At 41.2% G+C, this 72,089-nt stretch overlaps 2 protein-coding genes across 2 annotated transcripts in view; one reads left to right on the forward strand and one right to left on the reverse strand.

Annotated features, from left to right (window-relative positions):
- Positions 1-7,370, forward strand: part of cdc42ep4b (CDC42 effector protein (Rho GTPase binding) 4b) — a 19,575-nt gene extending 12,205 nt beyond the window's left edge. The window contains exon 2 of the mRNA XM_030775305.1: positions 5,972-7,370. Within this exon, the coding sequence (XP_030631165.1) occupies positions 6,159-7,130 (972 nt within the window). The 5' untranslated portion in view covers positions 5,972-6,158 and the 3' untranslated portion in view covers positions 7,131-7,370. The remainder of the gene's footprint in view (positions 1-5,971) is intronic.
- A 20,945-nt stretch (positions 7,371-28,315) lies between these two features.
- On the reverse strand, positions 28,316-29,689 carry LOC115812369 (zinc finger BED domain-containing protein 4). The gene has a single exon (XM_030774847.1). The coding sequence runs from the start codon at positions 29,687-29,689 to the stop codon at positions 28,316-28,318; it is 1,374 nt and encodes a 457-aa protein (XP_030630707.1).
- Between the last annotated feature and the right edge of the window lie 42,400 nt (positions 29,690-72,089).

The following is a 72,089-nucleotide window of genomic DNA, read 5'->3' on the forward strand; positions in this document are numbered from 1 at the left end:
CCTTTTCCACTGCCGCGGTGCCAGTGCCGGTGCCTGATCGAGCACCGGGGCCGCGCTTTTCCACTGACAAAATACTGGTGCCGGAGCCGAAAAGCTGGCACCGGCACGGCGCCACAGAATTGCTGGTCCCAAAAGTTGGAACCGCTGACGTCAGAGGCTATGCAAATAAAAACCACGCGAGAACCAATCAGTTCAGCATTTGATATGTTTGGTACGTGACGTTCTCTAGAGAGGCGGGAGTAACAAAAAACGTCTGACCAAGTAGCGGTAGGCTAAAGGATATGTGTAGCATGAAAATATGTATATGATTAAAAGATGTATGAGCAACAATTTGTGTCTACATCAATACGGGCTGTTGTTTACATGTTACATGAACGTAGTTGGACCCAGAGTGGTAGAAAAAGACATTCTCTCTCTCAGCTCTAGCTGGTGCAAATAAACCACTACAGACCTTCATTTAAACACTCGTTTTAACTTTTGAGCTAGGTGACAGACTTACTATTTTCATGAATTTTGCCCTCCAAGCAAAAAGTTATAGGACAAAATTCGTGAGGTGTTTCGCTGTATGGAAGCCTAGCGTAAAAGTAAATTTATAAAAAGCAAGCAGATGCGTTCTGTCCGACATTATTTTTTCCCCACGGAAATTACCCAAACTTTCGCTATGTAGTGTTAGGTTCCCAAACCAGTGGAAATGCGGGCCGGTTCTCAAAAGGCACCAAGGCAGCACTGGCTCCGCACCGGCACCGGCACCGGCACCAGCACCGTCCTAGTGGAAAAGAGCTGTGAGCTTGGCCGTTGTGTTTGTTGCACAACGAAGGATTGGAGTAAATGGGGGGGGGGGGGGGGGGGGCAATATAAATCTAACATTAATCATTCCTGCTTTTCTTTTGCTCTCTTCCTGTGAACCCATGAACATGTGACTCACAGCATATAGAGGTCCATTATATAAAATCACCTATCTGAACCCAAACACACTCTTTTTTTTTTTTTTTTTTTTTTATCCCACAGTTAATCTCCATCTCTCTGCCTCTAGCCAGATGTCACAGATTTTGCTGTTATTCATGACTGTGTGTATGTGTGTGTTTGTGATTCCTGTGTGTGTGTGTGTGTGTGTGTGTGTGTGTGTGTGCTTGTGTTTGGCTTGCTCTCAGCAGTTGGAAAGTTGTCAGAGTGTGTGTGAGGCTAGTGCGTGTGAAAACGGAGCAGGGTTGGAATGTGGCCCCGTGGTTTCCAGGTTAACTGCTGTCTCCATACATCTGTGAGATCAGACCTGTCTCCGTGGCGACCACTGGATGTGACGCTCTGGCGAGGAGGAGAGGCCCACAATGCTTTGTGCTGCGTTAAATGTTGCTGAAGACAAACTGTCCTCTTTGACATTCCTAATTAACTCATTAACTGATACTTGCTCATACACAGACTGAACAACAGCTGAGGGGAAAGTTTCACGTGCTCCAGTTCTTTGAGTGCACCGTCAGACATGGCTGTCTGGACTGTGAGTAGTTCATTTGGAAACTCAGAACTGGGGCTGGGCAGTATAGCCTAAAATTTATATCGCGGTGTAATTTGAAGCACGGACGGTAACGGTATATAACACGATACATTCATTTTTCTAAAAAACTTCAATATAAATGCCTCTGAAGGGGTAAAGCACTGGTATAGCAACTGCATTGCAGCTATTACTGTACTCTTAACAATTGGCAATTGGAAAATGTCTTGATTAGTCAGTGGGTTAATCAATAGAAAAATAGTCGTTAGTGGCAGCCCTAGCAGCAATTACATAGTGATATTGAGGAAGAACATTTGTTATACTGAATCGAAGTGTTTTAGGGATCAAAAAGGGGAATTCATAAAAATAAACAGTGATGCGTCGGTTTAAAATATTGATGTTGACGCATTTTCAGCGACACCATCATCGATTACATCAACTAGTCGCAGCAGCCCTACTGTCTAGGCTTCCACACAGCGAAACACCTCGCGAATTTCACCCTACCACTTTTTGCTCTGGGGGATGGTCGCAAAGGCCGCAAGCATTTTGCTATCCTGTTAGTAGCAGTTAAGTTCGAGTGCTTAAATGAAGGTCTACAGCGGTCTATTTGCCCCAACCAGAGCCGTTGAGAGAGTTCTTTCTACCGTTCTGTCCCTGACTATGTTCATGTAACATGTAAACAACAACCTGTGTTGATGTAGACACAAATGGATTGCCCATCATCTTTCAATCATATACATGTTTCCATGCCACATGGAGCCTTTAGCCTCCGCCATCTTGGTCAGACTTTTGTTACTCCTAGAGAATGTCATGCACCAAATACATTACATGCTGAACTGATTGGTTCTCACATGATTTTCATTTGCATAAAGTTGGGGATTCGCCATCTCAATTTTGCTTGATTCGGCGGATTCGCTCTGATTTCACCCAATCAGAACGAATTTTGCCCCCATACAACCTGAATGAGAGCGAAGCGAAATTCGCTGCAATGAAAGCGTACCAAGGGCTCTACTGGTCAGCACGGTATAGTCAAAAACCATGCTGTAGGGCGAATTCATTCCACCGTACTTTCCATACCGCTTACACCATCCACCCCTGCTCAGAACCCTGTTATAGAGAGACTGCCATTTCTCAGTTTGGTCAGGGTTTATGCACTCAAAGTATTGAGGAGAGAAAAGGAACACAGGGCTTCACTCCTGGCAGTGTTGTGTGTGTGTGTGTGTGTGTGTGTGTGTGTGTGTTATATAATGAATGTGTGTCTTTAAATGGAAACGGCTCATCAATGTAAGGTTAAACCTCAGCGTGAAAAGCTATGAAAACACATCAGATGCCCTCAGGACAAAGGGAGGAGGCTTTGTGAACCTGACATGCGGGAATGCTCTGATTACACTCTGTGATTTACTCTTATTTGATTAGCTTTAAAGCTTTGATCCAAGCTTCTGGATTCAGCTTACAACCAGTATGTCTGCTTATAAGACTTGGCCTACAACCAGCGGGTCTGAATTTTCTGTGTGTTGCTTTGTACAAAACAAAAACAATGACAACTTTAAAGACACCCTCGGTGTGAAATTCAGATTGTATCCTTTAACATGTTGACTTTAGCTGACCTGAATCGGTCGAGCACTCCATGCTGACTGACAGATGTAGAACAGGTGTGTCAGTAACACAGCCAAGTGATTTGGACTTCTCCACACTTGCCTCCTGGTCATGGATAGTGTCCAGGTCGTTAACTGCCGACGGTCAAATCCGTTTAAACACACCTCAACAGTCAATTTGGCTCCATCTGTGTGATTTCAAAACAAGTGATGCCAGTTCCTGTTTCTCCTCTGAATCATTTCTGTGTGATAATATGAAGGTCTATATTATATGTTCTGATAGATCTGCAGAAAATGAGACTTTGAATAATGATTTGGTATGATTTTGGTAAAGTAAAACCTGAGATGTTTTGGCTAAATCTAATCTCTGACTCATGTTTCTGGGGGCAGAGTCAGTGAAGAGACGTAGCTTGGATCCAACATGACAGTTTAGTATTCACAACTGATGATAACAAAATGGCAAACATTCTGTCTCTCCTAGACAAGTCCCAACATTATTAACTCATTCTCAGTTATGTCTTTCTCTTTTCTATGTCTTTGTATAAATCAGCATTACTCTGTGTGTGGGCAGGGTGAATCCTGCACGCATGCACACACACACACACACACATACAGACACAGACACACACACACACACATACAGACACACACACACACACACACGCACGCACATACAGACACAGACGCATACACACACACACACACAGAGTCATATGCTTCCACACTACGTTACAGAGTCCCCACACGTATTTCACAGTGAACCTAACTCCGACACTGACGTAAGAATTGAATTGTTGGTGGGGACCGCCCATCCTCAGAGAGAAACCACTGCTTCATCATTTATCAAAACCCTGTCTGTTCTCTCCAGCACTACCCTCGCCTCTCCACTTGAATGGTCTTTTGTTGTCGGAGATGCAAATGTTTTGGCAGATTGTTTCCTGGGCGTCCATTCATCCAAACGGCATGCACACAAACTGAGAGTGGGTCTCAGAACTATAAAACACACACACACACACACACACACACACACACACGACAAGGGTGAATAGATTTGTAGTTACAGTTTCACTATCACTCAGTTTCAGTTGTATAACAATGAGAGAAATGCTGTTGTAGCAATGGTATTTAAATCTGCTTTTGTTATGCTCAGCTCAGCTTAACTTTCCCCTCTGTTGAATGGCTGCGGTTCAAATGAAAACAACAAAACTTCAGTAAAAGTTTGCAATTGTAATGTAAAGGCAGTATCTTAATGTAATACTTTAGAAAATCATCCTAAATTGTCATTATTTGATTATATTTGAAAAAAGAGTTGTCACTGATTTGAGTAATTAAGGAAATTTCTCACCTCTGCTGGTTTTCATTTGAGTTGCTCTGTCATGTTGAAGTGCCTGCCTTTTGAGGAGGGATGTAAAATGTTTTGGAACGGGTTTTTTTTATGGATCTGAGAGGTTATTTCTCTCTGCAGTGTGTGGTGTTATCAGAGCAGGCTTGGCAGTGGTAAGTGGCTGCTCTTTGGAAAGGAGCCACCTAATCTGATCAGAGAATGATAAACCCAAGGGCCGTGTGTTGAGCGCTGAGAGCAGGCCGTGAAAGGAAGAGCCCTTCACTCTTAATCTATCTCTCAACACTGCCCTTCACCTCAACAACAGACCTCACGCACTTATCAGTCATTACAGCCCCCAGACATGCCACTACCAGTCGCTGGGGGGGGGGGGGGGGGGGCGGGGAGAGAGAGAAAGACAGAGCACGAAAGAAATGGAGGGAGAGTGAAAGAATTAGAGACCTTGCAAGAGCCCAAGAAAAAGAGAGCAGAAATGACTGAGGGGGGAAAAAAAACCACGGGAGCACAAAGGGCAGAAGAGCTTTTAGAGAAACTGACATAGAGCTCTGGAGAGGCTCTGTTGGGTAAGAGAGCAAAATGCCTGAGGTGGATAATTCTGGACTTCCTGGGCATATGAAGCATACATTAAATATGAGCCTCACACACGGACAAGACATGGAGCTGCAGTGAGGCTGAAAACATGTGGCCCTTTGGCAGGCGCACATGTGGAGGCTCCCACCCTACTCTGATGGTTGCTTACATATCGTTTAGATTGGTGTGTGATGAATGCTCTTGGTGAGTTAGACCTGCAAAAGCCAGAGGGCCTGCAATCATAATGAAATCTACGGATGAAAATCGCTTCTTCAAGACGTAAAAATGGCAGCCAGATTATTTTGATTATCCCAGATTATTATTTAAACTTCCTTTGGGAGATGAAAAAATCCAGTGTTATATTTATGCAATAGATAACGTGTTTTATGTTGAACTGTGGAGTTATATGGTTCCCTGTAATGGACAAGTTTTCTTCATCCGTTTAACATCTGAAAACAGTTTTTAAAAAAATAGAGAAGAAATTTCTGTTTCTTTCTCAGCTGGTACACACATTCTCCAGCTTCGTCACAAAGAAAGTTAGCATCTGCCCAAAGGGCAACATACTCAACTCATCTAACCCATGTTCTCTCTCTCTCTCTCTCTGTCTGTTTTCATTTCCCTGTCCTGTCTCCTTTTACAGTGTTACATAAGACCTGAGAAGGCCTCATGGCTCAAACACCACTCTTTTTTTCCCCCTTTTCATTTTATAAGTCATGGTAATAAGAGTTTCCACTGCTGTTTCTGCATGTGGAGCAGAGGCAGATGTTGGACTGAAAGTAATTTTAGTAGACGAGTCATCCAAACTGTTTGTCCCTTTTGGCAGACGTTGATAAATCACACCTATTATGTTTTAATTGAATCTTTTTTTTATTTCGCTGCTCCAGCTTAGTGAAGAGTTTCTGATAAACTTTATGGTGTCAGTTTTTCTGCTCCTGATTTTTAGTCTCACATATTACATGTTCTTCTTTGCCTTTCCAGGTTTCCTTGTGGACGTTCAAAGTTGAACACTACAGTTTCCCCAAGCATTACAATGGCTCTGCATCTCCTGTGCTGGAGTACATATGTGTCTTGACTAGACAATCAACCAACCAAGCCACAAAAGAAAAGACTTGTATTTACCAGGGGCTGAGACTTAGTGTTCTGTTCTTTGCCTGTGGACTTCACCATGCCTATCCTCAAGCAGCTCGTATCAGGCTCCTCTCAGTCCAAGAGGCGCTCTCGTGTGGACCTAACCGCAGAGATGATCAGTGCCCCGCTGGGTGATTTTCGCCACACCATGCACGTGGGGCGAGGGGGTGACGCCTTTGGGGACACTTCATTCCTCAGCAGTCACTCTGGGGAACCCCCGCGTGAGCCAGAGGTCCAACAGAACTCCCCTAAACAGAGCCTTCTCTCCCGCACCTTCAGAAGCAGCAAGCGTTCCCAGTCTGTTAACCGAGCAGACAAGCTGGAAAAACCCAAAGTGGCGACCTCCGGAGACTCACGCAATTCCGTGAAGAACGCCATCTCGCTGCCGTACCTAAATAATGAGGACGTGAACGGAGGCGGAGTTCGTTTTCCCAAGAGTGTGTCGTCCAGTCCTCTGAAGAAGTTCCCAGAGGTTGACGTTAAGCCGGCCAACGGTGCTGCAGCTTCAGCTGTGCCGGACCTAGAGCAAGACGAGCGGGACTTTGGGGAGCCCACAGACCTCCCGCCGTCAGTTCCTCGCACGGGGGGCATGAAACACGCCGAATCCATTATGTCCTTTCACGTCGACCTGGGCCCCTCCATGCTGGGTGACATCCTGAGCGTGATGGATAAGGAGTGGGTTGAGAATGATCTCAGTTACGAGGAAGGAATGGGCGGAGAAGGTCACGCCTCACCCTCTCTCAGCCTCCCGAACAATAAGGAGGAGAATGAAGGAGCACCACCACCGGCCCGTCCTCCCCGCCAGACACCCAACTGTAACCCCCCTGTCCCTGGGCTCTACACCCAGAAGGACAGCCATCACGTGGACAGTTATTCAGGCGATCTGGAGCAGGAGCAGAAGGCACACGTCCCAAATACAAGAAACGGCCAGTACAGTTTGGCTGAAGATAGGGACGACAGGGACTTCACCTTCATGGACGATGAGGATGAGGATGAGATCCGAGTGTGAGATGGGAGAATCTTGGTCAGACAAAGTGTACATTAAGAGAGGGAGCAGCTGATTAGGGGGATACAGAATCTTTTATAAGCTGGGAGAAACTGTGTGTTTTTATAGAGGCTAAAGGGAAGAGGACAGAGTGATTCACGAGATGAACTGAGAATCAAAATACACATCACTGCAGCTATGCCACCTTACTTATCTTTATGATGCATCCCGGACATGGGTGGGTGTGTGTGTGTGTGTGCGTGCGTGCGTGCGTGTGTGCGCATGCGTGTGTGTGCGTGTGTGTGTGCGCGTGTGTGTGTCTGTGTTTGTATGTGTGTTTGTGTGCACTGTGGGAAAGGGGGAATTCCATTTGAAATGAAGAGGAAATTCAAGTCCCATGGGTACAAGTAATGAACTCCAGTGTTGAGTGATATGCAGAGACATGAAGATTAAACTGAGAATGGACTGAGTCCTCCATGTTACACACTAACCACCACCTTATGGAGTCTCTGCCTGAGCCTGCACCACGCGTCTCAGTTCTCTCCTCTCCTCTCCTCTCCTCTCCTCCCTTCTGCTGGACTCCTCCCTCAGTCTCCTTTACTGCACTCTCCTTTAGTCTCCTGCTTTACTCTCCTTTGCTCTCCTTTACTCTGCTTTACTCTAACTTCTTTTATCTGGTTCGTAAATGTCAAGCAATGGCATTTAGAGTTCTTTCCTTATATTAAAACCAGACAGGTCTTTGCTAGGAAAATCTCATTTTTCTACATTAAAGCTTAACCACAGTGTGATTGTGGTGATCTCATTGTAAAACCCATACTCAGGTATGGGCTTCGGCATGCTGTCTGTGGGTTTCTCCCTGAGATTTGCTCAGTTCTGGTGCTAGACTTTGTCACATGTTTTTTTGTGTCAGGTTAAGAGGATCCCCCCGGTTCAGGGCGGTCTGAGCATCCAGGCAGTAGTAACACAGGGCTAACAGAGTAAGGGAAACTGACAGAGATTATTCTGCAAATTTGGCTAGGACCAGGACTGTGACCAGTCATTGCCCATAGTGCTGCTTGTGTGTGTGTGTGTGTGTGTGTGTGTGTGTGTGGTTTATGTGTGTGCATGTGGTTTGTGTATGTGCGTGTGGTTTGTGTGTGTGTGCATGTGTCTGGTGTGTGTGTGTGTGTGTGTGTGTGTGTGTGTGCGTGTGCGAGCGTGCATGCATGCTCATGTATGCAACCTGAGTTGACAAGAAAGAGACCAGTCTTTTTCTCATTTCCTCAGAGAGAAATGATTGAAAATGTCTAAGCACTCTGACCCAGGTCCAATAGTATAGTGCCTCAAAGCACTTTGTCCACAGTGTGTTATGGAAAACCAGTGGGTTTATCTTTTTTTTGCCTCTACTTGCAAACTTATCCAGTTTTGTCTCTAAGATTTGAGATTGTCTCTTTTTTACTTGCCAACGTGGGACTCAGTTCACACACACTATGTGGAAAAGAGCATCACACATCATCTTAGCACTAATTGCTGTTAGTTAATGAAGTTTAGTAGTTTGGGGGGGGGGGGGGGGCAGCTGTTATTGAAGCACTGCATGGCACTAAGGGACAATGGACTGAGAGACTGGACAGATGAGAAACTCCCTTGCTCACTCCAATCAAACACGCCCCACGTGTTGTTGCTTTTAACTCCCAACACCACTAACTTTTGTACAAATTCAACTGTATATTTTTGATCTTTTTTTTTTCTTCACCTTTGTTTTCTCTACATAATGGAAACACAGACATGATGCATGTCTCTGGACAAAGCGTGGCCTTTATCACTAGCTAGGTATCAGGAAACACTTTTTATACAAGGACTGTTTGAAATCTGGAATTAAGGAAAAAAAAAGCCAAGTATGCAGAATGTGTATGAGTGTTTTGCAAAGTTTGAACGTTGTTTATATTTTTTCATTGCCATCACTGCTGCAGTTTTTCTGTCTGTTTGTGGAAACAGTATGTCTGAAGAGAGAAACGAATGTACTAAAAGAGGGGAGTGATGGAGAGACAGAGGAAGGACCATGTTTGATACAACACCATCCCCATTCACCCTCCATCTCTCTTATCCCTCTCCAATCAGCCTTTGCTATGTCTCAAGCTCTCCAGTTGATGTGGTTTTACGATGAGATGCATGGAGATGGGCTGCAGATCTAAATTAAAGTGCTCAACTCCATTTTAAGACATCTTAAATTGAACAAGCTTGGTCAGTATTTGAGGGCCATTCAATGGAGGCAGTTTCTGCACTAAAATGCTACAGTTAGACTCAGGACACATCACATGCAACACTTCAAAATCAGTTATTTCAACTGCTGTTCCAAATATATCCGGAAATTTGAGTCTTCCTTTACAGGTTTTTTGGCCTTCAATATAATCCCTCTATATCTCTTCAGACTACCCACCGTGACCTCCGGTACAACTGGTTTCCACTGTTTCTACAGTGGCAGAGCCGGTCATAAAGCCTGAGGAAAGGTGACAGATGAAGGGTGGTTGTGGGCAGTTTTTGGAGTTTCACCTCATGTCAGCTGATCCAGACCATTATGTTGCCAGAAGCTGAGGAGATCAAGAATGTTGAAAAAAGGAGAGAGCATCAATCCCCTTGCAGTCAACTTTTTCTTTTTTTGCCATTTTTACATGTTTAATTCTGGAGACTCAGCTTGAGTGAGAAAAGAGTGATAGTTGGAGGGGTCTTGGCTCTACATTGCTCAAGAAAATGCTGGATTGGACCATGTTTGGAATGACATTTTGTGTGTGTGTGTGTCAGTTTTGGTATGATGATTGTTAAACTGGAGAGTTGGTGGAAATGGAAGAACAATAGGACAATGGCAAAATGAGTGCTTTGAAATCTTAAGCACCATCATTTTCTGAGAAAGGAGAAGTAATGCAGCAGTATCTCCTCCCTTTTGTGCCTCTGTCTTTATGTGAGAGTAACTATATCTCTAAGAGAGGACAAAATGGGCCGTTGGTACCTCAGAGAAGGCAAGAGTGTTTCATTGACACTGGTGTCACTGAACACAAATTGAAGTTTTTATGTAACAGTAAGCATTGAGAGTTCTGACTGGAGAAGCGATGGAGGAAAAGGTAGGCAAGACAAACCACTATTGACATAGAATACCCGCTGTACAAAAAAGAAATGGCTTTAATGCTTTAATGCCAAGTATTTACTGTTTTCTTTTCTTTTTTCCCCCCATTTCATTATCTCTCTCAGTCTGTATTAAGAAAATATAAAACTGACCTGCCTCACTGTTCTCTTCAAAGTAACAGCTGTATTTTTCAATAAAAGATAAAGCTGGCAAACTTTACCTGAAGAGAGTTTGTTGTTTATTCATGATTTTCATGATTTCTGCCATTTTCTATTGTATTTGTGATATTAGTGAATAAATTATGGCATCCTCCCTAAAAAATATTTTGTTTTCAAGAAATGTTTATTTTCTTAACTGGCCTTAGGCACAGAGTCATTTACAGATCTAACAACAACATCCTGATTGTCCATCCAATCACAGAATTCACAGTTTAGTTCTTATAGTTAACAGAAAACTAGCTTTTAAAATGCAACTCCTGTTTCCCTCCACCCCCCCCAAACTTGGAATTTTGTAGTAACAACAGAACACAAGAAAGACACAATCTCATTTTTCTCAGGGTTGACCTGAAGCCTATAGTCATAAGGTTTAACGTCTCACAAGTTATTAACATAGTAAGCATTTACATTTGTTAGCACTTAGCACTGTCCACCCACTCTCAAATCAAAATAATAGGGTAATATCCATGAAATGTGATATACTCCGTCAATTACAGTATTTCAAAAGCACAATAGTCTTAGGTGGATCACCATGACTAACAGTAAGGGTAAAGGTCCTTTCTCTCTCCCCAGGATTTTTTTTCCTATTAACTGCCCAGCGAACAAAACGCATGGTGACAGTATACAGGGACATGGTTTGAAACTGGCTACCGCGCCTCTGTACAGCCGCACTGTACGCCTATGGTATGAGGTATTTAAGTCAGTTACTGTTCTGCTGAATATAGCTTGTTTCTACCATTGAATCAGTTATAGGGATTATAATATCATCGTCAGAGGTGGGATTATAATATCATCGTCAGAGGTGCAATCAAATATGTGTATGACACACTTCAATACAGATATCCTGAAAATACACACCTCACATTTTAGACAATACAGTTCTTAGTTTTAACCTGTTATTTTTCTGGTGCAGTTCATTTGTCCCGTTACTTCGACAATGGCAGATTCTGGAGTTTACACTTGAGGACGGTCCTTTAGGAAAACTAATAACCATTTCCATTCCAATCAGGACACAGTCACAGGGCGTAAGTTTTCTTTGGAATTCTCTCTGGACTCTTTCTCAGATTTACGTGGCCTCACTTGTTACTTTACATAGCGTGACTGCACTCAGCTAAACTTGCACAAAACAAGGTCAACCCAACCTGATTCGCACAAAGAATGCACTGTGTGTGTGCGTGAGCGCACAGCATACCCATGAGATCCATTGTCCTGTTGGAAACTGTGCGAGTACAGTTCTCCTTCACAATCCAGTCAATCCATACCTGCTGTGCCTTAAACACATAACATAAAATAAAATAAAATAAATAAAGTAAAATAATTGGGGGGGGGGGGGGGGGGGGGGGGGTCCAGATAGTTCTGTTATCGTCGATATGAAGTGGTGTTTTTTTATTGCTGTCTAAGCAGAATATTCAGTTTATCATACTGGTAAAAAAAAAAAACATTGACACAAAACTTTTTCTACACTGTACTACACTGTAACTGATATCTACGATTTCTTTTTGCCCTGTCATCCAAACATGCTCTACAGTACTCGACTATCATCCAGTCCAGCCCTCGTTCTTCCATGCAAATTAAACCCCACGGAAAACGAAACAACAACAAAAAACAAGACGGACACATCTGACCTCTGCTTGCTATGATGAGTGTGTGTGTGTGTGTGTGTGTGTGTGTGTGTGTGTGTCTGTCTGTCTGTTTGTGTGTGCTTTATGATAATCAGGTAGAGACACACAAAGATAGAGAAGCATGGCATTGCTGAAAAGTGAGTACATATGGAGACGGAATTAGTTCACGTAAGGTATCTTATTACTGGCTTGCCTGTGGCAAAGGGCCAAGATGCTTAAACAATCGGTATTGGAACGTCACCAAGTCCAACACGATACAAAACCTTATTCTTTATAGTTTGTTTGTTTAACCGAATCACTGTGCTATCAAATATGCTAGGATTACTTTGCAGAAACAATCATTACTAAACGGAGTTCAGAGCAAGCCAGATGACGGCGACAGAGAGATGTCTGTACGTCCTTAATTTACTGCGATTTTTTTCCTAGTTATATAGTGACATCTAGTGTTGATCGGCGCGTAATGGAAAACGTGGGAGCTTCGATGTGATGTAAGTTACACTTCTATTCTTCTAAACTGAGAATTGCAGCCAGCGTCACTACCGTCAGCAGGCTACATACACTACGACGATAACTTCTTGGAAAATAAAAGGATTCACCTGTCTCATTCAATGGATCTTTTAATGTTTCTTGACACAACACAACGTGAAACTCTAGATGCTTAGTCCATCATACCGAAGCAAAATAGTGCTTCAAAAGAGTCGTTCGCTTCTGTCGATAAGGAATCATCTCTGGGTGGAAAAAATTCAAAGCGGGTCTCAAACTTCTGAAATGTTTGTACGTGCTGATGAACGAGATATTGCAGGAGTGGCAACAACTTCAAGTTCATATCTACTTGTTGCTCCTCTAGCTACACCAGTGAGGGTGTCCTGGCTTAGTTTTGATTTTCCTAACGGTGAGCATACACGTTGGCTATTCCATTTGTTTGGCGATTAAAATCAGACACCTATGGTTTGGTTTATTTTGTTTTACATTTGGTTTATTTTGTTTTCATATTTCACTTTGTCCATCTCTATAACTGGAATGCCCTAGACATGCACTGGACACAGTCTAACCTAGTATGAGGTGAAAGTCAGAGATAATGAGCTTCAGTGGTGAACAAAGAGTGACTTAAGACACTTGTTAATAGGTCTGACAGATAAGACAGTACATGTTAGCATATATGCATATGGATGTATATATATAATGTTAAAGAACATTTCAGATTTTTTTAATGAACATTTATATTTGAGTTTCATGCTCATTATTTCCAAATGTACTTTATATACATGTCTCTTAGTATCTTTCGATGCTCTAAATGGAAATAACATGACATTATTACTGACTTATTTCTACATAGGCCTATCATTCAGTATTTAATATTGGGTAATTTCCATTTAGAAACAGCATCAAATCTATGTTTTCGGGCTCCAAGCAATCTCGCTTACTAGAGGTGAGCTGGTATCTCTCCAGTTTAAAAGCGTAGTCCAGCGGAGTAGCCGTGGAAACAATATTTAGGTATTTGAGGGCAACTTTGCTTAGATCATTGGACTCTTTTCTCCATCTCCAGAATGCCAGTGGGTCGCCACCTCGTGGTGTTTTTTTTGTCTGGGCATATGTATTTAGGATGTCATGGAACTGTGTGCTCATTCTTTGGGAAGTCGCACGTAAAGGAATCCCTGGGACTGTGTTGCTTTGATTCCTCATCTCTTCAATAATTTTTTTCTTGACAATTTCAGCACTCTCATCTTTGGAAAGTAACGTGGTTTTGAATCTTGGATCAAGGGCTGTGCTAATGGTGAGCCAGGAGTTTTGCATCATGTGTTGTAAATGCTTCGACATTTTCTCAGCCATCTTTTCTGCAAACATGTTTTGCGGTGATATTTTGTCAAGGTTCATCTTAAGTTCTTCCACAAGGGGAATGATGCAAGAAATTGAGTCATACCCCTTTTCCACAAAGTTTCTTGTCACCTCTTTGAAAGGATGGAGAGCACTTAACAGTTTCTGGATGTCTTTGCACTCGTTGTCTTGAATCCATAGACTGTACATGGCCCTGTCAATCAGAACGGCATTCACTGCTTTGTTTTGCTCCAGCAGTCTCTCTAGCATAAGGAGAATGGAAAGCCATGTCTTACCTTCGGACTGAATCAGTTCACCATTTGGCAAATTCATTTCAGTTTGAGTCTCCCTGAGTCTCTTTCGGGCTTCGTTGTTGTGGCGAAAAAAATGCACAATGTCACAACACTTCTTCTCCAAGTTCCGCAAAGCAGAATCTGTTTCCAGGGTTTTGCTGAAAACCTGATCCAAGGTGTCGGCGAAACATGGTATGTACTCCCATCCTGCTTTTTGGAGGGATTTCTTATTCTCTTTGGGTGAATTTGTCACCACGACCTTTATCTTCCTTTCAATGTTCCACGCATTCACGATTCGGACCAACTGCTGCACTACGTTGTCAGTTGCATATTCACTAAGTAAGTGTGTTGTTTCCAATACATAGGTCTCACGCTTCCACTGTTTGTCGATCATATGGCAGCTCACTGTCAAATAGGATTCTTTTCTCCTCCAAGTCCACTGGTCAGCCGTAAGAACGACGCTATCAGTGGAGTCCAGTGCTCTTCTCACTGCTGCTTTCCCTTGGTCATACATGTGGAGGAGCTCTGAATGAAGCCCAGGGGAGAAGAGCTCAGGGCTCCTGGAGGGAGCCAAAGATTTAAGGAAACTTTTCAATCCCTCTCCTTCAACAATGTTGAGTGGATGCAGGTCAGCAATAATCATTTTCATCAAATGGATCCTTGATCTTGATTCAGTGCCTAATAGAAAAATCAAATCAATGTACTGTTAAAAAGAATTTGTAGGAAAACATCAAATCATTCAAATGAACTTCATTTAGAAATCAACTTTCTGTTCAAGTGATAGAGAATTTTTCAGGGCAGACATAGAAGGGCTCAGAAACATGTCAAACAAAAACACATTGAATACTGAGTGGAACATCAGAATATCTGTTTCTCTCTCTCTTTCTGTGTGTGTGTGTGTGTGTGTGTGTGTGTGTTCATTCCAAACTTTTCTAAAATTGTATTTGTGAAATTTTGTTTATATATTCATGTTTGTATGTTCTGCAGTCTGTATGCCTATTGCCCTTGGTCTATGATCTGTCTCTACAGTCTGTGGAATGTATAACTGTGGTCTATTGTCTGTATGCCTGCGGTGTAATGGTCTATACACTTGTGGTCAATTCTCTGTATCCTTGGTCAGTTGTGTATAGTCAAGGTGACTGTGGTCTATGGTCAACGTGCCTGTTTTGTCTGGCATGTGCATGCAATGAGAAAGTGATTCAGAGCATTCTACCATTACCTTAGTGATGGTGTGACTCACTCTGTTTACCTCACCCTGTTTACCTTACCCTGTTCACCTCACCGTGACTCATACCCTCCCTCAAGCCAATGTTTAATCAATTAGGCCTACATGAAAGCTAATGCAAACCTGTTAACAAGGTACAAAATAATAAACTGTCTACTTTTTAAGAAGGTCGCACATTCAGTGATCTGATATAACATAGGCTTGACCAGCAGTTTGCTGTCCCCTCTACTGTCTCAAGACTATGTGAAATATAAATTTCAAGCACATTTCTAATGTTTAATTTCACTCTGTGATGGGTTTCTCTAGGCTACCACACATTTGTAAAATTGATCAGGTCTGCCAGACAAGGCAGATACGGTTATCAGGAATTCCGTTTATGATATTTACTGAATGCTGCCTTTTGGAACTTAAAAGAAAAGAAAATCACCTCTTCTTTTTGGTCTCAGGTGTGGGTTTGTTTGCGGGTGCTGTGAAATTCCTCTCTTTCTCTCTCTGTTGCCTTTGGTGGACGGCTTGTTGTGCTTCCTCTTCTGCTCAAGAACTTTCCCTAAATGTCAGAACAAGTTTAAACACAGTACTTTTGTATTGAAACGACCAAAAACATGTCTGTTAAACATGTCTGTTAAAGTCATAGTTCAAAATAGTTCATGTATTGAATCCATATTTGTGATATCTCAATTAATTATGTAAACCTAACCATATATGTGATAACTGAGAATCACTTACACACAGTACATGTATTCATTGGAGTTACTTACTCAAATCTTTTGGACTCATATCAGCAGATGGATGAAACTGTTGTCTGTTTGAGGCTGCCAATGGATTGGACAAAGATATTTCTGTATACTTCTCTCCTCAACACGAGCACACCTGCTGCATAACTGTTCCTGACAAGTTGCATTTTATAGACAGTACTGATGGGTGTGGTTCCTCGAGGACAGTTTCACTTCAGAGAAACGGAAAGTGATTTCTCACCCCAGCGATCTGTTTCGTTTTCAGTTATATTGTGTTAAATCAAGGATGTAGAGATAATAATACACATATAGTGTGATGAAAATGTGCATTCTGATCATACTCTGCACGGTGTCAGTCTTATGTGTTTGATGTCATTAAAAACGGACTAGTTTCACCTCATCATCTCTCTACTCTCCCATCCTTTGCCACGCTTTATTTATTTATTTTTTTTGTTAATACATCACTTGCAGAGGAAACCAGAGGACAGTAGTCTGAGATTTTTGACAATCTAACTAATTTTTAATAAGTTCAAGTTCAAGTTCAAGTTTATTTAGAGCCCAATATCACTGTTTACAGTCTCAAAGGGCTTTACAGGCCACAACAGTCAAATCAAAACAGGACGGCACCCCCTGACTTAATCCTCATGGCAGGCAAGAAAAAACTCTCCAAAAACCCAAAAGGGAAATGGGAAAATGGGAGAAATCTTGAGAAGTACCACAGAGAGAGGAGACCCCTCCTTGGCCAGACAGGTGTGCAATAGGTGCCGACCACGTGGGCAGTTACAATTGAAAGTAAATTGGAGCATGAACAAAGGGGATGGCGATGCAGACAGGAGGCTGACAGGGGGATGAAAGATGATAACACCAGGATGGATCGGTCCACAGGGCAGGAGGAGTCAGGATCACTGGTATCTCAGGAGTAGTATGTGTGGCTCGACAGAGAGAGAGAGAGAGAAAGAAAGAGAAAGAGAAAGAGAGAGAGAGAGAGAGAGACACATTGTTAGATGTTCATTTCCACATAATGGTTAAGGGAAAATATACATCGTGTGCTGACTGCAGGCAGAGACTCCAGCAAGACTAGCTAGTACAGCATAGTTAAAAGGGAGAGCTAGAAGGTAATACAGACATGATGGCTCTCTGGGACACAAGGCGGCCACCCACTCCACCATCAACAAACCCGAGTGAACATGTTAGAGTGGGGGGGCGACAGCATCCAAACATCCCAGTTCACCAAACATTCTATGCCCGAGAACCCTCCAGATCTGCTCCTTTGCCTAGTAAAGAGCTGTTAGCAAAAGGCTTGGCTTAACAGATAAGTTTTCAGCCTTGACTTAAACATAGAGACTGTGTCTGAGTCTCGAACATTAATTGGGAGGCAGTTCCATAACTGTGGGGCTCTGTAAGAGAAGGCTCTGACCCCTGCTGTAGCCATCACAACTCGAGGTACCAACAAATAGCCTGCACCTTTTGATCTAAGTAGGCGTGGTGGATCATAAAAGACCAGGAGTTCGCGCAGGTACTGTGGCGCAAGACCATTTAGTGCTCTACAGGTTAATAGTAAGATTTTATAATCAATACGAGATTTGACTGGGAGCCAGTGCAGTGTGGATAAGATAGGGGTGATGTGATCATATATTTTGGTGATCAATACTTCAACTGTAAATTGTATTATAACGGGGGCAAGGAGTTGTTAGTTACGTTCTGGCACAACTGACTAAAAAAACGGAGCTCTCCGGGAGGACTTTGTAACTGAAGCTGCTACGGACAGATTCAGTTAATAATTGAAACTTTACTGCTATTGTTTAGCTTCATCAAAGCCTTTTATAACATATTTACAACTTTAGGAACTTCAGTACTAGAGTTAGAAAAGGTGAGTATCGTAGGTATCTAACGCGTACAAACAAAAGAAACCTAAGAAGTAAAATGCGAATGAACTAAGTAAGTAGCGCAGTGCTTCCACTGAAGAAATACTTTGCCGGTTAAATGGCAGGAAATATGAGGTTAGCTTGAAATTCGACATTTGCCTGACATTCACCACATAGCCAGATCTCTTTCTCATGAGAAGTGAAATAAACTACGTACACATCATATTATCCTGCTTTGTATTCGGTTGTGAAAATATGATTAGTGTTCTAACATCACATTAAATGCGAATGAATAACAATTTAATGCACGTTATTGCATCCTAATGTTTATTTCACCGTTCCACTGGCACGGAAATGGCGTTTCAAAATAAAAGTCCCTCGAAAGTTCATGCACACTGAAGGGTAATTTGTGTGCTGCAAGCAAAATATCGGTGAAGTATACGGCCAGGTATGGTCAACAAATTTTGAATATTTGTATTTTATGTTCAGTTATTCTTTAAACAGTAGTAAGGAGTTACTCATGATTGTTCTTCTGAATGATAACGTTAACTTTATAAAACATGTTTTGGGACGTTTCTATTCAAAGGTTTGACCTAGTTTTAGTGATCAACCAGCCATTTAGACATTTTATTTCAACTTAGATGTAAATAATTTATCAGTATTGATGAAATTATCATAAAAGTATAGCTGTGAAATTTCTCCAAAAACAGTGAAATCAGAATATATATCTAAAATGAGTCTGAGTCAACTAAAAGGGTCAGGCCTGGTCCCTGTGACTAACAGATGTAGACATTTCATTTTATCGTATATGTCAACAACACCCTGGTAGTGATGAAATAAACCCATAGATACAGTTTTGAAACTTCTCAGAAATTTGTGTAAACACATTATGAGTCAAAATAGCACTTTTTGGGGCCAATTTTAAAGGTCAAGCCTGATCCTAGCAACCAACCAAAGCATGTAGACATTTCATTTAATCTTACATGTCGATGTCACCTTAGTATATATGAAATAAACATATTAATACGGTTGTGAAACTTCACAGAAAATTGTGAAAAAGGATTAAATGTCAGTAGCACTTTTTAAGGTCAATTTCAAAGGTCAGGTCTAGTCTTGTGACCAACTAAAGGATGTAGACATTTCATTTCATCTTATGTGTAAGTGACACCCTAGTAGTGATGAAGGAAACACTTAAAAATGGTTGTGAGTTGTCATAAATTTTTGAAATAAGAAATCAGTTGAAAATAATGCTTTTTGGAGTTGACCTCGAGGGTCAGGCTTAGTCTTAATGACCAAATGAAGGATGTAGACATTTCTTTCCATTCTATATGTCAATAACATTCTAGTATTGATGAAATAAACATCAAAATAAAGTTGTGAAAGTCTCCAGACATTTGTGAAAACAGAAAACATTTGAGAAAACTGCGTTTTGGGGTCAGTGTCAAAGGTCAGGCTTAGCCCTAATGACCAACCAAAATAGTACGTGGACATTTCATTTCATCTTATATGTCAAATACACCCTTGTATTGATGAAATACACATAAACTTACAGTTGTGTAAGTCCCCAGAAATTTGTGAAAACAGAAAACATTTGGAAAAAGCACTTTTGGGGTCAATTTCAAAGGTCAGGCCTAGACCTAATGACCAACCAAAAGATATAGACACTTAATTTCATCGTGTATGTCAATAACACCCTAATATTGATGGAATAAACATCAAAATACAGTTGTGAAAGTCCCCAGAAATTTGTGTAAACCGATTATGTCAAAAAAGCACTTTTTGTGGTCGACCTCAGAGGTCAGGCCAAGTCCTTGTGACCAACGAAAGGATGTAGTCATTTCATTCCATGTTATATGTCAATAACACCCTAGTAATGGTAAAATAAATATAAAAATAATATAAAAAATATAGTTGTGATACCTCATAAATTTGTGAAAACCGATTAAATGTCAAAATAGTGCTTTTTGGGGTCAATGTCAAAGGTCAAGCCTTGTCCTAGTGACCGTCCAAAGGATGTAGACATTTCATTTCTTCGTATTCCATCAATACTATGGTCAACCACACCATAGTATTGATGGAATAAACACACAGATACAAGTTCTTAATCATTTCAGAAAACAGATACTCCAAAAAAATGTTTAATGGCTGTCAAGAATTCATGAATACAGATTGAAAAATCCATGTTTCAATGTCAGTTCCAAAATTTTTTCAACATATAGAACATGCAGGAAATTAAGTAACAAAGCTATAGACTTTCAAATGTATTGGAGTCGTTCCACTGCTGGCATTTCAAATGGAAGTGTATCTGTGAAAGGCACATGCATCATGTATACACGTCATCCGTATTGACCATATGAGAAATGTTTCTGTAAGTTTGCTCTTTGCCATATCAGCATGTAATGTGGTATTTGTATTCAGTGCATTTGACCACATTCCAAAAAAAAAAAAAACAAATGGCACAGTAAAAGTATCGTCCACCCTTTTTGTTTTTCTGGGATAGGAGACCTGTCCACACATGTTGCATGCTTCTCTTAGGGACAAAAAGAAACATATTGAAAAACAAGTGAAAACTTGGTGATTACCGTATGCAATGACAATTAATTGTTAGGTATTACCAGAGCTGAGTATTATGTCCTCTGCCATTCCCTGCCTCAGCTCAGCAATGGCCTTTTTCTCAGAAGGCAAGACAATGTGTGCAGGCACTTCTGGAAACAGCCTCAGGATGGTGGCACCCATCTATGGGAAAATATTAATAATTTTAGATATGTGGAGTGTAGGTATAAAGAAATGAAAACATTCTTTCTGCACTGCACTTTGGTCTGTGGTTAAAAGGCCATCCTCTTTACCCCCCTAGGCTAATGGTATATCCCATTTCTCATTTGGTATGATCCATTTCTATAACTGAATAGGTAAAGATGATGCAACTCAGTTGGGTCCACCTTTTGAGTAATGCAGAGTACGACAGATCTCAAGCTGTCCTTTGCTGCAGCTTGTCTTCTTTGCTTTTGGTGTGTGTACATATAAAAGTAAGTAATTGTAAGTAATTACATAATGTACACAGTTGAATATTATGTACAGTAATCCTGTAGTATTTTTTCTGTACAGTTTATTCGCCTCATGAAAGATATTTTGTTTTAAGCCTGACAGTCGCATCCCCTCGTGGTTGCTCCCGCCAACTGGGCTGTCAACATCTTAAACTATGCAAATAAGACTAGTCTTTCAGTCCATGTCCCTATTCTGACCTCCATGACATAAGCTCCACAGCTTGAGCTGTCCTTCTGGGTGGTGTGGGGAATAACTGTTGATCTCCAACGGCTGCCATCCCAGTCCACAAGGCAAAGAGTATTCTTTCTCATTTTGAAGAAATCTGATTGTGGAAGAGTAGGATAGAAACAGGCATCTATCCTACTGACAATAACTTTACATGTCATTATTTTATCTTTTCTCAGGATAGTCACTTCAAATTTCAAGTTTTTCTTGGGGGTAACTTTGCCATTTCACTATTGGCAGTTTGTTGACACGTTTTACCTGAACCTCTTGGCAGCAACCTCATTGTGTACTGTCCTGTACACCATAGGGGTCAAGTACGTAGATGTTTTTCTGAACTGCATTTAAATACTGTAAGCTTTTGTAGAAAAGGTGTAGATTACACACAACTGCTTCTGGGTAATTTACTAACAAAGACTGTTAAGTGACAAGATGGGACAAATGGTCATTGTAGTTCTTGCAGTTTATGAAAAGTGATTACATGGAAGCATGAAATGATGATGTTACCAACAAAATCCAGTGGCACCCTGTATTTTACACACCAATCAGTCCTTCATAGTGGCTGAAGTCAACCTATGTCAAAAAGATGTCACATCACAACAAATTCATTTTCTTAATCATCAGGTACCATTTGTCATCACAACAGTGTGAAATGAGATGGCATTGCTGATGTTAAATGAAATGCATTCATGCCTTCAGTTATACCTTGGAATGGCCATTTCGCATAACAGAATTTCTGTCTCCACTCATGATAACTCCTGTGCCATATGTATTCATGATGTAAACTTTGTTCCCCATTGCACTTTCATTTTTCTGAATGTGCAAGTAGTGTTCGATTGTCTGAAAAATGAAGAGTAAAGTTATTGAATTACAATTTAATTTCACAGTATTTATTTCTCTCAAAGTCCATCTCCACCAACCTCTCCCACAAGCCATTCATGCAGTCATAGAGTCACAAAATCTCTGTCTCTCAGAGCAAAGGTTGTTGACTCATTGTGTGATGTCACAGTTGACACCACAGACTCATTCGGTTTAGCCTGAAACAACTCTTGCACCTAGAAAACATCATTTTGTGAATCTGTTGTACTTGTAAAACTACAATATGATGTTCCCCTATGTGTATCTCTGCTACATGGCCACTATTCCCCATTCAACGGTCATGCCACATTACAACAGTCTTTACCTTGATCATGGTCATATTCTGTTTTTCTAACACTTTTATGTTCAAGCTTTGGCACTGGACATTTGGTTGATGGCTAAGAATAGAGGAGCAGACACTACATAGGAGCATTTTCTAGTGTGTAGCACACCAGTATGACCAGTATGGTATCTGATATGTCTATGGAAAAATAACATTTCATATTACACGCTGCAAGGACAGTTCTTTGTCACAGGCTTGATTTGAGGCTCTGAGGATTCCTGTTGTTTGTCAAAAGCTGTATTCTGAATTTTAAAAAAAATATAAATTTGACTGAACACACAGACTTACAGTATGTAAGGAATAATTCTGCACATATTAATAAAACTTTTGGTACCTTCTTCTTGGTCACAGCATTGCTGTCAGACACTTCAGCTGAGTTTCTTTTTGGGGACTGAAACAGTAAGTGGAGCACTGAAATATTTTGGTTTTGGGGTGTTGCTCAGTTTTTCTCTTTTAGACCACTCCTCTTTTGAAGTGTCCAGCAATGTCTTGATAGGTCAAATTGGTTTTAATAAGTCACACAGGTCACACAAAATCTAACAATCCTTTTTCAAAATAGCATTTTTGCAACAAAATGATACACACATGCACCATTTGAATTACTCTTTGAAAGCAGCAACAACACACTGATGTACTTTATACAAAACACTTCTGTCTTTAGTATTTCGTTTACCTTTTTCATTTTCTCATACAGGCTCCTGTGAAAGATTGTTGCAGCAAAGTACATCTACTCTCATTTCAATGAACACACAAAAAAGAAAGGCTTCAGAAGAAAAGTATATACAGCTTATTTTATTTCACCATTCGGTTTTTTCGCCATTTACAACAACAAGAAAACACAAAGGAAAATAGAATTGTAGTACAGTAATCAATACAATATGTTACACTAAACTCAAAAATAATTACAGTAAAATTACAGTGAATGATGAACAAAAATTAGTATTGTAAGGAATTGTAAGGGATGAGGTGGATGGTTTATGGATCCTGCTCTCTGTTAGGGTCTGGCCACATCACCTCGTTCACATCACAAGCAATGTCATCCCTGGCTGGGCAACAGGGAAAATATCGCCTTGCGTGCCGTGTCCAACCCTGGACTGACCCCACCTCAATGTCTCCACATGCATCTTCCATTGCTTGCAGAAGAGGCAGGTGGGCATGTGATTGGTGGTCATACACTTTCCAACGCCAAGCCGAAAAGAATTCCTCAGTGAGAAAAGGGGAGTAAGTGGGCAAGTATACAACTGTGAAGTTATTGTTGTTGGTGAACCAGTCTCAGGCCAGAGCAGCCTGGTGGAAACATTATCCAAGATCACAACAAACCTGGGCTGCTCTGCTCTGTCTAGTACAAGTATGTACTGCATCCAGAAATGCAGTGGTGGAATGTAACAATGTACAAGTACTTCGTTACTGTGCTTAAGTACATTTTTCATGTATCTGTACTTTACTCAAGTAGATTTAGTTGTGGGTACTTTTGACTTTTACTCCACTACATTTTACAGCAAATATCTATACATTCTACTCCACTACATTTCTACAATGCGTACATGTACATCGTAAATGTACAACGAGATTCAGAGTGCAGTACAAGCAACATAGAATGAATTAAAATAACTACAAAATGTAAACATAAAGAAAATATAGAAACATAAAAATACGAATATAAAATCATTTTTAAGTGGCAGTGCAGTGCGTCAGGAAATGTTTTGTTTGATTGATTTAATAGGCTATACAGTACGTTGGAGGATGGAAATTTCTAAACATTTAAACGACAGTGTCAAATTCTAGGCTACTTAATAGGCCTGAACCAGGCATACAACATTCACTGGTAATGGTACGATACAGAATTTCACTTTTAAAATCATACTTTGTCGTTCTTAATGGCGGTGACCTCCCATCCAGCGCTGCCTTTGTCGTTCTTAATAGCGGTGACCTCCCTGGTGGGTGACGCTGTTTCTGTCCTTATTTCGGGGGGGGGCCCTCTTGTTCTCTGCTGTCGTAGCGAGCTCTCGATCTTTGGCTGCATTATAATCCGTAACTATGTACTCACTAAACGCATTAACAGCAGCAGGCATACTCAATATAAAGCCGTATCTACAAACAGCTGTTATCTGGCCAGCTTATTATGGTTAACTAAAAACGAACAGTAGCCCCTAGTGGAAATTCCAGTAGAAAACCAGTAGAGAAAACCAGTAGAAAACCAATAGCAATTTCAACTGGTGCCTATTGGTTTGTATAGGGAAACTGAAACACTTTCAACTGGTTTCATAACTGGTTACTACTGGAATGCCCAGTAGAACACCAGTAGAAAACCAGTAGAAAACCATTTAGAAACCAATAAAAATTTCTACTGGAATGTATTGGTCTGGTTCCAGTTGGGAAAAAACTGATAGAAGCTACTGGTCTCAAATGGTCTGTATTGGTCTGTATTGGTTGAACTGGTCTCAGATGGTCTGTATTGGCTGAACTGGTTTCAAATGGTCTCTATTGGTTCTAGCTGCCGTTATAACGTATATAACCCAGTATACTGGGTTCCCAATGGTGTCTGAAATTGCGTTACACGTTACAGTCACATTGAGTTTTTTCGTTTGTTTGTTAGTTTTAAAGTAATCAATGGCGAGAGGGGAATTGGTCCACTGAACCAATCAAAGCGGGCAGGTAATGTTAGACCCTCCTTCAACAAGAGCGGGGTGCGCCCGCAGCAGCAGAAAAAAATAATGATTGATATCATTTGCATGCAAAAATTAGGTTTATAATACCCTCAATATCACACTTGTTTAGGCATTTTGCACTATTTTCCAAATCTAAGGCATTGTAGAAAATCAATAGGCATGCAGTACAACCTTTTAATGGTTCAGTCAGACTGAGAACATGTTTGTCTTCCATCCTACAAAGTTTGGTGAGGCTAGAAATAATACTTTTAAAGATATTAATGCCCAAACATGGCTTCCCAGATAAGGCGTTTTTGAAAGTGTAAAAATGAAAAAATATCAAGGCCCAAAAAAATACAAAAACATGAATAGTTTATAGGCTTTAGTTTTGGGACCCAAACATTATATAGACAAACTTTACACAAAATTTGAGACAATGCTGCAACCACTTTCTGCAACCACAATTTGACACAGAACGACCCATGCACATATACATATATGTACTGTGTATATATATATATATGTAGAGAGAGAGAGAGAGAGAGAGAAAGAGAGAGAAGTCAGGGTTTCCACTAGCATTTTTTCTTGCCGGTCCGGTGTCTAGAAAGAATTTATTTTACTGACTATTTAATGAACAGTAACGATTAAGCAAAACAAACAGTAACAACTGAGCAAACCTCAACATTAGCCACTAAAATCTAGGCTATTATGAAACATCTGTAACCTGCAACATCTGTAGCCTGTTTAAAAAAGACAAGGCCTACATGGCATCAAATGTAGCCTATACGCTACCAGGTAACATTTTCTTCTCTCCTATCATGTTAATAGCCTCAATTTCAGCCTCAACTGGTCCCCCTTCAGCACATTCTAGTAGGTATGCTCTACTGAATGTGTTCCCTTTCCCACAGCTCTCTGTCACTGCATGTCTGCTTGATAGTCTCATCTATGGCCATGATATTCTCTCTCTGTTTTCTCACTAGGTCCATTCCTTGCACTGCCTTATTTCATAGTAAGGGTACTGAGGAGCTTCCTTCGGCCACCATAAATTCAAGTTTATACAACTTCCTGTTTCTTGGATTTTTTTATCTTTACTCTACATTTACCTCAGGGTTTAAGAGTGCTCATGTTGTACATTACCAGGATTTGCTGAGTGTCCTTCAATTGTGTGTCTGGATTCAACTGGCGTATGGGTATTATGTTGCAGCTCACCCCACAGTCAAGTTGGAATCCCATTCATGTTGCTTTCCACAGAATTTGCAGCTCTTAATCTCTTTCGGTCTGGCACCCTGGGCCTGTGTGACATTGTTTACTGCATGCACTTCCTCCGCATTTCGGCCTTCTATTGACTTTGCATTGTCTTTTGACAGTTCTGCTGCTCTGCATATCTGAATGCTTTTGTCACAGCCTGCACTTCATCTTTGGACTTTTAGTTTGAAATGTCTTGTGCTCCTGTTCCGTGTGTTTCCACCCCTCACCTGATCCTGTTTGTTCCATTTATTAACCTCGTTTTCCCCTTGTTAATTTTTACCCATCATGTTTGACCTGTTTATTTCTCCTTTTGTATTTAAGCCCTTGTTAGGCTGCACCTTTTTGTTACTGGCCTTTGTTCCTGTTTGCACTTGTTTATTTATCTTCATTTCGTAAGTAAAGTCCTCCTTTTTTGCCACCACCATCCTTGTGTCTTGCGTTTGGGTCCACCATCACTGCACCCCTGACATCTCTTCTCCAACGTCAAATCTGACTCCCGCAGTAAGCGCTATCTCACGTACGAGTTGTGGATGCCACACACAATTCTGTCTCTGATCAATGAGTCTTTACCCGGTCCGAAATTACATGTGTCTGCAAGTACTCTCAAATCAGTAACATACTTGTCAACAGACTCGTTATCCTCTTGATTTCTGGAGAACAATCTGTATCTTTCCACAGTTTCATTTGGCTTAGGGTTGCGTTTATCGAAAAGTTCTAACATTACAGCAGGCATCTCGTCTTGGTCTGGCGTGTAGCACATAGCGTCCTGCTAAGTTTTCCTCTCGTTTCTCCTATCAGATATTTGAAAATGTTTATCTTCGTTTTCTCATCCGCGTCTCCCAGTTTTATGTCGACACGCAGGGAAAACTCATCTTTCCATGACTTCCAAGTTTTAGCCAGACAGAATTCCAGTCCAGCCCGGTGGGAGGTTTCAATCCGCAGGCGTCCGTACGGTTTTTTTTTGTTTGTTTTTTTTTTGCAGTTCGTCTTCTATCAGGGCTCACAATATTCTCTCTCTCCAGATCTACCCCGTTATCGTCAAATATCTGTCTACTCAGCCTTTGTTTCTGCTGCCACCAGATTTTAAATGTGTTCCACTTTTAATAAGTAAATAAAAATATATATAACTGACTCTGACTCAATGTTGCACTTCTTTCTCATAACTTTACTTCAGACTACAACACTTATAACTCCCAGTGTCACTCCCTCGACAGTCCAGGTACAACACACACATTACACCTGAGCCTTAGAATTTCCATTGAATACGTGTTTGAGAAAACGATCAGGCTAGAATCTGGGCTTATTCTACATTCATTGACGGTACCAGTGTGTGTGTTCGTGGGCTTGTTGGGACGTGTACCTTATCTAATTATTTTATTTCTGCCATTATTTTAAGCACATTTCTTTCTGTAGGGAATGCTATAAATACAATAGATAACGTTTGAGTAATTGCGATCAGCTTAAGTTTGATGTTGTCAAAATAAAATGAAATGGTGAATAAAATGAAAAAAATGGTGAATAAAATGAAATGGTGAATTTGATTTTTTCGAAGAAAATTAATTATTTAGATTAATCAACGAATCAGTAAAATAGGTAGATTAATCGATAAAAAAAAAAAGTTGTTAGTGGCAGCCCTAGTACATAACATGTAGTTTTGCTAAGTGGTGGGTTTTTATCAAGACATTTTATTTTTGGTTGATGTTTGATGTTTGTTTGTTCATATTAATATAAAGCAGCAAAAATGCTTTGTGATTGGTAGAGTTGGAGACAGCAGAATGAAACAGTAATTTAAGGCTCACAGTCACAAGAAGATTGTAGGGATAAAAAAATTCCATGAAAATATCATTACAGATCCAGCTCTAATATTTCACTTACTTATGCACCCAATTTAGTACAGCAGAGTAAACATAATACACTTCAAGATGATAAACTTTCTTAAAAATAAACAAGTGACTTTATTAATATTTTTATAACTTTGATTATCTTTCATCCTTGTCGAATTGCACACCTCTCACTGTGGGGCAGTTGGTGTTGAGAAACACAAGTAAACTGACGTATTGGGGCTCTAAGGAGCATCTCCATTTGGCCACAGTCTGTGAAGTTTCCATTTGCAGAACACGCTCCATTGGGATGGCTGTTGAAACAACAGTGAGGTACTTAAGAGCAATTTTGTATAGAGATTTAAACTCAGTTTGAGATGCCCAGAATTGGAGAGGCTTTAGAGCACTTGCTGTGTCCATTTGTACAAAAAAGTCATACTCCGCTTGCTCATGGTACCTTTGGTGAGATGTAGAACCAGTAATGAGATGCTGGATTTTGGCTTTTATTTTCTCAGCCTGTTCACGCAGACCTCTGTAAGACTTAAATTTTGGGTCCAGGGCAGTGCTAATGGACAGCCACGTATTGTTCTTGATACTGCCAAAATGATAATCACATTTTTCTGCCAGCTTCTCCGCCACTTTGTTTTCTCTCATCTCCCCAAGGGTCACCTGCAGTTTATCCACGAGTGGGATGATGTTAGAAATGGGGTTAAAACCATGTTGTCCCACCTCCTCCACCACCTCTCTGAGTGACATCAGTGCCTGTACCGCACTGTGAAGCATTTGTCTCTCCTGAGGGTAAAACCAGAGCTCCTCGATGAGTCTATCCTTAGATACCTCATGAATTGCTGGCCACTGCTCTGAGAGCCTTTCCAGCATGTGAAGGGTGGGAAGCCACTTTCCATGAGTGGACTGAACCAGTTCTCTTTGAGGAAGATTTAGCTCAGCTTGTTTCTCTTGTAGTTTCTGAGTAGCCCCTGGATCTTGGTGAAAGAATTTTACAATGGCACGACACTTTTTCAGCAAATCTTCCCAAGTAGATGTTGCCATAGCTTCTTTAAAAACTACATCAAGGGTGTGAGCGAAACAAGATATGTGGATCCACCCTGCTTTTTCACAGGCAGTTCTCATGTGCTTAATGTTGGTGACTATAACATGGATCTTTTCTTTGATGGCCCAATCCTTTGCGATCCTCACAAGCTGCTGAACAATGTAGTCTGCTGATTGATTATCCAGTAAATGGGCAGTTTCCAATGTATAGGATTGAAGATCCCAGTTCTCATTGATTAAATGACATGTCACGGTCAGGTAAGAATCTGTAGCAGTGCAAACCCACAGTTCAGCCGTCAGGACAAGGTCTTGTGCATGGCCGACCACTCTTTTTACTTCTGTTTTCATCTGATTGTACATGTTGAGGAGCTCTGTGTGTATGCCTGTACTTAGCTGAAAGTTTGTCAAGGGCTTTAGTATTCTGAGAAGATGCTGGAATTCCACCTCCTCAGCAGTGGCCACCGGCTGGTCACTCACTGTCATCTCCAGATTTGGCAAGTGACCTGAGTAGGATGTATTACAGAAAGATGTGATGTCTTCAATTCATTGTATAAATTATTACTAGAATCACAACTCACTTCAAGCCCAATGCAATTATGTGGTTTTAATTAAATCTGCACCATAACAATTAAAGCAAAGTTAAGTATAAGCTTCAAGGCCAAAGCCAGTCATCTAGACATCAGATGTGTTTCACTAGAACATCGCAGTCAAGGCTCTGCTAGGTGAGCATTTTAACAGCAATCTTCCATAGGACTGACTTTTTTTCCATCTCAGAGATGTGAAGCATTAACATTTTAGCACTAAGTCAGTTATGAGGACTCAACTGAGAGAACCATCACCTGTCTGTGTTGCTGTGTACTGTCCTCTCTGCTGTGGGTGTGGCCGGTTTCTACGATCTGTAATCTGCCAGGTGTTGAATGGTGTATGATGGACAGGTGGTCGGGGCCTTCTTCTCTCTGCTTACAGGAGTGCATACACACATAAACACTGACATTTTAAAAACTTCTGATAGCGACACGGATAATGTTTGTGGGCCAGAGGCTGATATCAGTGTGTGAATACTAGAAGAATGTTACTTTAATGTCATGCACAGATGGAGAGATTGGATGCATGTGTTGAATAAGCTTTTATTTTGCCAGGAGGTTCTCAAACACAAGCAAGAAATGAACGGTAATAGTACAAAGACTATGCAAAAACATAAATTAGATGAAAGAAAAATTACTGTGCAAAAACATAAATTAATCAGGAACGGATGTACTAAGAAGATTCACAAATCACAATGGCTCCAATAACCAAACTAAGAAAAGACTTCACAGAGGATGTATTTATACAATACAGAACAATGGGAAAACAAGCAGAAAACAGGCACAGCACATAATCCAATCATCCGGTGTGTTGTAAACGGGTGAAGTCCAGCAGCAATAAGTTAAAAAAACCAAGGGGACAATGAGGACATGACTAATAACAGCTTGTGTTAAGTCTGTTATGAGAAGTTAGTGACATAAAAGGGACTGAAAACACTATGGGCTTCCCGTTCTTTACCTTTACAGACTCTCATCAACTGTCAACCTAAGCCAAACACTGAACCTGTTCATTTAATTTCCACCAACGTGGAAATCTCACCTTTTTTCACCAAACTGTATCCTCTGAACTTTCGCCTATAACCCTGGACCATATGAGCCCTTCTGTTCCCAGAATGCTCACTGATGTTATCCTCAGAACGATCCCTCCCTGACAAGAGAGAGAGAGAGAGAGAAACATAGTTCAACATCGTTCAAAAATGGTCAAAAATTCTTAAAGAGATCACACCCATCAGTGATCAGTCAAATCCATAACACTTCATCAGTGTTCAGCTAATCCATTTTTTTCCTTAGAACAGATAATAATTTAATATAATTATCAGGCCCGGATTAGCACCATGTGGTTCCCCAGGATGACCACACCTCAAGTGCCCCCTTCGCACAGCTATACAATAAAAAAAGTGAGGTCATGTATGAAAAGTACTGCAGCATTGAAGTGCAGATTTATATACTACTAGACTCTGTATACATCCTACAGTTAGACTTAAGGTATGTATGAAATAACACTATGGCAACACCATAGATTTACATAGGTCTACAGTATATAAAAATGCCAAACCACTATAAACAGAATAAGCATAAACTTTTTTTTTCGCGAATTTGGCGCTTTTTCATCTTGAGGTTTAAGTGGTGATTTTGAAAGACTTTCTTCTAGTACTGACAGTTTGGTTCATGCCTTGTAGTCTAACTAACAAAATCAGTGATTTTCGCACCTTATGGCCCCCTTCGGAGGGCCTTTTGTTACATTGTAATATAATCAAAATAACCATACAAATAAACAGGGATATGACTATCTTTTATACCCAACATACTGACAGTTTCAAACAATCTTCAGCATTAAAAACAACCTGATAAAGTCAATGTTTTTTGTATTTGTTTTTTTTAATAAATATATACACTAAGTTCAGATGTGTTGGTGCCCCCTAGTGGTTGGTGCCCTTTAGTGCTCATCCAGTATCATATATGGTAGATCCGGGCGTAATAATTCTAAACATAATTTGCGCATGAGTTTGACTTTTTCGACAGGAGTCGGTGGTGGGGTTGCCACATTTGAGAAATGGAAATAAGGAACTGGGACGGTTGTCCTGAGTTACAACATAGCAATTAGCGTCTTCGTAACCAGTCAACAAGCAGCGGACAGGCATCCACATAAACAAGCGGAAACTCAAAGGGAGATAGCTGCTCTTCCTCAAGTTAATTTGCTTACAACAAAATTTAGCCTCTAGTGATGATTTGGGAAGAAACACGGTTGCACTGTGGCTCCTAATTGTGCTATTCTCAAATTTATTACTGTGCTAATGAATTGGCTACCAGACAGGTATGTTAGTCAGGTACATTCTATGTTTTAAATACAAATAAACATCATCGTGTGACAGTGCGTTGTTCTGAGTGTCAAGTGGTATGAATTTAATGGCTCAACTTCTGACAAAACGCGACCCAGTTTAGGTCTGTCAGAAAGATGTTAAAGTCATCACGTCAATAATCTACCAATAAAGCAGTAGTATGAAGTTAATTATACATCCCATTTCACTCTCTCCTTACCCCACGCTGATTACCTTACCCTGACTCATATCCTCCCTCAGGATAACGTTTAATCAATTACATAAAAGCTAATGCAAACCTGTTAACAAGGTACAAAATAATAAACTGTCTACTTTTTAAGAAGGTTGCACATTCAGTGATCTGATACAACATAGGCTTGACCAGCAGTTTGCTGTCCCCTCTACTGTCTCAAGACTATGTGAAATATAAATTTCAAGCACATTTCTAATGTTTAATTTCACTCTGTGATGGGTTTCTCTAGGCTACCACACATTTGTAAAATTGATCAGGTCTGCCAGACAAGGCAGATACTGTTATCAGGAATTCCGTTTATGATATTTACTGAATGCTGCCTTTTGGAACTTAAAAGAAAAGAAAATCACCTCTTCTTTTTGGTCTCAGGTGTGGGTTTGTTTGCGGGTGCTGTGAAATTCCTCTCTTTCTCTCTCTGTTGCCTTTGGTGGACGGCTTGTTGTGCTTCCTCTTCTGCTCAAGAACTTTCCCTAAATGTCAGAACAAGTTTAAACACAGTACTTTTGTATTGAAACTGTTACTGTACTGTTAAAGTCATAGTTCAAAATAGTTCATGTATTGAATCCATATTTGTGATGTCTCAATTAATTATGTAAACCTAACCATATATGTGATAACTGAGAATCACTAACACACAGTACATGTATTCATTGGAGTTACTTACTCAAATCTTTTGGACTCATATCAGCAGATGGATGAAACTGTTGTCTGTTTGAGGCTGCCAATGGATTGGACAAAGATATTTCTGTATACTTCTCTCCTCAACACGAGCACACCTGCTGCATAACTGTTCCTGACAAGTTGCATTTTATAGACAGTACTGATGGGTGTGGTTCCTCGAGGACAGTTTCACTTCAGAGAAACGGAAAGTGATTTCTCACCCCAGCGATCTGTTTCGTTTTCAGTTATATTGTGTTAAATCAAGGATGTAGAGATAATAATACACATATAGTGTGATGAAAATGTGCATTCTGATCATACTCTGCACGGTGTCAGTCTTATGTGTTTGATGTCATTAAAAACGGACTAGTTTCACCTCATCATCTCTCTACTCTCCCATCCTTTGCCACGCTTTATTTATTTATTTTTTTTGTTAATACATCACTTGCAGAGGAAACCAGAGGACAGTAGTCTGAGATTTTTGACAATCTAACTAATTTTTAATACTTCAACTGTAAATTGTATTATAACGGGGGCAAGGAGTTGTTAGTTACGTTCTGGCACAACTGACTAAAAAACGGAGCTCTCCGGGAGGACTTTGTAACTGAAGCTGCTACGGACAGATTCAGTTAATAATTGAAGCTTTACTGCTTTTGTTTAGCTTCATCAAAGCCTTTTATAACATATTTACAACTTTAGGAACTTCAGTACTAGAGTTAGAAAAGGTGAGTATCGTAGGTATCTAACGGGTAAAAACAAAAGAAACCTAAGAAGTAAAATGCGAATGAACAAAGTAAGTAGCGCAGTGCCTCCACTGAAGAAATACTTTACCGGTTAAATGGCAGGAAATATGAGGTTAGCTTGAAATTCGACATTCGCCTGACATTCACCACATAGCCAGATCTCTTTCTCATGAAAAGTGAAATAAACTACGTACACATCATATTATCCTGCTTTGTATTCAGTTGTGAAAATATGATTAGTGAAATTTTCCCCTTAAACTCGCAGCTCTTTGACTGTGAACTTTGTAGCCCAAACTCCTTCTGAACTTCTTCTCTGCACAGCAGAGGCAGTAGTTTCTCAATTACTGCATCCCAAATTCTGATTGGCCCGATATATACGAACTCTGTCTTGGACTACATCAACAAGTGTGTGGACAGAGTAACAACGCTAAAACAAATAAAAGCTTTCCCCAATCAGAAACCCTGGATGAACAGAGAGGTTCGCCTTCTGCTCAGAGCCAGAGATGCAGCCTTCAGGTCTGGTGACCGGGAGGCTTACAGCTCAGCCAGGGCCAACCTGAGGAGGGGAATCTCCAAAGCGAAACACCAATACAAACAGAGGATCGAGGAGCACTTCAACTCTTTGGACCCCCGGCGCATGTGGCAGGGCATACAGAACATCACGGACTACAAACCACTCAGTACTGTGCCCCCATCCAGCTCGGCCTCCCTCCCTGACGAGCTCAACTGCTTCTACGCTCGCTTTGATCGGGAAAACAAGGAAGTCACCCTCAAAGTGGATCTCCCCCCTGGTGAACTGCCTCTCTCACTGTCCAGCTCTGATGTCTGCACCACCCTGAGCAGGGTGAATGCACGGAAAGCAGCTGGTCCTGATGGAATACCTGGCCGTGTGCTCAGAGTCTGTACAGGGCAGCTGGCTGGGGTCTTCACGGACATTTTCAATCTGTCCCTGGCCCAGGAAGTTGTCCCCACAAGCTTCAAGACTGCCACCATCGTGCTGGTGCCAAAACACTCCACTGCTACGGCCTTGAATGACTTCCGACCAGTTGCACTCACCCCCATCATTGCAAAGTGCTTTGAGAGACTGGTTCTAACGCATCTCAAATCCTGCCTGCCCTCTACCTTGGATCCCCTCCAGTTCACCTACCGCACCAACAGGTCAGCAGAGGATGCCGTCTCCACGGCACTCCATTCTGCCCTGACCCACCTAGACAGTCCCAACTCCTATGTCAGAATGCTGTTCATTGACTTCAGCTCAGCATTCAACACGGTGATTCCCTCCAAGCTGATCTCCAAGCTTAGCCAGCTTGGTATTAGCACATCCCTGCGCAACTGGACTCTGGACTTTCTGACTAACAGACCCCAGTCTGTTAAGTTAGATTACTTCTCCTCTTCCACTCTTACTCTGAGCACCGGCATGCCACAAGGCTGTGTGCTGAGCCCTCTCCTGTACTCCCTCTTCACCTATGACTGCGTCCCTGTGCATGGTTCCAACACCATAATCAAGTTCGCAGACGACACCATGGTGGTAGGCCTCATCAGAGGGGACGATGAGACGGCCTACAGAGACAAGGTTGAGCACCTGGCTGCGTGGTGTGCAGACAACAACCTGGCCCTTAACACTCAGAAGACCAAGGAGATCATTGTGGACTTCAGGCGTGCTAGGAGCAAAGCACACACTCCCATCCACATCAACAGAGCTGTAGTGGAGCGTGTACCTAGCTTCAAACTCCTGGGCGTCCACATCTCTGACAATCTGACCTGGTCCCTGAACTCCTCCATCCTCATCAAAACGGCACAACAGCGGCTTTACTTCCTGCGGAGCCTTAAGAAAGCTCATCTGTGTTCCAGGATACTGGTGGGCTTTTACCGCTGTACCATTGAGAGCATACTCACCAACTGCATCTCAGTGTGGTATGGCAACTGTTCCGCAGCAGACCGTAAAGCACTCCAGCGGGTGGTGAAAACTGCCCAACGGATCACCGGCACCAAACTGCCCACCATCGAGAACGTTTACACCAAACGCTGCCTGGGTCGGGCGGAAAGCATCATCAAGGATGCATCCCACCCTAACCATGGTCTCTTTACCCTCCTCCCATCTGGCAGGCGTTACAAGAGCCTCTGCTCCCGCACCAGCCAGCTCAGGAAGAGTTTCTTCCATGACGCAGTGACCCTGCTAAACTCCACACTGCAGCGCTAGCTTTACTTGCACTCCACTGCACTATCTGTACTTTATGCACTATCTCTGTACTATATGCACTGTTTTCTGCTCCTTTTGCACTGGCTTTCCGCTCATGCTGTTCTGAGTACCCTATTTAAACTGTACATAAACATACTGTATATATTTTGTCTATTATATCTATTCAACCTATACATATACACTCCTCTGTCTACACTGTCAGCTTTACCTCTGTGTATAACATTATTAATATATATGCATGTACATATCTGTATATTTGCTCACCACGGTCTATAATGCTGTATATACTGTTCTCCACTGTCTATAATGCTGTATATACTGTAAGATATAACATCACTACTGCAGTACTCACTACCTGCACTTACCTGTAAATAATACTATGCTTTTGCACTTCTGGTTAGATGCTACTGCATTTCATTGGCTTTGTACCTGTACTCTGCACAATGACAATAAAGTTGAATCTAATCTAATACATCGCTACTTCTAAACCCACACAGGACTGGTTACAACATAAAGTTTTGTCACAAATGCCAGCGGAAAACATACTTTATTAATAAACAAAAAAGAAAAAAGAAAGGGGTTTATGGCAACTGTTGTCATTTTCAGTATATATATGGTGTTAATATGTGTGTGTGTGTGTGTGTGTTGCGTGTGGGCGTGGCGTCCTGTCTCATCAGTCTGACACACCTGCAACTCATCGACGCTGCTGCGTTTATACACCGGCCTTCCGTCTGCTCTCCGCCAGTTCGTTGCTTCAGTCAGCACCGGATCACTTCTCCTCTCTCTGCCCGCTTCCCTGCCTGCGCTTTGACCACACCCCTCATTATCAGCCACGATCTCCGCTCTGTGTTTGCCAGTTGCCCTCCGGTCGTCTCCCACTCTGCAGTCTCACCTCCATCAGCTTCCTTCACCGAGTATTTCTGCCTGCCTGCTCATTTCCCTTATCACCCCTCTGCCCATAGCTCAAACCTCATAATAAATCGTTTACTGTCCTCCCGAGTCTGTGTCTGCGTCTGCATTTGGGTTCGCTTCTTCGACTGTTGCAGTGTTAAGTTCTGGCTGTTGTTTCATTTGTTGTGTACTTTCCAGTGCTTACAACCCTGTCAATCCCTTAGACATGTCTCATTCTGTAATATTATCCAAAAGAATCGACTGCTCTAAAAAGATCAACATTTCAATATGTGTGTTTATACAGTGATGTGGCCGTTATCAAGAGAAATTGATGTTGAAACCTGGTGATTACTTGTAATAACAATGAGAAACAGACTGTTACCTTTATTAATGAATAGGAGCCTGAATGTTTACGAACAGAATGCAGAATTTGATCATCCATTAAAGTACAGCTGATAGTGGTATAACAAGTTTGCCAAGTGGCGAGTTTGTATCTGTGTGATTCATTTGTTGTGTAACACATTGTTTGTCTATGATTCATTTGTTATGTAACACGTAGCTTGCATAGCAGGGGGTTTTTATTAGTAGCCCATGTTTCATTTGTTATGTAACACGTAGCTTACCAAGTAGCGGGTTTGTATCAGTATGTTTCATTCAGTATGTACCACCTGTCCCAACTGGCCGTTTGTTTCGGTACGATTCATTTGGTATGTAACAGTTTGCGATAGGTGGCGGGTTTGTTCAGTTCGGTATAATTTCTGTTTGGTATGATTTATGTTTGATGTTTGGTTGTTCAGCGGCAAAAAATATTCATAAAAAGGTCGTCTTCTTTTGCCATAACAATTCTGTAAAGAACTGTTTGTAATTCGTTATTTGTTGTCGTTTTCTTTTTAGAGCACAATAACAACAACTGCAGCGCGATTCCAGGTGTTTTTAGTTCAATAACTAGCTCCCACAGGTCAGTTACTTTACAGTCCATCCAAAAGAAAGCGAAAATAAAAGTAAACAGGTGCTACTTTGCGTATCGCCAGTTTCTATCAAGGCCGGAATGGGACTCATATTTCAGCCCGGGAGTTTCATACCTCAGACCTGCCCACTTTCGTTCACAACCCATTATACTGGAGATATAGAATTATAGCTTTACTATGTAAGTCCGCTTTAGTGCACTATTCTCTATAACCTTGTTATTCACAGTGTATTTTTCTGGAACAACATAGTTTACAATATAGCGCAAATAAGTTTCCACCAGGTTCCACCAATTGAAATTAGTTTAATCCATTTAAATACCAACTGTAACATTTCACACACTACGTGAGTTCACGTGAACTCAATAACCCAGTTGTCTCCAGCTAAAACCAATACAGACCATCTGAGACCAGTTCAGACCAATACATTCCAGTAGAAATTTCTATTGGTTTTTCTACTGGGCATTCCAGTAGAAACCAGTTGAATGTGTTTCAATTTCCCTATAAAAACCAATAGAAACCAGTTGAAATTGCTATTGGTTTTCTACTGGTTTTCAGTTGGTTTTCTACTGGTTTTCTATTGGTTTTCTACTGGTTTTCTATTGGGATTTTCTACTGGTTTTCAACTGGAATTTCCACTAGGGTAGCTTCACAATTTTAGTTTATTTTCACAAATATGAGAACACGATGTCTCTTCACTATCACTTTAAAAGTCCAGTAGCACGATGAACACCTCTCTAAAAGTGAAAATATCTCAACAGGATGGGGGAGCATTTTGTTACACCTTTGTTTGATGCATCACCGGCCACGGAGATGTAGGCCTAAATCTTATTGTTCACAATGTAATCAATGTGTGAACTGACAGAGTAGGGCGCCAGGGTGTTAAAACGTTTTTACACACTGCCTTAGCGTTTGTCCTGGCAAACGTCATACATTTAGCTATAACAGAATCATTAAGAATTTCCCTATCTGCTTTAATGCCATGGCAGGTTTAGTGAAAACTCAGAGTTAGTTAACTTAGAGTAAGTAGTAAACCTCCTAATAGAAGAGTCCTGTGGCTTCATTCTCCTAGCAAAACAAAGCCTTAGGGCTCTTCTATTAGGAGGTTTACTACTTTCTCTTAGTTGCCTGTACCCTGCTTTTTGATTTTTGCCTGTCTCCGGATCTGATCTCTGCCTGCTGTTTGGATTGTTTGTCTGTTTCTGATTGCTCTCCTTGTTACGAACGCTGCCTGTGTTTTAGATTTTGACTTCTGCCTCCTGATTTGACTGTTTGCTAAAACCTTTTTTTTTGCTGAGAGACCTGTCTGGATCTGCATCTGAGTCCTTGCCCGTGTCCTGACACTTTGTACTTTTACGCCTGGAGGATAGTGGATGCTCAAATGCCTCATCAAAAACCATGTACTATACTTTTGTCTTTAAAGAATTAAAGATTATATATTTATCTCCACCAGTCTGTAATAACGCATGACTATTAAATGAATGAACAAGTAAACAAACAGTAAAGTGATGGTAATTATAGTTTTCCTTTTTTTCCCACCAGCTTTCTGTTCTGTTTATAAAATCATTTTATCTTAAGCCATAGTATTCCATTTCATGTAATATTTATTTCTGGTGACCTGTAAGTGTGTCCTTCCGGGTGCTTACACCCCAGTCAACCCCTTAACCATGTCTCTCTCTCTAACATTATCCCAAAGAATCGACCACTCTACAAAGGAGTTCCCGAGTACAGAGCTCTTCAGATGTAAAGCACTATGCCTAGTGCATACCATGTTATGAGCACTTCTGAAAGACTTAGCATTCTTTCCCTGAACCTTTAAAAAAAATGGCATTTCTTCCATGGTTTGGTGTTGACATCTGGTTCCTGTTGAGGCAGAAGTTAAACACTGTCATCATGGTAATGTTACAAAATGTACAAAATGTTGCAAAATTACTCTTACCAGTACTCTTTCTCTCTGCTCATACAACACAGTTCTGTTAACATCATAACGTCTTAAAAAAGTTTAGTTAACATCATACCATCATGCAAGCGAAAGGACTAAAGGCACTTTTGAGCTATTATGTTTTAAAATTTTCATGAATAATATTTCTGATGTAGTATCAATGTAACTATTCATTCATGTGAAAGACCCTATGTGCCCGTATGAAGTATGGATAGCAGCACTGTTGAGCTAGGTGAATGTCATATGAATTTACTGTGACACTATTGAATGGGATTAGTCCATTATGATATAAAATAATTAATATAAAATGTAATATCATAGATAAGTGGAATACTCAGCAGCTTAGATGCATAAGTAAGAAGAGAGTATAGAAGGAGTGCTAGATTGAGTGTGGGGGCGATGTCCTGGACAGCACAGGGTCAGGTCACAAACTGGTCATAAAATGCAAACAATTTCTTCTGTTTCTCTTATGATGCATTTTGGAAGATTTCTGCTGCAAATATTCAGAAAGTACCCTGCACTTTAGATTTTTTAAGACTTTTTAAGTAAGACTGGAATCTATTTCCAAAGTATTTTATGAGCTGATATTGAAATTATTCTGGAACAGTGCAAATAAAAACATTTTGTTACATTTTACATAACAGTGAATATAGTATAGATTTGGTTCAGGCCTTTGGCCCTCCCTTGAGACTAACATGTCAGGAGAATGTGCTATGTCTCCATTTGACCAACAGGTGGAGGTCACAGTCTATGATGGAAACTCGACCTGTAGCTGAGTCCTCCGGGATTTTATTTGATATTACTCAGAAGTTATTTGTCAGAAATAGCTTACTCTGAGGCATGATTAAATATTGACTTGGACTTGCATTTTAGGATCAGCCCATATCAGAATGATGTGAATCCCACAGTGGAACAAATGCAATATGTTTTTAGACTTAAAGCATGTTAAATATTCATCTAGTCAAAAAAAAAAAAAAAAATGAAGTGTCACCAACAGGACTTCTGAGAATTCTGTGAGTTTATGCTATTTACACTTGACTGTTTTTGTATCCCTGAAAGCTTTGAGGGATTCCATTTCTGTGAGTGTGGGAGCATAAATGAGTTTGCAAGTGTTCAGCAAAGAGAACTTCACACCAACAAATCTCATGCCCTTGTTTAGACTCCACACGTGCAGACGTTTCTTCTAATCCACCCACCTTAGTTTTACATGTGAACTAAAGATTAGAGAGTGAAGCAAGAACACATTCATAACCAAACACTCAGACTGAGAGAAATCCTTTGGAACTGTTTGTGATTCCAATCCTTTTTTTTTTTTTCTTTTTGAAAACCAAGGGCTCGTAATCACTGAGGGATTTCTTAACAAGGGTTATCCATTACATGAAAACACATAAGAAAAGACAAATATCGTAAAATGTGAGTGAAGGGTGTGGCAAACTCATAATGGACAGACGTGTCTCAATAAGACTCTGGTACCAAGAGGAATGACGGACAAACCACAGAGGGGGTGACTTCTACAATCAGCACAGATCAGCGTAGTCAATGACCATAACTCAGGCTAGGCAAAACAAATAGTCTGAATACAAAGGGCAACAGCAGGATGATGAAATTCATCACAGCCTTTTAACATAAATCAGTAATATTTAGTCATGTAAAGCAGAATGTGTTGAAAGGTGAGTAATTCATCTTTCTGTCTGACAGAGACACATGACGTTGCATAAATTTCCATTTTGATCTGGAGAAGTAATGTTATCCTCTGGATTGGAAGTAATCTATAAAGATTATGTTGTAATCTGTCAATTATAAGGTATTGACCTGAAAATCTCAGACCATCTCTGAAGTGTATTAAGTTTTTTAGTGTGTTCTGATTCAGTATTCAGAGTGCACCGCACTTTTAAGGATGTCCCTCTGCTGAAGCTGAAGCAGAATGTCTAAGACCCCCTGACTGCCCCACCAGGCTCTTAGGCTAATGTTACTTTATCAACCCCTGTTTTTATTCATGGATATCAGGATAAGGACTTGAGTTACTTCCAAAACAAAACAGAGATAAACAAATCAGTAGCATCTCCTGATCACATACTCTGTTTCCATCATTTCTCACACCACTGATTGGATTAGTATCCTGTCAACAAATGACTGCTGGTCATGTCTCAGTGGTTGGGTCAGATGTATTTTCCCACACTGGACCAAATAAAATGGGCCAAGGAAAATGCTTTGTGTACTGTAATGTCTAATGCTCCAATATCCTGGACAGAGATGTATACAGGGGTAATTGCCCATCCGAGACATGGGAGAGAGTTCTGGCAAAGCATTTCTGCCTGAGTAGGTAGCTCCAGCAGTTTACACAAACATCCCCCTTATGAAAGTTACACAACTGGAGACCAACACCACCACTATCCCCTCACACAAATATTTCTGAAGTAAATACTAAACTGAAAAATCTCTGAGTCAGCTTTCTTGCTGAGGTACGGTAATGCCAGGTGAGCATATGTACAATAGCATATCTACTATAGTTTCCTCAGGAGATTATGACTGTATTTGCCTTGGTTCATTCTGCGGGTAGTAACTTAAATAAGTAGAGTTTGCTACAATTTCAGTTACTGGAATGATTTTCTTGGCCTGCTTTGAATTCATGAAAAGTTTACTTTCCATTTCTCCTTTTCTAATTCCAGCCAGTTTGGACACTGACATGAAGAGATAATATCCATTTATGATGTGGTTTGAAATTTTGTCCTTTCCAGTCAGACAACGGGGTGAGGAATGGGCAGCATATGAAAACATAACCAGTTTTTCCTGCTGTTTGGGTTTCGGCCTTTTTACTGGGCACTCTGAAAACACACCAGATGAGTGAAGTGGTGCTGTGAATGCATGGCATTGTTGGAGGGAGACCTTTTTTTTCCAACCTGCAGGAGGATGGGCCATACATGGTTAGAACTGCCCGTGAGAAAAACACACACAAACACACACACACACACACACACACACACACACACACACACACACACACACACACACAGAGTTCCCCTGAATGAGTGACAAATTCACAGAAGATCAAACCATCTCCCACGAATTCCAAACACTGACATTTTTAACCTTCCTCATGCTGTACAGAGAGATAAGACCATGGAGTCTCTGAGGACAAACACCTTTTCAAACTTAATTTACATTATTGTCCTGGCAGAGGACAGTTTTCTAGGTGCAGGGATTTTATCTTTGTTTTTGGTTAAGGGTATTTAAAGGTTATCCAAGATTTAAATGAATCTGGTCTCTTTGGATTTTTCCAATTCTAAGTTCTCCATGAATGGGATGCCACATCACTAGTGACAGAGCCCTGACAAAGAGAATTTTATTCATCTCATCAGCACGGCAACTCACCTTACCCCCGACGCATTTTTCTAAACCTTAACTGAAGATAATTAGTTGGTATGTAACTGTCATCTGTGCTGAAGATGCAAGACCTCACCAAGCTCCAGTCAGCTAATGCTAGGTGGCTTGTATGACTAGTGCAGAGAATGGGATTAACTATGATACGTGGTACAGGGAATAAGATTAATGATGATGCTGTCTGTTTTAGGGAAGATAAACTTAAACCTGGCCAAAGGAGAAGCACTAAATATGTTCAGACACTGAGAAGTCATATATTCCATTTAGACCATATGAGAGAGGACATTTCATTCTGTATGTTGTCAGTAATGGCATAGTATCAGGTGACTGGCCGAAGAGGAATCGTGGGCTCTCATTTTTAAGATGTTAGCATTCATATGAACATGTGCTGTGTGTGCAGAAATAGAAATCACTGCTCTGTACATAGGATTTAAAGGATTAAAACATTTTAAAACATATAGGACTTAAAACATGTAGGCCTGCCTGTGCAAAGATACATGAGTATTATGATGAAAGAATTTGCCCTTTCTAAGTCTCCTCTTTTTCTCCTTCAGGATTGTAATTTGAGAGCATGTCCAGTGTGAATCAAAAACGAATCAAACTAAAACTGAAGATGCAGTATTCAGAATAAGAAAAGAATATGTAAGTCCTGAGGTAATACTTCAAAAGAAAAGGCTTTAAAAAGAACATGCAATCAGAGCCATGTAACAACGTTATTTAACTGATGCCCACGCTTGTGAAAATATTCAGAGGTATGACTGAGTGATGGAGTGATGTCTATTTTTCCTGAGTGGTTAAGTGAGAGTGAAAAGCCCTGCTTCTCTTTCTCTTTCTCACAGCCGAAATCATATCAGAGGACCGAAGGCCAGCAATAACTCTGACCACTGATGTGAAAGGATGCAATGTATATGTCACAGATCTTAGTTGATACAGTAAAGAAGAAAACGAAGTTAGTCCTGTCCTGCCATACCATTACCAGAATGAAGTTAGAGAAAATAAGGAGTCGGTGCTTTAGAGATGACAAATGCTGATCTTACTATAAAAAGGCAGTACACACAGTGTGTAGACACACCGTGCAATAGAAAACAGTTATTTCCACTGGGTGGAAACATGACAGCATTTGGGAAAAGTCACCTTCAGCAAAGGCACTGGACATCCTGCTTGTCTCTAAGGAAAGAAAACCTACCTACGTCTCTCTATTTTTCCCTTTTTTTTCTTTTTGTTCTCTGGTGTCCTGGACAAGGCCTGGGTATCGCCCAAACCACCCAGGGGCCATGACCCTGGGGATGGGGGAAGGGGAGGGAGCTTCCTTCCTACAGAGAGGCACTTAGGCGAAGTGAGAAGGGCTTGGACATCAGGAGATGGAACCGCTGGGTGACTTTGTTTACAGAAAATGCAGGCGTGACTTCAAGACAGAAAAAGCAAACAAAACAACACGGGAAAAGAAAGATGGATACCTCTGCACTCCATCATCTTCTCCTCCCTTCCCTCTTTGTGTTTATTTTTGTTAGAGTGTTAAATGCGACAGCTCTGAGAAGATTGTGGGTTGTGTGTTGATCATGGTTCAGGCCTAAGTGATCAGTTAAACCACATTTAAGGAAATCCACACACTCTGCATATAACTCAGCAGTAAGCTGCCAAAAAAGAAAATTAAAAAAGATAAATTAATAAATCTTAAATACTGACCGAATCTCTGTTCTACATTAAGACTAAGCTTATTAAAATGTCAGGGTTTCACTAGTAAGCCTTTGTCTGGTCCACAGAGCATAACATTATGAGGTCCACTATCTGAATCATGGAGACACTGTTAAATATACCTTTAGTTCTTTTGAATTTATGGGGTCATGATTGGCCTTTATCGTTCACACTGGTGACATATGTATTTGAAAATCTTTAAGTGAATGACAGGGTCAAGGTTACTGGTGCATACTCTATATCACTCAACATAATGTGAAAGATATCAAACTAGATTGCTTTCCGTGAATATATCATAAGAGCATATTCTGTGTAAAACCTATTAATAATATCTGTTATGACATGCATTGCTCAAATTACCAGTGAGAGATGTGGACTTTTCTTCAGTTGGAGGAGACGCTTCTGTTTACGGAGCTACTGCTCTGCCTCTTGGTCCCACATGACTGACAGCGGAACTGGCCACTGTTTGAACTAATGGCCCTTCACTCAGCCATTCACAAACAAAGACTGGCCCACAGGGTCATGCATCACAAGCAAACAAGCTGGAATGTTTGGTGCTCGTCACCACGACAACGGGTCCCGCTCAAACGGCAGGAGCACACTTCCCTTTAGGAGAAGTTTGTGGGGGGGGGGGCAACTTGAGAACTGGAGACGACTTGAGAAGATAAGATTTGTTGTGGTGAAATGCTGAATCGTGGGAGAGAATGGATCCCTTCTTGAGCGAACTGCTGGCTCCATCCCAGTGTCTCATGTTTGACGGCTTGACAAAAGCAAGCCATGCCCACTGTTTCCAGAAAGGTAAAGTACTTTGTGCCTTTATGATCTCTCATTAAACAGCCAGCAAAGGTCAGAGAGCACTCTACCAATACACAAAAGCCTGACTGACTAAAGCCATACATGCAGCAGTTGTTATGTAATTACAAAATGGCATGTGCAGTAAAATGTGATGATTCATAGTTGGTATTAAAAACAAAGAGTAATCGAGGGTTTATGACATATACATGACTCATTTGCCTGTGTGGGAGGGGAAAAGGGGGACTGCCCAAAAGATATGAGACCTTTCCCATCCCAACTCAAATGATGAAATATAACATGCTGACCTTAGATCAGAAATGATTGGCAGAATTTCAGCACAACAAATATTTAAGAAGTGAAAGAGTTTTATTTCTGGCATGTAGCTGTGATCCTGTCTGTAGTTTGTTGATTCTGGTGTCTTTAAGTAGTTAGAGCTGAATTCTGTGAAGATAATCCCATTGTTATGTGTCAGTTTGGATTAAAAAAGTCATACACTTGTTACTTTTTTTCCATTATCTTTACTATCCTCAAATTAATGGATTTCTCCTGATCCATGCCTCTCACTTCTCATGCAAAGATATGCACAGGCACCGCCTTTGATCTTGCATGTTTTAGATAACAAGCACCTTTAACCCATATCTGAGAGAAAATCGAGTGTTTTCTGGCTTTCCGCTAGACCCTGTGGTTTATGACATATACTGTATAAATGACCACGTGTAATTGACCATCTGTATATGTGCAAAGGTAAAGATTTTGTAAATGTGTAAGTGATGTTTTAGTACAAAGGCTAACAGATATGTATGGAGATATGTGGAGTGCCATGTGTGCGTGTTTCTCTGACCCTGATACTACAGAAAACATTCTGCTTGCTTCTACAATATTAAACTTAATGCATATATAAATGCACTCTAATGACATAATTCAATTAACCACAAGTCAAAAAGAATTTATCTCATTTATTTATTTATTAATTTATCTTATTAGGTTAATATAAATAATAAAGCATGACTTTTCTTCAGTGTAGAATGTGTGCTATGCTGTGAGGGCAGAGGTGTAAACTAAACATGAGCTTTGGTATTCCCTCACACGGTACACTGGGACTGATTCCAGTCTTCGGCCGTGTCGCGTGAGTAGGGTAAAACCACAGACACAAACCTTGGCCAGACGGTTTTCCACCCTGTCTCCATATAACAGCTCCAATTTCAAAATCAGAGAGCTTGCCTGGTTCACACAGTATTGGTGAAATTTCAGTAATGCTTTACTTCATTAGCCTTGTTTCAGCCGTAATAGTCAACTATTTTTATGTTATTATATTAAACTTAATTACCCAGACCTCTCTATGAATCCTGTTTTGAGGATTCCTGAGAAGTCCTTGTTTCAACTCATTGTGGTAGAATAAGGACCTTAAGTTTACATGAGTTTAATACACTTTGGCAGTGAACTAAGTCTTTTGCCCTCAAATACGGTGAGATTTAAGTATGACCAGAGAAAGCTGAGCAGAGGCTGGTGATAAGGTGAAGAGCACAGTAGTTTAGCAAAACTAGCAGCAGTGAGGCACAGAGAAGAGGGGAGGGCCAGGAGAGAGAGGGGGGAGGAAAGAAAGAATGAGGAGCTAAAATTGTGCTGAATCTGACGGCACATTCCAGAGTGTGAGGTTGGAATGTCTGTCTATGAACAGAGAATCTGTCTGTCTCTCCATATGAAAGAATCTCTCACCCATGTGCAGACACCATCATTCCGCTGTCAGAGAGTTTGGACTGTTATCGTTGTTTGTTTTTGTTGTTGTTGTTATTACTGTCACCTGGGCCCATATGTATAATCCAAATTTTGTGTGTGTGTGTGCCTGCAGATGTGGGTTGCACCATCTGAACACAGCCTTCTCCACTGTCAACTACCATCCCTATCCCCTACCCCATACCCCATAGCCCAAAACCAAAGACATCTACAGAAATCCAACTGCCTATGTCTAGACATTTTTGGATATACATAGATATTTACTGGAAACATAGTAACAACAATTATCAAACGACACCAAAATTCTGCTGCAGTAGAATTCTCTCTTACAGTCCATTGGATCTGTGATGTCTTTAAAGATTGTGTATAGTGGATGAGTAACTCTCACTTGGAGCAGCACAAAAATGATAACGATAAAAAAAAATGTATATTTGATCAGCAAGAAACAATTAATAACTATGTCTAGTCTATGTCAGAAAGAGCGAGGAAGCAATCGAGAGAAACCTGTGACTCACCCCCGTGGCCTGATCCTCTCTCATATAAACCTAAATATAAAGAGCTATGTGTTGGATTCCAGCGGTACGCTGCCACTAGTGTACGATACCCATGTCATTTGGAGTTTTAACACAGACACATAGGGTAACATTCCACAGTGGACAGAAATACTGTGCCATGGCAGATAAATCAAACTCCACCCCCCATCCCATAACTCTGTCCTGTCAAAGCCACCCCCCCCCCCCCCACCCCACTGACCGCTCTCACACACACACACACATACTTACGCTTACACGCCCACTCCCTCACAGCACCACGTGGTTGTGAGGGCACACGGTGAATTTGGGACATGTTTTGTGGGTGTATTTTTAAGCCGTGAAAGCCGCCTAGCCTTGCGTGCCATGAATACTTGGGCTGTTACTGTCCCAGCCGACCAAAGGCCAAATGCATTCCTCAAGCCCTCGCTTCACACACACAGATCTGCCACCACACCGTGCACTCTTCTTCACACACACGCGCGTGCACACACACACACATACACACACACACACACACACACAAACCATTATTTCATTTGTTCTGATAAGAATACCGTGCATTTGAAAGGGCAACAAAGAGGAAATGTGCAGAACACACAGTATTAGACAGAAAAGACTGACTCCACTGAAATCATCAAATACTAGTCAGTCAAAAAATAGTCAGCCGTCTTTTGCATCACTGTTTTGAGGGTTTGATTTGGCACATTCTTGTTGAGGCTTAAGAAACAGTGACAGGCAAAGTAAAGGCTTATGGTTAAATGAGCTGATGGGAGAGTGTGTTGTGCCTAGGGCATAGCACAGCAGTATGCACTGGTGTCTGTGAGTGATCAGTCCAGTCCTGTCCAGTCCAGCAGATCTGGGCCAAGACCAGTCCTTTGTCCTTTATCTTAATGTCCTCTAATGTAAAATACCCCACTGGGTAAGAATGAGGAGCCACTATGCATCAACAGCACGCGCGCACACACACACACACACACACACACACACACACACACACACACACACTTGAGTTTCCGTTTAACTTCCTGTCTGACACAAAACGACTATTCACTTTAGTTGCAGTTACAGTGTCAGTACTTTTGTTAAAATATCACTTGGTGTAACTGAGGACATGGTCTACAGGTCTGGAAAAACCTGAGCGCACATTTGAAATGGCAAGAAGAGCAGCGTTTGAAGCCAAACCTTTTAAGAGGCCAAGACTTCCTGTTCAGATCGCGGACACACACTGAGAGAAAGCTCAGAGTGGGGCAAACTAAATGTGCTGCTTTCAGCTTCAGTTTGAGTTTAATGCCAATCCTCACATGTGTGATTCAATTCAACTTAGCTCTGCTTTATCTACAGCTCCCTAACTGTAGAAGTAGGCTTATATTGGAAGTATCCATTAAGCAAGGCCCTCAGGGTCAAACACTTGGTTGAGCTCCAAAAAGAACAAGAGGCAGAGACTACTTCAGCCTCAGAAAAGTTTCAGGGTAAATGAAACTGATGATTCCAGCAATCACATGCTTAGCTACTCCACCCTTTGTTTAGAAGAATGACTGGGAAGGCCAAATGAAACGTCAGCATGACTGTTTTGACAGCTGTCATGACCTTTCGTGGAGATGAACCCCTTTCCCTCCCGCTCTTTAGCATGCGGGCCAGGCAGCAGCAAAGGAAACTCTTACAGATACAAGGCCTTTGGGACATACCCCACACCAGATGGGAAACAGAGAGAACCGTCCTCTTCCTCTCTCACTCTGCCACCAAAAGCAGATGTTGAAGCAGCTGCAGATACTTTTGCCTTTTTGCAGAGACTGCAGCCTCATAGCTGTGTAGCCTATTTGAAAAGAAAATAACCCATTTGAAAACTGTTTCAAAGACATTCATTCAAATATACTGTATGTTTAATCAGTTTCAGTGTGTGTGTGTGTGTGTCCAGCACAGACTAGCTTATTAAAACACTTAAACTGCATTAAGCGCTTATTAAATGGAGCGCAGTAGGAATCAGGAAATTCCTTCATAAAACGAGGTGTTGCACTGAATCTGGGCCCTGTTTACTTAAAGAAAACCAATAAACAGATGTGACTAGGTAAACAGTGATCCAGGTAACATTTAAAGGTTAAGGAAACTTCTTATGTTCCGTGTGTGTGTGTGTGTGTGTGTGTGTGAGTATGCATGTTTGTATGCCTGTTTGTGGTGTGACAAAGTGTGTAAATATTTCAGTAGATCTCTGTGTGTGCTTGTGTGCACGTGAGTGTGTGTGCATACCTGTGTTCATGTATATAAGTGTGTGCATCTTTGTGTGTGTGTGTGTGTGTTTGTGTGAGAGAGAGAGAGAAAGAGAGAGAGAGAGAGAAAGAAGGAGAGAAAGAGAGAGAGAAAGAGAGAGAGAGAGAGAAAGAAGGAGAGTGTGAGAGAGCACATGGGTCACATGCATTCAGGATGCCTGCTTTCCTGATTTCCTCTCTCTGATAGAATGCTGAATGTGTGCATTTAAGGATTTTGTTGACCTCAGGAAATAAGATATTGCTTGAAAAAAGAAAGCATGGCTTTTTCCCAATGCTATTTTTATGAGTAGGAAACACACTGTAAAGGCACTGAAGACCTGCAGGTCATTTGAAATTCACAAATCAAGCGCCAATACTTTCAATGTCTCAATGGCTTTTCTTGAATGTGTTTTTTTGCCCTAAAAATGTCTTGTATATTAATTACGCGTACAGTTACTTAATGTAAAAGTATCTGTATTTTACTGTATTGCATTGTATTTCCATTGTATAGCTGTATTGTTATAATTGTGTATTGCTGCTAATATGTGGAGTGTCTGCTGTCCTTGTATGTATTGTGCTGCAGAGTTAACCTACTGTAACGAAAACAAATTCCACCAGCCTTGGTTGTGTAGCTAATAAATAATCTAATCTAATCTAATCTAATCTAATCTAATCTAATCTAATATAATCTAATATAATCTTTATTAATTGCGAAGAATGTGGCAAAATTAATGTTAAATATGCTTACCAGTGTCATTCAGTTGACGGTGACATGTTTCTTTGGTGTCACTGTTGTAGATGTACAGTTCATAAATGTTTCTTTGGTGGCACTGTTGTAGATGTACAGTTCATACATGTTTCTTTGGTGGCACTATTGTAGGTGTACAGTTCATAAATGTTTCTTTGGTGGCACTGTTGTAGATGTAAAGTTCATACATGTTTCTTTGGTGGCACTATTGTAGGTGTACAGTTCATACATGTTTCTTTGGTGGCACTGTTGTAGATGTATAGTTCATACATGTTTCTTTGGTGGCACTATTGTAGATGTTCAGTTCATACATGTTTCTTTGGTGGCACTGTTGTAGATGTACAGTTCATACATGTTTCTTTGGTGGCACTGTTGTAGATGTACAGTTCATACATGTTTCTTTGGTGGCACTGTTGTAGATGTTCAGTTCATACATGTTTCTTTGGTGGCACTGTTGTAGATGTACAGTTCATACATTTCTCTTTGGTGGCACTGTTGTAGATGTACAGTTCATACATGTTTCTTTGGTGGCACTGTTGTAGATGTACAGTTCATACATGTTTCTTTGGTGGCACTGTTGAAGATGTATAGTTCATACATGTTTCTTTGGTGGCACTGTTGTAGATGTATAGTTCATACATGTTTCTTTGGTGGCACTTTTGTAGGTGTACAGTTCATACATGTTTCTTTGGTGGCACTGTTGTAGATGTATAGTTCATACATGTTTCTTTGGTGGCACTGTTGTAGATGTTCAGTTCATACATGTCTCTTTGGTGGCACTGTTGTAGATGTTCAGTTCATACATGTTTCTTTGGTGGCACTATTGTAGATGTTCAGTTCATACATGTTTCTTTGGTGGCACTGTTGTAGATGTACAGTTCATACATGTTTCTTTGGTGGCACTGTTGTAGATGTACAGTTCATACATGTTTCTTTGGTGGCACTGTTGTAGATGTTCAGTTCATACATGTTTCTTTGGTGGCACTGTTGTAGATGTACAGTTCATACATTTCTCTTTGGTGGCACTGTTGTAGATGTACAGTTCATACATGTTTCTTTGGTGGCACTGTTGTAGATGTACAGTTCATACATGTTTCTTTGGTGGCACTGTTGAAGATGTATAGTTCATACATGTTTCTTTGGTGGCACTGTTGTAGATGTATAGTTCATACATGTTTCTTTGGTGGCACTTTTGTAGGTGTACAGTTCATACATGTTTCTTTGGTGGCACTGTTGTAGATGTATAGTTCATACATGTTTCTTTGGTGGCACTGTTGTAGATGTTCAGTTCATACATGTCTCTTTGGTGGCACTGTTGTAGATGTTCAGTTCATACATGTTTCTTTGGTGGCACTGCTGTAGATGTACAGTTCATACAAGGCTCTGAACACAGAGCGGAGCTGTTTACATAAAGGGAAATAAAACAGAACACATGTCCTGGTACATACCGTTCTTCTGACAAAGAGGTCACCTGCACTCATTTCCCATGATTCAGCACCAATTCTAATTAATGAATATAAACACAAGGAAGAACTGCGAGGAAACGGCTGATAAGAAAAAGTATAATTATATAATACTGGGATAGAAAATTCATAGATGTGCAGCATAATGACATTTCAGTGACTCTAGGATTCACTCCTCATTCACACAAATAACATTTCAATGTATTACAAAAGTACACACAGTGGTCACACTGTGGGCCCAGTTCGTTCTCTTCTTCATTTTGAGTTTTCCAAGTTTTTTTTATGATTTGAAACAATTAGCAACAGCGTGCATATGACTAACTACTGCTTTATTTAGTCTGAAAGAACTTGAATTTAAAACACTATAAAAATACATAACTCAATAAGTAAATTTACTATTCAATATAATCAAAACAGACTATACTCTGGGGTTCTGATTACTTCCAAAGTATCCTGCCAAAGCCCTGGAATTCCAAACTTATTTCCACTAAAGCTTTTTCATTTGAATTACCCTCATGTCTGCTTGTGGAAATTTACTCTAAAAGAGAACACATTACGAAGCATTTATAGTTTTACAGAGAATATTTGGCATAGAGGAGTCTTATGGAGAGCCGCTCCATTTTACGTGGGGACAGGGGATGGAGTCTGGCCGCCGTCTGTGGTGCTGGTTAGAACAATAACTCCACTGTGTCCAATGTACCGCCGTGTTTCCACTCTTGCCCACTGGCCTGTCTGTTACTGATTACTGTTCTGGTCACAAAACAGGTAACCCCCATTTTCTTTTCCTTGTCTTTTCATCTCTCCCCTCTCTATTAACTTCACTGGATAGACATCACTCTTTTAACATTTATAAATTATTTATGTTTTAAAAAATGGTTTATGTTTGTGTGTATTATTTGCATACATGCAGGATATTGTCATGTGTGCAAATAATACACACTGTCGTTACACTGTCATTCTTTAATTTTGTTGTAATGGGTATCAATGGAAGATCCCCAGAATCTCGCATACAAGGTGTGCGTGCATGTGTGTGTGTGTGTTGTCATTCACCTCACATTGACATAGCCCAGTACAACCACTCGACCCACTGACTTCACACCCTATCCTGATTGCACACTCAAAGCCTCGCACAGAGTTTACTCAGAGGTTTTATGTTTAGAGTAGAAGTGTGTTGTACATCAGTACTACTTAATGACAATAAATTCTGTTCTATGTGTAACATCAGTGTATGAGCTAGGGTTATGTGTATGTTTTCTTGATTGAATCAGAGCATACAAATGAAACGTGACCCCACCCCACCCCCCAACCCTGTTTTTTTGTCTGTTTGTCAGGATCGTGCAGTACTGGACTTGGCCTTCACCCTGGATGTGTCCCTGTTCCCCGCGGCTGGCCTGCCTATGTTATTCATGTATGTGACACAGTGAGGCAGCACCGGGCAGCCTGTGGTCCCACAGCCAATCAGGGCCATCCATTCAGCCTCCCATATTGCCTCAGAAAGCAAGGAGACCAGGCAGACTTCATCTCTTCGTCTCAGACTGAAGAGACATCATTGGATTGCTCACAGAACACTGAAGACCAATGTGCCAGTGTGCCTGTGGATGACGTCACCACGACAACTACCAGAGCGGCTACTCCTTTCTCTCCGTCAACAGATACCACCTACAGTGAAGAACTGTATACTCATAGCTCTCTGTCTGTGTCTGCTCCCCTGCCTGCTTCTCTCTCTTCCTCTATTTCTGCTTCCCCTCTTTCCTGCCCTTCCCTCCCTCTGTCAGAGGTGTCAGTCCATCGGCAGGCAGATCCTAGGTTTCTGGGTTTCTCTTTCAGACTGCTCTTTGGACAGAGGTCGAGAGAAAAGACCGGAAAACAACACTCACCGTGCGGGCTCCCATCTTACACAGCATCTCAAATCTCTCTCTCTCAGTGACTATTACTTCTTATTACCAGTACTATTATTCAGGAATAATAATTGATAATTCAAATATTAACAAGATAAAACAAAAAAACATATAGCGACAATAGCACATTTCAGTGCAGAAGTGGACGTGTGTTTCTGGTTGGGCTGGAATGCTTTTGAAATACAGTATGTCAGATGTGGTTGACAAATGGGGGAAATCCCGGCCTTTTCCTCCAAGCACTGTCATGTCGAAAGCATTCAAGATTCTATAGCTCAGCATTATTGACGGATTCTGAGAGGAAACAATGAAGATTAGCAGATATCTGAATATGATTTGAGTCTGTCATACCAGGCATTACAGTTAAGTGAAGAATTTCAGACCGGGGCATCAGTCCTCAGTCAAGGGTGTCCCCTTAAGACTGAACCAGAGAGAGTGTATCACAGTCAGTCTCTTTAGTCACTCTGTAAGAAATGACATCACCTGCAACCTAGAGAAGTTTTTAAAGTTTCGTTATGAAGAAGTAGATAATGAACTATGAGCATTGGTAAAGCTGGCAAAGGGCTTATCAAAATCCGAAAGGCCACACGAGCATGTGTGTGCCTCACTGTCGAACTCTTCTTCAGGAAGATCTTATCCAGGAAATTAAAAAAGTGAATGCATCTAATGTAATAGCACTACACGCTAATTAAAAAAAAAAAAAACAGCCAAATAAATTCCTACTATTCTCTGATACAAACCACCAAGGCCAGTTATTTCCTCCATAGTCATGTTACTTCTAGTTTTTATGCCTCTCACAGAAAAAAAAACAGTGGCAGGGTTTCCTTTACCTACAATTGTTTTTCATCCTACAGTTTGGCCACTTGTTATTGTTTAGTCGTCTCGTCCTCTCTTGCAGCATCAACAGTGGAACAGACTGAAATGAGTGGAAACACATGTTCAAACTACCCAATGGTCAGTGCAATCTTTATTGCATTGCTTAGTTCAGAATCCTCTTGTCCCACTTCAGTGGATTCTCAACACCACTTTTTATCCTCCCAAAGGAAGTCAAACACACAAATGGTTTTATGAGAGTCACTCCTCATCTTTCTCTCCCTCCTCCTCCTATCTGATTCATGAAGGTTTGATATCTCCCCTCTGTATTCAACCACAACATCTCCTTTTTGGACTGGGATCAGGGCAAATACAGTGTGAGCTGTTAAACTGATGTTAACCAATATAACCACTGCATTATGGCAGTTTTCATCACTAATATAACTATGCTTGACACGTTAACAGTAGTGGATGGTCCTGTGGGAGCCTTCCCATGCTCCATCAGTCCTTATTCAGGTGTTAGGGAAAAGCATTAGGGTAAATATGAGGTCATATATGTAGTTGAGACAAGAATGTTAATAAATTGATTAATTAAGCTTAGACTAGAAGCAATTTGTGTGATGAACTGATGACCACCCGATGAGAATAAATTCCACGTGGTAAAATTCTGACCATGCACCGTTTGGCAGCCGTAACCAACAAGCTAGTTTCATACTGGATGCTAATCAGTGTTTGGCTAACGGCCTATGAGAGAAATACAATGTTACAACCACACACACCACTTCGGTAACTCAGTTAGCACATAAAGTAACTAAGTTAGCTTGCAAAAGCGGTTTGTGTGGTGACATCTGTTTCACAGCGACAGACACCACACAAACCGCGCAGATAATTTAGTTACTGAATTAAGTTGTTGTATCTCTCTGTTCCAGCTACAGCAACACTAGCCACCAGGTCAATTTTGTTACTTTAGCTGTAAACATTTATTTTAGCCTGTCTATGTCAATGATTTCTGCCAAAATCAAGAATTTTCTCATGTCTCCAACTGAGCTGTCTGTGACCGAGAGACCATGCAGCCAGAAAAAAGGCGAAAATGAGAAAAAGACCATTCCTTTGGGCTACATTCCTGTGGTTACTAATGTAAATGTAGTGTTCAAAGTACTGTGCATTACCTAATTCTGAAACTGTCGCTGAGAGGTTCACATACACACAGAAAGATATGCACACGCCATGAGATTCCAGCATGGATTAACCTCTATAGTTCAATACATGGTGTCTATGTGTACCTGTTTTCTGCTTTTATTTTGATCCTGTTTTCACTGCATGGTGTTGAATACAGTGGAGAAATCTGGAACAACTTCATAAGTTTAAAGTGTGTGTATGTGTGTGTGTGTGTGTGTGTGTGTGTGTGTGTGTGTGTACACACAGGGATCAGACTTCAACTGGAACAGCAGAAGAAAAATGTTTCACGTTCACAGATAGAGGGTATGATAATAATGATATCCTTTGAGCTACTTTTGGTGATATATTTTTTCGTGTAATTTGTGTGTTTGTGTTATTGAATTGTACTATAATGACTCTGCATGTGTATTTACCATCCTGGCTGAGACCCCAAGCATCTCTTTCTGCATGAGCTTGTATGACCTTCATTTGTTCACTGGTTTTCTTTTTTTTTTTTTTTCACCATTTGCTCAAATGTCTTTTTTTCTGTCTGACATTCTCTTTTTCTCTGTGTGTTTTTGTCTTCTGCTCTCTCTCTCTCTCTGTCTTTGGCTGGTGTTATGGTCACTTGCGCAGTCGCAGGTTGGCGTGGGTTTGTTGGAATGATGTTAATGTGTCTGGTGGGAGGACCTGGTGGGCAGGACAATATGGATGCCCGGTGATTTCTGGGCACAGCACTTGCAGACTCTTATGAGCCTCTGAACAGACTGGATACCTTTTTTTCAGCTAGCAGCCATCCAGTTAAGGACCAGTGCCCCCCCTTCATGCACTCTTTAGATCACTAATACTGACAAGAGGGTGAAGAGAAAGAAAAGGGAGCCCATGCAAGAGCTGAGATGGCTAGCCCCTGCCACAGAGAGAGAGAGAGAGAAAAATGTTCAATAAAAGTTTCCCAAATGTGCACCAAACTCCCTGAACAGTGTTTGGTGGGACTCCCATGCATCACTGATGTAATTAAAGTGCCATGGAAGCTAGGATGTGAATGTCATGGTTTGTGTGTACTGTACGAGCTTAGGCAGGTTCATCTGAGGTCTCCAGACTCACACTAGCCTGCTGCATTCTTCCGTCTGAGAAGAAGCATGCCGCCACAAAGAGGACTGAGGCACTGCACTGGAGTCTGTGTGTGTGTGTGTGTGTGTGTGTGTGTGTGTGTGTGTGGGTGGGTGGGGGGGGGGGGGGGGGGGGGATAAGGTGCAGGATACTCACCAGCTGTGTATGTGAGTGTGTTTGTTTACATGCATCTATATTTGTGTATGAAACATCGGAGCTGGATACTCAACAGCTGTGTGTGTGTGTGTGTGTGTGTGTGTGTGTGTGTGTGTGTGTATGTGTGTGTGTGTGTTCTATCTATCTGAGCTCATGAAAAGAATGTAACACAGTAACACATGGGCAAATGTCAATATAAAACATATGTTTACCAGCATGAGTCAGTATTCAGCAGTTTGTCATGTTTGCAATTCTGCCTCAGTCCTTGTGAGGGCACCACCTCTTCTTTCTCACTTCTCATTTTCTGCACAATTTCAAATGTTATTTGATTCAAAACCCCTAAAAACAAGGTGGAAAGAAAGTTTTTCAAGTTAAGGATAAGGGTTAGTTACTTTGTTAGTTTTGAAAGAACAATTTTTGAAGAATTTCAAACAATTATTAAACAAGACCATGTGAGGACATACTGGTTGCAGACTGACTTCAGTCCACACGATTCTCTTTCACTTGTCTTAATGACAGGGGGACAACTAATATGTGGAAGCAGAGAGAAAACTAGGAAGGCTGGGAAAGTTGGTGTGTCTGTATGCTTGGGGTTACATAAACCACACAGGGTCAACAGCTGTCCTCACTACAACCTCTGGAGGTGGATACATTTAAGCAGCCATGATGATTTTCCACAGAACACAAGCGCCACAACAACCCACATCTGTGTCCCTCCTGCCCTGCTCCACTGAGTCTGAATGTGACATGCAGATTATCTAAGGTAACAGAAGGATATTCCCTCACATCAGGTAACAGAAGGATATTCCCTAACAATGGCAGAATGCGGATTACATCAGGTAGCAGGAGAATATTCCCTAACAGTGGCAGAATGCAGATCATGTCAGGTAACAGAGGATACTCCTTCACGGCGGTAGAAACGTATGCTGGGAGGCCTGGCCTGAGCTCAATGGTGTGCAGATTCAACAACTGGACACTCATCACAGCAGCTGCAGTCACAAACTAAACACTCGTCTGAATCCAGAACGCCTGCCCGTCAGAGAGGGAGAGAGAGACAGAGAGAGAGAGAGAGAGAGAGAGGGGGAGAGAGAGAGAGAGAGAGAGAGAGAGAGAGAGAGAGAGAGAGAGAGAGAGAGAGAGGAGACAGAAATAGTCAGAGCCATTAGCTGGGTAAATGAGATGGGCCACAGGCCTTCAGCTGGAGCTCGAGGGATGAATACATTATTTGACTCTGAGGAATGTGCTAATAGCATGGATTCCATAGGGGAAAAATCCCAAGAGAGATTTAGTCTTTGTCACATGGCATCCTATTCGAGTTAATAAGAGTAAGCTGATTTTGAGCAGTAAATTACAGAACAATAATTACCATCTAGACTCTACTTCTCTAACTCTCCAATTCAAAAATAACTGTCATGTCTTCTTTTCATGGCATTACTAACTACTACTGTTACTAGTGAAGTAGGCTATGATATGATAACAACAGGTTTAAAACTTATCCGATTCTAATTGGTTCAACATACAGAATTTTTTTTTTAAAGGGACATATAATTTAGTTGCGTTTATCACCTTTGATACCAGTGTCTCTGGCAATGCATCTGAGACTACAGTCTAGTGCCTGAAAACAGAATCACCCCACTTGACTGCCATTTTACGAGGTGACATGACCCCCTTCTTGGGAGCTGGGGTCACATTCTCAGCTGTTGTTACTCTTTCTCTCCACACACACACACACACACACATACACATACACGGAGCCCAAACCAAGGGAACACTCAACCCAATCATGTCACATGGGATGGAAACCTGATGCATGTTAAATGCACGTCATATGTCATTATAGGTCTAATGAGAAATATCTGTAGGTTCATGTTGGGCTCCAGCATGTCAATAGTAAGCTCCTATGACCCTCCCCTGTGTCCAGTCAAAATGCCAGCCACATTCTCTTTGGTCAAAAACTCTGCGAAGTGTGAAGACCACTTATGTAGCCAGACCACTGGGACTTTAACAAAATGTGTTTGAGTTACAAAATAAAAACAAAACAAAAAAACACCAAAACTCCTAAGCAAATAAACTAAAATCCCTCTTGAAGGTTCAGATGGGTTCAGAGGTTCATCTTCTGAACATTACATAATTAGACAGAACGTTAGCCATGTGACCTTCATCACCATCATCACCATCATCATCATCACCACCACCATCATCATCATCGTCATCGTCATCATCATCGTTGCATATCATTAAAATGTTCTAATCTTCACCCACTGAAAAATGAAACGTGCAACATCGCAGTCTCATGCTATGGAGAGACAATGAGCCACAGGCAGTCTGTCAGCGGTCAGTCCGTCAGCAGGCAGTCTGTCAGCGGTCAGTCCATCAGCAGGCAGTCTGTCAGCGGTCAGTCCGTCAGCAGGCAGTCTGTCAGCGGTCAGTCCGTCAGCAGGCAGTCTGTCAGCGGTCAGTCTGTCAGCAGGCAGTCTGTCAGCGGTCAGTCTCTCCCTTTATCCTACAGTTCTCATAAAGGAGGGACAGGACAGAGAGGGGAGGGAGGGACGGCGACAAGCAGCCAGTTTTACTGCTTCTTTTTCCTCTGCCCTCCTTCTTCAGTGAAAGAGCAGCTCTATTCTTTGACCGAAAAAATATGATTTACAGACAGACGAAGGAGAACAATTTGGAGTCCTTGGCATGGCCCTCTCTCTCTGACCACACAGTGGTGGCATTTCGGACAAAACTGCTGAGGGGGACGTGAAACAGAAAATATGTTGTTCCAGAAACAGAGCCCTCCTTAAACGGCTATTTTTCTGCCGTCGGTTTTTAGATGTGGATGTGTCCGGGTTCTATTGTTTGGGCTTGGTGTGAACTATAACTCAGGAATCTGGGGGCTGTCCAAGGGGGAGGGGTGGGTATATTCCAAATTATGCTTGTTTCCCGCCAGTAAGACTCTCTCTATAGGTCACAGTATTCTACTGCAAATCAGGTTTCATATAGAGAGAGAGAGAGAGAGTGAAGAGTGTGGACAGACAGGAGCATGGAGTGGACAGACAGGAGCGTGGAGTGGATTGACAGGGTGTGCCTATATGTCTATCTTCAGACGAGGCTGGTTTCATCCATCACCTCTGTGAGGGAATATACTTTGGCCTTTCAAAATAGGCTTTTTGACCTGTCACGTGGTTATTCACGTCCAGACATCTTGACACTTGTGCATTTTTTCCCAGTAAATTTTTTGGCAGTTAGCCTGTCATACTCATTGTCTCTCTCTCTGGTTTGACAGGAACATGGTAATAAGCATGCTGTGCCCTGTTAGCTCTGGGCTGCTGTCCAGGCCTGTGTGTATACAGCTGAAGGAAAAGTGTCAATTCACTGTGGACTCTTTTTGTTTCAGCTCCACTACTGAGTACACTTTGGCACTGCTCCACGGGCAGAGGGAGCGCAGGGACGTTATGCTCATACGCCTCCGCCACACTCTCACACTGAGTCACCAGCCCCGGGTCACAGCCCAGCTCACTCACACACACACGGTCCTGACGCCAGAATAATACCAACCCCATCGCACGTATGAAAAACAGCTTCAACTCATAACTATGCCACAGGAGAGGGCAAATGCTGAAGTCGAATTCTCTTTGTATGTTTACAAACAAAAACAACAAACAAAAACAAAACAAAGCAAAACAAAAAACTCCTGGTGGAATAATCCTGCTGTAAAACTGTTAAAGAAGCTGTTTATAAAGTTAATGTCATATGATCAATCAGAGAAGCATTACAGCTGAACTGAAGAGTGAATGATAACCCATTACTGTGACATCAGCTCACCCTGATACAGTAACATCATACACAGCATTTGCATCATATCATAAACAGACAGTGAGAATGACCCAAGAACTCGGTGTGGCTTTATAAGCACTGCCCTTCTCCAGGCCAGCATGCTACTTTTTCCTAAGGCCGTTATTGGCAGACAGCTTGGAGAGCAAGAGACGGTCTCATTATACACACTGAAAACACTGTCTATCACTAGATCTGCACAGAGACCAAGGTCCAGAGAACCCAGGTCAGTCCAGTATGTCTCTCCGACTGTCCACTGATTGTGTGGATGTATGAGGTTTACGAGAGACATGAAAGAGTGAATGCCATAAAACAAAATTACAAATGAGAGTGGAGTGAACGGGAAATTCAAGACAATGCTCACACAGTGTTGAGAAAGGCCAAATGAATGAGGGACAGAGAGAAGGGAGGGGAGGGTGGACTTAGACAGGAAGAGACTTTACAACTCATCTTTTCCACCCTTTTCTTTTGTTAATCAGTCAATCCATGTGAAGCATTTCCTAAATAGAAAAAGAACAGAGGAATACTGAAAAAATGCATGCATTCTGTACTCATGACTCTGGACAAAACTATGTCACTGACCAGGCGTTCCCTCACACACACACACACACACACACACACACACACTCATATGCTCACTCACACAGCATTCCCTCAGGATATTGGCAGAGTGGTCTCTGCATCACTCTTAAGGAAACTGACAACAGTTCTTTCAGTTCTCTCTCTCTCTCCCACACATACCTCACTTTTTACCATTCATACACACACACACACACACACATACACACACACACACACACACACACACACACACATAGGCTCACTCACAGTGTTCCCTCACATCTGGAGGAGGTTTAAACTTCACACCAGTCCCACAGACACACCCCAGTCCCTGGGCTGGTCCACTGGAAACTCCCCCTGCTCCATGCTGACTCATCACCAATAACCATTCTGATGTATGTAACCAGGACTCAGGCATTTCCCTCCAGTTATTGTGCCTCACAGTTACTTTAGATTTGGGCAATCTGAATCTCATAAACTTCTCTGGGCTGTCATATCAAGCTTCATAAAATACCATATGATTTTGATGTGAGTAATTACTTCTGTGTGCTAACTCTCTCTACGTTTCTGTGAGATGGGTGTTAGGAGTAGTGACTTGGTCCTTGTATGCACTTTGTTCTTTCAATAACAATATTTGAAATTCTAAAGCTGAAATTCCATTTTAAATACGATTGATGATGCTTGAAATCTGTCGCACTGGTAATAGAGAATGACATTTCCTGCTGTTTGAAAGCTTAGTGGATACAGTGTTTCCTCTGGGCCAGAAGTCCTGCAGACAGAGCTGTGGCCGTCTCTCAGAGCGGCAGTTTGTTGGTGACTCACTCTTTCCATAGCTGGCTATTTTACAGACAGAGATTAAAATATGAAGCCCGTCATTACAGGAGTGCCCAAGCTGCATACCCCTTCACGTCACCTAATCCCATGCAGTACCACTGCCCGGCCTGTGGAGGCGCTGTCTACTGTATGGTTGGCATGCACCTCTGTGTTAGGGTAGATTGCTTTAGTGGTGGATGCAGTGGAAGCCCTGGCAGCAGAAGTGGAGATTGGCACTGGAGAGAGTGTCAGAAAGTAATCCCAGCCCCTTTTGGCTGAGCCAGGGAGTAAAGCTCAAAGCCTGGAAGGAAGTGTCAGAGCTGACTCGAAAAGCTGACTCAGCATCAGAAAGATTCAACTTTTCCTTTCACTAACCACTCATGCAAAAAGAATTGCACACCTACCAGTGGAATTACTATTTCAGTCAACCTACCATAGACCACAATATTCAGTCCAGTTATTATCTTTGAAGTAACTGGCAGTGCACTATATAGTCACAAATTGCAGTCATTTTGTCACATAAACTGAAAAAGGACCATGTGTTTTTACTTTTCAGTAAGAATATCACTCTCTAAACTTCAAATGGTTATGCTGACAGTTCATTTGGGTTTCGACCATTGGGCTTGCACACCTACATCAACAAAACACCAAAGCCTGTGACATTCTCAAGGAACTGCTCCAAGGTGATTTGGTGCATTATGTAACCTGGGGCACTGTGAGAGCAGCTGCCTGGTCTTCTCTTCTCTTCTCTTCTCTTCTCTTCTCTTCTCTTCTCTTCTCTTCTCTTCTCTTCTCTTCTCTTCTCCTCTCTTCTCTCCTCTGTGCTGGGGAGAGTGGCTCTGTTGGAATGTGATGACTGAGGTGCAAACAGAGCTCTGCATTCATGCTGAGCATGAGTAGCGTTCTGGAGGCCAGCCGGCTGCTGCTGCTGTGCTGTTCTGCACATGGTCCATGTCCTCCAGAGCTTTGGGTCTGCTCTGAGTCTATAAATATGTATATGAAGAGAGAGAGACAGACAGACAGACAAACAGACAACAAGAGAGAGAGAGAGAGAGAGAGAGAGAGAGAGAGAGGCAGACAGCGAGAGAGACAGACAAACAGAGAGGGTAAATGCACTGTTTGCCTGGGCCATTATTCCTGCTCATTCCTTAGTACTAACTGTCTGTCTAGATGTCTATCTGGCTCAATAACATCCTGTAGGGATGTTCTTGGCTGATGTCATCTTCCTGAACTGGAAGTGCTCTGGTAATTGCCAGCATACTCCTGAGAGCAGCCAGATTTCAGAACTTAAACTATATTACCCTGACTGTCCTAAAGAGCACTCTACAGCCACCACAGTCCAATAACTGCTGCTATGAAAAATTCATAAGAGATGTTTACACTGATTTGGGTGTAAGGGAGTACCCTTGTGTGGGTCATTAATTTCTCTGAGTTCTCATAAATGGAGTTCAATGGAGTCGCTGCCCGATTTCAGCCAATCATACATTTTGTGACTGACTGAAGCACATTTGCCAGACTTGAAATATAAAATGATTTAAATTTCAGCTAAATTGGATTATGCTCATTTTTTTGTACCTGTTCTACTCAACGGCACTGACATTGCCTTGAGATGTATATACGATAGAGTCACAGAGAATAGTCTTGATAAATAGGCAACAGTATGCCTCTGTGGCATACTCAGTTTCTGGGATTTAGCAGTCAATAACAATCTAAACGCACTTGTCAATGGGAGTCAGACCTTGTCTTCTCTCTATGTTCACTCAGTCTAAACCTGATACATTTGATACAGTTCCATTGTGCAATTAAGCACTGCAACACACTGTTGTCACTCCTAAGCCCTGGCCAAACAGACTCCAGCACTGTAGTGCATCTCAGGCTTTGTCCAAACTCAGGGGCATAACTGCACACATATCTTTGGGAGGACAATATTTGTAGGTTGTAAGTGCTGGTGAGGGGTGGGGGTGGGGGTTAGGTTAATCATATGAATAACACAGAAACTTGTCAGAATCTTTCTTTGTTGTTAATGACTAATAGAAAAGGAAATCCTTATAATGAGAAAATCTCAGATGGGGAAGTTCCAGTCTGACTTTATTTGAAATTGTGGCGCAGAATAAATATAAGTCTTCTTAAAAGGCATGTGACCAAGAACAATCTGTACTCAGTGTGTTTGGACCTGGCAGTGCAGACAGTGGGCTAATGTACTCACAGATTGTATGCGATCATAATGACTTCATTTCTTACATGTGGGGCACCCGAACACTGAGGTCAGGAGTTTCTGGGGACACAGTTAACCATACCGGCAGGGTGCACTGTGGGAACACAGTTAGCCATGCTGGCAGGGTGCATTGTGGGAACACAGTCAGCCATATTGGCAGGGTGCATTCCCCAGCATTGCACCTCAGCTACTCCTGATGCCAACTGGGCACCTGCATGCTTACAGGCAAATCCAGGGGAAATCGTGTGAGTTCCTACACCATGTTCCTGTAGAGACACATGTGTAAACTGGCAGGTGAAAAGATGGCTCTGCGTGTATTGCATGTGCTGGCCCTCAGCCTTCTGGACTGCTGTACTGGTCTGGGATGGCAGGGACTTACTGCACACTCTAAGAATTGTCCTGTTGCTCTGGTCGCCAGTATTGTCCTGTGTTTTTACAGTGTCACTACCACAATTTATTTCAACAGTGAAGTACTGTTTTAGTTATTACAGTACTATACAGTAGAATTTGAGGTTCACAGTAAAACACTGGCAGCTGTGGTTGCCAGTTTTTTATTGCAGAAATAAATTACGGTAGCGATACCGTAAAATTGTCTACAGTATTACTGCCGTATTTTATTCCTATAGTTAATTACTGTAAAGGTTTTTTCGGTACTGTGCTGTAGAATGTGAGATTTACAGTGAAATACTGGCAGCTGTGGTTGCCAGTATTTCATTGTGGTTTTACAGTGTCACTACCGTAATTTATTTCCGCAGTTCATTACTTCATTTATTTTCTATGCCGCTTGTCCTAACTAGGACAAGTGTGGTGCTGGAGCCTATCCCAGGGTTCACTGGGCGAAACGTAGGGAATCATCCTGGACAGGTCGCTAGTTCATTGCAGGGCAAACACGCAGACAAACACGTTCACACCTAGGGACAATTTTAGTATCTCCAATTCACCTGACTTGCATGTCTTTGGATTGTGGGACAAAACTAGAGCTCCCAGAGGAGTCAAACGCCGGATCTTCTTACTGTGAGGCGACAGCGCTACCCACTGCACCACAGCTTACTCCCAAATCTCTGCTGTATGTGGGCAGTTTGGTTCCTTTTGGTGAACTGATTCTTTCAGACAGTTCAAGAAATTGAATTCGGTTTTGGGGGTTTTTGAGTTTTGCACTTCGGTACGTTTCCTCACTCGTTTCAGCTTACGGCCCTCACTGAAGCTTTCCATTGAATGCAAAAGGCCATGTACAAATCTAATGTTAATCAAAATAGTTACTCAAACTTTGCATAATTTCAGTAAAGCTATTTATCTCTTTTTTGCTAATGTTCCCTTTATATTTAAATTAATGTAAATTTACATAGGCCTACTCACATATATTTATTCAACACGTCAGTTTAACGTGCATGTCCTTAAAACTCTTTCTATTTCTTTCTTTCGAACAAACAATGCCTTGCTTCAATTGTTGAAAAATAGCTTCTCATACCAAATTTTTAATCAGGTAACATGAACCAATACGTTGCATTTATTAGCTACACAAAAGTTTCTATTTCGTCATACAAAAGTGAGCCTGCGGGTGCATTCGAATAGTCATGAAGTCCTTTTACTTTTGCTTGACCTTGATGGAAAATGTCATGAGGCTAAGGAAAGATGGGAAGGAGAATCTGTAAGTCCACAATCGGACTTACAGTTCTAAGAGAATCCGACTGCACTCATATTAGGCTATGTAATTAGGCTACGTGATGGCGGATATTATTCACTTGGGCCATGGTAAACAATGTTCCAAAGATGGACTACTAAAAGCGCATCTTAGATACTTCGCTCCGTGCAGTCTTACCGTGTTGTTTCATGCGTGGACAACCCGGTAAAAAATTTTACTTCATTACCAAGGTTGGAATTGAAATGAAAAAGGAATACAGGCTGCCAGTCACAAAAGTGAAACGAATGGTTGCTCACCCTCATCCCCCTGTCCACTCATATTTATCAGCATGAATCCCAGTTAGTATGACTGTGTGAAAATAATTGTGAAATTTATGCAAGATAGGCATGGCATGGTAGGCCTACAAATCTCCTACTGTACATATCATCATTCTTATTTTCAAATATGTTGATTAAAAATATCATTTGGCCATAGCCTAAACATCTCATATCCCTTGTCAGTCATGTTGATCTGATCCATTTTTAGAAAATAGAATTTAATTTGTTTTGCAACGACTAATGCTTGTACTTCAGTACTAAGATTGCTTTTAATCACAAACAGTTGGGAAATTGTTAGTAAATTATTTAAGTTCATATTGTGAATTTTAACTGTTTTCTGTCAAGAATTTAAGTAAATGCATGAGCACAAAGTGGTTCGCACGAGCAGACCTTTTATAGTCAGAAATCTTTAGAAACTGCTAAGAAACTTATCTTTTGGAGAGCATATACGTCTTATGACCGACACATCACTTAGTCATGTTACTTTTTTTTATTATTGTACTTGTATAGGATCAGCAAGTCATTAAATATGAAAACTTCAGCCAGATAATTTTTGTTTTATGTCAAGGATACGCTTCACATTGTCCAGCGGTCGTTAAGTTCACATAATCGTTTGTTTTCATGAACGGCCGAATGATGCAAGCTTTAAATGTTGCTGCCGCAAAGAACTATGGGAGGAAAAGATGTCCTTTCCTTTCCTAAAGGGATGGGCCAGTGTTCCCCATGCTAAAGGGAATAGGAAAGGAAGCATTGAAGCACCTTTCTTTAGCATTTTTCGACCAGCTCTTATCATAGCTGCCACTTAGATACTTCCGGGTCATTTCACTCAGTTACAAACCTTCCTTAGCAAAAAAGACTAGTCGAATGCACCCTGCGTGTCTTTTAGCTTCTTACTTCCTTATTTCCAAACTGTAACAGAAGTATCTGCTCGCTAGACCTTATGGGATACTGGAATGGGGTATCCACCGAAGCGACAGAACAACCCAGAGTATGAGTTAAGTCTTCGGATAGAATCATCTGCTCTGCTGCATGAACGCGAGCTGAGCCACGAGTTCAGGTAGACTCGTCTACTGCATTAACCATCGAACTCCTGATTTCGAACTCGAGCTGTCCAAGTTTAAACTCGTGATTTTGAACTCGTGATTTCGAACTCGATCTGTCCGAGTTCGAACTCAAGCTTTCGAAGTTGCATTTTTAAACTCGAGCAGACAGAGTTCGAACTTGTGCTTTCGAATCAGAGCTTCCTGGCTACAGAGCTGCAGAAGGCTGATGGTCTAGACACCAGAGCGGTTTAACTCAATTCAGATCCTTTTGTTTGTAATACAAAGATTAAAAATAATTACTTCACTGGGGTAAATGTAAACACTTGTCATTTCTGTAAGATAATTAGTCTGTTTTCTTAAGAGGTGGACGGTACTGCGACCTATTTTTTTGGGACGCATTACTCCACATTTCCTTGCTCTTTGTTTATTGTTATTAGCCACTGCTGTGCGCACTGCGTAGTGATATTAACGGTTTCTGACCGATAGCATGCAGTTGACTGGGAGCTGCTGAATTAGAAAAGAAAGAACGACTCAGTTGAGCTGGTGAACCAGTACGAACAACTCACTGAAAGGAGTCGTTCAAAAAGAACGACTCGTTTGCGAATTGCACACCACTACTCTGCTCAGAACACATCTGTCAGCTCACACTGCGAATTGGCCACCAAGTTAAACCTCATTTTAGTAAGCATAAATTATAGGCCTATATCACAATTTGGGTAACCAGATTCACAAATGTAATTTTAATTTCTCAGTATGATGTTACAGACCTTTTTGTTGATTTCTAGAATGATGTTTGAAAGTCGATTGTTGCATGTGGGTCACTGCTCTACAACTGCAAAAAAGAAAATACTGCATTGTACCATCAAATTTTATAGTAGCCTGCTGTTAGCAGTCAGTCTTGTTTCTGGCTCCAAAGGAAGCATCAGACTTTACAGTATTTCATGGTATTTTGGAAAAACAGTACATCACTGTTGGAATTTGGCTGTATTTTTACGGCAATTTCTTAGAGTGCAGTAGTAGGAATAAATGTGAAAATACATAATAAAAAGTAATCATAAATTGAGTCCTAAAACAACAAATTGCCTGGATTTTTTCTTTTCCTGTTTATTAATGCTACAAATAAAGTAGAGATTCATCATAAACAAATGAACAGGCAATAAAGAAAATTAACATAATGTGGCTGCTGGTGATGCTCTGAGGGTTTATATTACTTATGATGCTGTTTGATATCTATTTCGTCATACAAAAGTGAGTTTTGAAATGACCTGATACCACACACAACTTGAAGAAATGCTTATGAGTGTCTGTTACAGTTTTCTAGTCAGACTCATTTGCTACATTGTATTTAATCTGTGGACAATGCCCAAGCTGTTAAAAGTGTGCTGCTCCCTCCACTGTGGTGGGTTCTTCATTCTCAGACACACTTACAGACACTACATTACATTACACATGATGCATGAGTTGCAGCTGCAACCAGCATGGAACCAACAAAGAGGGTTTTTTTTTTTTTGCTAAACATTTGCTTTTTGTTATGGTTTGGTATATGGCAGTGGAATGTCTATGGTATTGCTCCAGTGGTGTGACATGAACCTCTAAATCTCTATAAGAGTGTATGGCCTTCTTTGTACAAACATAAAATCTATTAAAAAGCCAGTAACCACTGCTTGAGTCAATCCCACATGTCATAGTACATTTTCTATTGACTATCCATCCAGTAGCTTTAGGATACTTTGATGTAAGCCTGAGAAATCTATTCTATTAGACTCACATCTGTGCTGTATGACCTCCAAGTTGTTCTAAGAAATGTAAAACCTAACCTAACCATAACCATACACTTTGACCTCCAAGTGACTCCACCCTCAAAACATCTTTTGTGCTATGTCACCAATCTAATAACCATCTAACCTGATGATATATTGACTTCATCTCAAATTTTTGAACTTAGCCACCTAAACACTGAGCTGTTCTGCTACCAGGAAAACTTTACAATTTCAAATCTCACCACAATTCACATCATATCTGGACTGTTTTCTCTTTTGTGCCCTTCTCTCCACTCCAAATCCCTAGACTCCAACTGGTACCCTCCGATTTCCCTGATGGGTGCATGCTGTTGCCACAGTAAGGTGGCTGGGGGACAGGCTACAGAAGGGGAATCAGACTGAACTACTAAGTGGGCTTTGTTTGCAGCTCTCACTGACAATGACAGAGAGCAGGCCTATACACATTTAATGACCACAGATTACCTTACAATCGCAGTCTTTGGGTGGGAGGATCTACCAACCACGGGCCACTGATAAATGAGCTTGGATTCTGTTACAGCTGCTGCATTGGGGTGGGTGGGGTGTCCTACTGGCTGATACAGAGGTGCTGTAGTGTGGACAACCAAAGGAAGCACTGACAGGAGAGTGCTAGTCTCGGTATGTCCAGGCTTTATAATGGACACTATTTTGGGGGTGGTCCCAAAGCACAGAGCCTCTTCAGCATTGCAGATATGCTGATACTTTCACTGGTCTGTTGTCACTGAATTGGACTAATGTTTAGAATGCAGGTACAATCTTTGCCTTGCCCATTTCCATGGTTTCCTGATGAGAGTGTGACACTTTTGAGATAAGAGGCTAACTGGATAAAAAAAAAGCTGAGTATCTGTAGAATAGTCCAAACTAGTCTGAGGCAGGATCAACCCTGGATAATCACACCTCTTACATACTGAAACCAGACCCTGATCTCGATGTCATCTGGGCACACGTGGACAGGGTTCTCTGCTACGCCCCATTCCCCCTGTTTGAAATACCAAGCCACTATCGAGTCTCAGCCAGGCCGCAGTGAAACGCATCTAGCCAAAGGTCTCAATCTGCTTCACCAATCAAACTACATGGCCATTGCCACGAATGCAATACACATTTTTTTACACATTTTTTACACATTTTAATTTGCTTTAAATTCAAAATGTTTGTCCCATGGAAAGTGGCAGAAAGGAGAAAGCATGTCCAGGTGCTCAGGAAAGCCATTCAGCATTTATCAGCCAAGGTGACGGAGAGAGTGATAGCCCTGGAGTTTTCTGAAATGCTTCTGATCTTTAAATGACATCGGTAATGTCAACACATCCATCTGCATAGATGCTGGCCAGATCTGAGATCATTTAACATCTGTTCCCAGTTCTTCTCATGATCATTCTAATTCTGATTCTGTTTTGCACAGTTTAGGGAGTTGGACCAGCTTTACATTTCACTACTAGTTGTATACAGCTTATAACTGTGTATGTGACAAATAAAAATCTTGAATGCTTATTCTGGTTTATTCTAATTTATTCTAACCCAAGCCTTATTCCAGACTAAAAGTGCAATTCCAATTCAGTGGCCGACTCAAATGGTATGGTAGGAGACAGAGTGCATTTAGATTACTCATAGGCCTTTCTGTGGTATGCTCTACTACACTCTAAATATCTGAGAGGCTCAGTGCTGCATGCATGTAATATTTCATTCCTGTTCTACAACAGAAATGAGTTAAGATTCTACTCTCAAGGACAACTGGATGAATGGGGCTGTTCTCACTGGTTTTCTCAGGAATACACTGAGTTTTATGAGGTAGTGTGTGTGTGTATGTGTGAGTGTATCTATGGCTCTGTTTAGACCTTGCATTAGATCCGATTGGCGTTCCGATCAGAAGTGGACAGCTCTAAAGTACGTCTGTTTTATACCTGGCTTTACAATTCATCTCAAGTGACCAACTGCGATTGGATCACTTCCCTGCTCTATATGCAAATAAACACGTATATCATTTCCGTTTGCAAAGACCAAATGCGTTGTTGTTTTTGACAGGTGTGTAAATCCACGATCCATACCCAAAAGCACGATCCGCTCTGTACATGAGCTAAAGTCAGTGCATGCACAGAATTTAATCTCTTTTACGACACTGCCCGATCCGTTCTACGCATGTGTGATTTTTTACATCGTTGTTTTAACTGTGGATGATAAACACTTTAACTTTTTTACTTTTTTTCGACACTGACTCTACTTCACACTCTTTTGGCTGGATGATGGTTAAGTGTGGCTGTGTACTAGCACTCTGCATACTTGAGTTGATCAAAGTTATAGTTTATTAGATTAGATTACATCAGCCTTGACTTGACTTAACTTTGTGTGTCAATAAATGTATATCATTCAAGCACAGTGTTGGTGTATGATCATATTTGTCTT

Source organism: Chanos chanos, chromosome 5, assembly GCF_902362185.1.
Source record: "Chanos chanos chromosome 5, fChaCha1.1, whole genome shotgun sequence".
In the NCBI taxonomy this organism is placed as follows: Eukaryota; Metazoa; Chordata; class Actinopteri; order Gonorynchiformes; family Chanidae; genus Chanos; species Chanos chanos.

Bases quoted from the DNA above. Each gene is read 5' to 3' on its own strand.
- LOC115812369 (XM_030774847.1), bottom strand. From the start codon at position 29,689: ATGACAGTGAGTGACCAGCCGGTGGCCACTGCTGAGGAGGTGGAATTC.